This window comes from Myotis nattereri (genome assembly GCF_964212035.1).
Source record: "Myotis nattereri genome assembly, chromosome: 1".
Taxonomy (NCBI): Eukaryota; Metazoa; Chordata; class Mammalia; order Chiroptera; family Vespertilionidae; genus Myotis; species Myotis nattereri.
The window spans coordinates 228,981,012-229,044,648 of record NC_138075.1 but is presented as its reverse complement, the minus strand read 5'-3'; the positions used below and the strand labels follow the sequence as shown (position 1 = coordinate 229,044,648).

General features: G+C 66.0%; 2 protein-coding genes across 2 annotated transcripts in view; both read right to left on the bottom strand.

Annotated features, from left to right (window-relative positions):
• HTRA3 (HtrA serine peptidase 3) overlaps positions 1-14,876 on the bottom strand; it is a gene marked incomplete at its 5' end in the record, with an annotated part of 23,241 nt that extends 8,365 nt beyond the window's left edge. The window contains 4 exons of the mRNA XM_081105564.1: positions 1-4; positions 695-917; positions 2,685-2,784; positions 14,492-14,876. The exon at positions 1-4 is cut by the window's left edge and continues 191 nt beyond it. Coding sequence (XP_080961690.1) covers positions 1-4; positions 695-917; positions 2,685-2,784; positions 14,492-14,876 — 712 coding nt within the window. The remainder of the gene's footprint in view (positions 5-694; positions 918-2,684; positions 2,785-14,491) is intronic.
• Positions 14,877-33,117: 18,241 nt separating this feature from the next.
• On the bottom strand, positions 33,118-63,090 carry SH3TC1 (SH3 domain and tetratricopeptide repeats 1; the record flags this gene model as incomplete). The annotated part of the gene is given in 19 exon segments (XM_081103134.1): positions 33,118-34,049; positions 34,592-34,788; positions 35,604-35,754; positions 36,462-36,584; positions 38,076-38,226; positions 38,418-38,598; positions 41,238-42,902; positions 45,189-45,230; positions 46,207-46,340; positions 48,899-49,094; positions 49,908-49,984; positions 50,715-50,925; positions 51,477-51,623; positions 52,662-52,767; positions 53,785-53,912; positions 55,366-55,440; positions 59,097-59,315; positions 62,884-62,952; positions 62,955-63,090. Coding segments are annotated over 19 exon segments (4,266 nt in total). The 3' UTR covers positions 33,118-33,791.
• Between the last annotated feature and the right edge of the window lie 547 nt (positions 63,091-63,637).

Below are 63,637 nucleotides of genomic sequence, written 5' to 3'. Positions count from 1 at the left end.
TTTTCTGGGGGGCGAGGGGGGCGACACGGAGGGAGGCTAGCGGCGCACGCTGGCTCGGGACACGGCCGGGCCCCCAGAAGCGGCGTGAAGACCGAAGCCAGACTAAGGCCGGGCGGCCTCCAGCTGACCCAGGCGGCACCCACGGAGCCGAGGCTCACCCCGCGTGACCGCAGGCCTCCCAGGGCTCACCGGGAGGGGGGCGCACAGAGGCCATCGAGCCCATTGGTTGGTCACAGGTCCCTCTGCTAATCTGTGAGAAGCTATGGACGCCACCCCCCGGGAGTGCCCCCCACACAAACTGAGGCGCACGATGGAGGGGGCCTGCGGGAGCCCGGGGCCCGGCCGAGGACCTGTGACCGCAGTCCTGGAATCCTCGGGCTCTGGAGGAGCCCAGCCCCCATCCCGCCCCCGCAGCGGCCCCGGGGGGACCAGTGCCCTGGGCCTTGAGGAGCCCGTGAGGCAGCGACTGTGGCAGCCCAGCTCCGAGCCAGCAGGAGGCAGCCTCGCGCTCGTCTGACGTGACCCGTGAAGGGACGAACAGCTGGTCCCCGGGCCTCGTTCCCCCCAGCTGCCCACGGGAAGGCCGGGCTGCCGAGCCTCTCCGCTCCGGAGGCCGGACAGGTCCCTCCCTCCCCCTCCCCGCCCCCCGTCCCCGCTCCCCCCACCGCCGCTCTGCCACCCCCACGCCACTCACTTTGGGGTGGATCTTGATGGTGGCGATGTCCGACTTCTTGTCGATGTCTTTGATGGTGGCCTCGTAGGTGTCGCCGTTCTGCAGCTGCACCTTGAGCTGCTGCCGGCCTGAGACGGCGTTGGTGCTGGACACCACGTGTGCGTTGGTGACGATCAGGCCAGCCTCGGACATGAGGAAGCCGGAGCCGCTGGACAGGGGCACGTTGCGGCCGAACAGCGGGTGTCTGTGGGGCAGACGCCGGGGTCAGGGCTCGGGGCCTGGATGCAGGGTCGGCCCCGGGGCGGCCCAGCCAGCGTGGGGGAGAGAACTTGAGTTGGGGTCCCCCACGCCCAAGTCCAAATCCTGGCTCTGCCACTGACTGGCCGTGGCCCTGGGTCTCACCCACGGGACAGCCACGGAGGGGCCTCATCCCCGGCTTGCAATTGCGAGTGAGACACGGCCGTAGTGTCAGACCTGTGATGGCGGCACGCTCGCTGCGCAGACAGCAGGACGCGAGCCGGACAGACCCGGATCCTAACCGCCAGCCCAGCCCACTCCCTGCCAGAGGGCGGGTCGCTGAACCTCCCTGAGCCCCGGTCCCCCACCCAGGAGTCGGGGTAACCGCTGTTCGGCTCAGCGGTGGGCCCGGGGCCTGCGGCACCTGGGGCGGGTGGGCCCTCAGGCGGGGCTGCTGTGGGCAGAGGAAGAAGCACCAACGTGCCTGCCGCGGGGACGCTCACCGGCGGGGACCCCGGGAAGGCGTTTCCTGGCCTCTGACTGCGGGACAAGGGGACGCACTGTGGTGGGGACCTGCTCCCGCCGCCTCCGGCCCCTGCCGCCGGCCAGCTGCCCAGAAGCCCCACCGGCGGCGGCAGGCTCCGCTCCGTGGCCTCCACAGCCTCGCTGTCCTCGCCGCCTGCGGGCCGGGCTGCCATCAGCCACGCGCTGGCTCGGCGCCTGGGGCACAGCCGGAGCCACCTGCAGGGCCGGGCACTCGGCGCCAGTGCCACTGAGCGCGTCCAGTGGTCACTTCCTCAATGACACATCGGAGAGGGCAGCGAGGGGTCAGAGTGCGGCCGGGGGCCGGGCCGGCCTGAGGGCCGACCTGAGTCACAGCGGCTCGGAGGCCGGGGTGTGCGGGCTCGGCTCCCACAGCAGGAAACGGCCGGGACAGCCCACCCCGGGGTCGTGGGAAGATGCGTGGGCGAGAGCGGAAGGGCCTCGGGTGCAGGCGGTGAGGGGGGCCTGGGCCTGGCTCTCTCTCTGAGGGGCCGCACAGGCTGGCTGAAAAGAGCAGGCAAGCCCAGCCCACAGGAGGTGCCCAGCCCTGCTCTTCCCACGGCGCTGGGCTCCGCCTGTTGTCCGCTGGCCCCACGGAGCCCCGTCCCTGCCCCCAGAGTTGGGCAGTGGCCCCCAGTGACCAGGGCTCCCACTGGGCAAGCGTGGCACCCAGCGAGCTGGTGATCCTTTCTCTAGGCCAGTGGTTCTCAACCTGCGGGTCGCGACCCCTTTGGCGGTCGAACGACCCTTTCACAGGGGTCGCCTAAGACCATCCTGCATATCAGATATTTACATGACGATTCATCACAGTAGCAACATGACAGTGATGAAGTAGCAACGAAAATCATTTTATGGTTGGGTCACACCTTGAGGAACTGTATTTAAAGGGCCAGAAGGTTGAGAACCACTACTCTAGGCTTTACAAATGGCTTCTCTGAGATATAAACCCGAAGGAGCTGCTCCAGAAAACTGGCCGCGTGAATGAAAGAAAGAACCACAGCCCCGCCCACTGTGCCCCGGCCTGGCGCCTGCAGCTCTGCGAGGTGGGGGGTTGCCGTCCGTTCCCCCGGAGAGGGGATCCGAGTCCCAGGGGGACGTCCCTCCCAGGGCGCACGGCAGCCAGGAGTCGGGTGAGGTCACCTGACCCCAAGCCCATTCCGGCTGCTACTGCCCCAGGGCTAGAGTGGAGCCCAGCTTGGGACCCAGGAGGGGGGTGCGGGGGGTCACCTACCTCAGGAAGAGCTCGATGTGCACCACGGCTGGCGCGATCTGCTCCACCACGTCGGCGATGAAGTTGAACTTGTACCGCGGGCTGGTCAGCTGGTGGAGACCTACACTGGCAGGAAGAACACGGTGCGTTAGTGAGCCCCACACACCGCCCAGGGCCTGCCCCGGGTGGGTGGGGAGGGGGACGCTCCACCGGGGACCCCCCACCGGGTTCAGAGCCCTTCAGGACACGCGGCAGCGCAGTGACCCAGACACGGGCAAGGGCACTCGCTCACCCCAAGAAGGGTTAATGCTGCGCTTCCTCACATCACCTCCCCAGGTGCTGCCAGGCGGCCAGGAGGCTCAGAGAGGTTGGGACACTTGCTCTGGGCTGCACAGCCGTGATGTGCCACTCAGGCTGGGTCTGGGCTGTCCCCGTGGGACCACTGCTCTGCCATATACAGCAAGGCCCTGGCACAAGGACACCGTCCCTCCCTTTGCGGCGCTGTCCCGCCGCCAACCTGACTGGATGAGGGTCCTCCCGCCAGAGCTGTCCCTGGTCACCACACTGTGGGCCCCTCCTGGCCTCCATCTGCAGTTCACTTGGCCGCACCGCCACCGGGCTTGCCAGGAGGTTCACACACTCCCCTGGATCCTTCCCCCGCTCAGATTTCTGCTGCCTCAGCAGAGGGGGGCTGCTGCCTCTGGGACCACAACTGGAGGCAAGGCCCAGACATGTGCCGGGTCTGCCAGGCCCGGTGCCCTCTCGAACCCAGCACTGCTCTCGCTGGTCCTGGCCCGGAAGGAGCACTGGGCATTGAGCTCCGCACACCCCGGCTTGGCTAGGCGGCACCACGTCCCGGCTGTGTGGCTTCAGGCTAATCACTTACCCTCTCTGGGCCTCGACTCCTGGTCTGAAGATGAGATTGAAGACCCCTCCCCGACCTGTGGGACCGGGTGGGAACGGGACTTGCGCTAAGGGAAGCTCCTGCCTCCAGGGGCGGGGGGGGGGGGGCGACGCCACCACGCCCTGCCACCCTGATGGTGAGCAAAGGGGGCGCGGCTCGCAGAGCCTCATGTGGATCAGCCCTGATGACCTCTGGGAGCAACCGAGCGCGGGGAGGCCGAGGGCAGCGAGGGGCAGTGAGCGCAGCAGGGGGAGCAGGGAGCAGGCAGCCTGCAGTGGAGCCATAAACACAGTCTGGGGGAAACGCGGTCCCTCCCCACGTCCCCACTAATGTCCCAGCCGCTCAGGGACAGCAGGGACGGCCCCGTTTTAAAAGTGGGGACACCGAGGCTCCGCGAGAGGACGGCGCACATCTAGTGAGGGGGGAAGCAGGCCGCCCTGCCCGTTACGTCTGATCTGGGACACAGAGCCTGGAGGAGAGCTGGCCTCAGTCCTGGGGTCCGGGGTGGTGAGGAGGGCCCCCCCTCATCCCTCGATGTCTGTCTCCAGCAGCCGCGGGCACTGGCCACAGAGGGTCCGGCCCGCTGCGGTCGGCCTGAATCAAAGGCCGCCTGTCCGGGTGTCTGGAACCTGGCTAGGAGGTGGGGCACATTGCCAGCCACTGCCGGCTCCTCCATGAGCCAACGGTGGGCAGCCAGGGGCCACGGTGCCCAGGAGCCCTCTGCCTAGAGGCCAGGCCCCGGTGGGGCGGGTCTGAGGCTCAGAGGCCATGGTAACGGCCAGCCCAGGAACAGGGCCCACTCGGGGCCAGGGCTCTGTGCTCCCAGCAACCTAGGTCTCAGAGGGTGCTTCCACGGAGGATCGCTAATCCTCCCGGCGCCACTGAAGGCGACGCTGCCTGCCCCCGGCCCAGCTCTCACCACTGCCCAGGGCCCCGGGACCCGGATTCAGGCTCCAGCCTCCAGGCAGGACGGGAACCAGCCCTGAACCCGCGGCCTGTCCAGGCTCTGTCTCCCCCAAGATGCCCCCCACCAGGCGGTCCCCACGCCCGGGCCCTGGAGGACCCCAAACCCGGCTGGCGCGGGAGGCGTGGTGAGGTCTGCAGCTCTCCCAGGGTACTCCGGGGCTGCCTTATCCCAGCCCGAGGCTCAGCCCACTGAGCTGTGCTGTGGGGGGCCGGGGTCACCCCTCCCGCCTGTGTCACCGGTTGGGCCCCTTGCTGGAGTTTCTGCTCCATCGCCCACCATTCTGCCCCCAGTGCAAGGACCACGCCCCACTTCTCCCCAAACAGGCGGCCTCAGCTTGTCCCGGGCACTGCTCAAACCCACCTCCTCCAGGCAGCCCTCCGCAGACTTCTCCCCGTCCGGAGTGCCCCGTGTGGGGCTCCCACACACGCCTCACCCAAGGTGGTGCTCGTGTGCCGTGTATGCAGCCCTTCATGCTGAACGCCTTCCGTGCGCCCCGCGCTGCTGCAGGCCGTGGCCAGCCACGCTCCGCAGTGTGGCCAGTGACGGAGCCGAGGGAAGCCGGGGTGCGCCCGGCCCAGGCCTGGAACAGCGCAGGCCGCGGAACAGCCCAGGCCTGGAACAGCCCAGGCCTGGAACAGCGCAGGCCGGGGAACAGCGCAGGCCTGGAACAGCCCAGGCCTGGAACAGCGCAGGCCGGGGAACAGCGCAGGCCTGGAACAGCGCAGGCCGCGGAACAGCCCAGGCCTGGAACAGCGCAGGCCGGGGAACAGCGCAGGCCGCGGAACAGCCCAGGCCTGGAACAGCGCAGGCCGGGGAACAGCGCAGGCCTGGAACAGCGCAGGCCGGGGAACAGCGCAGGCCTGGAACAGCGCAGGCCGCGGAACAGCCCAGGCCTGGAACAGCGCAGGCCGGGGAACAGCCCAGGCCTGGAACAGCGCAGGCCGGGGAACAGCGCAGGCCTGGAACAGCGCAGGCCGCGGAACAGCCCAGGCCTGGAACAGCGCAGGCCGGGGAACAGCCCAGGCCTGGAACAGCGCAGGCCGGGGAACAGCCCAGGCCTGGAACAGCGCAGGCCGCGGAACAGCCCAGGCCTGGAACAGCGCAGGCCTGGAACAGCCCAGGCCTGGAACAGCGCAGGCCGGGGAACAGCGCAGGCCGGGGAACAGCCCAGGCCTGGAACAGCGCAGGCCGCGGAACAGCCCAGGCCTGGAACAGCGCAGGCCGCGGAACAGCGCAGGCCTGGAACAGCCCAGGCCTGGAACAGCGCAGGCCGGGGAACAGCGCAGGCCGCGGAACAGCCCAGGCCTGGAACAGCGCAGGCCGGGGAACAGCGCAGGCCGCGGAACAGCCCAGGCCTGGAACAGCGCAGGCCGCGGAACAGCGCAGGCCTGGAACAGCCCAGGCCTGGAACAGCCCAGGCCTGGAACAGCGCAGGCCGCGGAACAGCGCAGGCCTGGAACAGCCCAGGCCTGGAACAGCCCAGGCCTGGAACAGCGCAGGCCGCGGAACAGCGCAGGCCGCGGAACAGCGCAGGCCGCGGAACAGCCCAGGCCTGGAACAGCGCAGGCCGCGGAACAGCCCAGGCCTGGAACAGCGCAGGCCGCGGAACAGCCCAGGCCTGGAACAGCGCAGGCCGCGGAACAGCCCAGGCCTGGAACAGCGCAGGCCGTGGAACAGCCCAGGCCTGGAACAGCGCGCAGACCCAGCCTCTCGCACAAAGGTAATGGGCGTGGCTCCTCTGCCCCGGGCCCCGTGTGAACAGCACAAGACGATGAAATGTCTCATCAAACAACGGCACACGATCACGTGGCCTGATCCTGGGCTCAGCGGCTCCACCGCCCGGGCCGGGAGCCCCTTAGGGGCACCGACCTGGCTGGCGGGCAGGCCGGGCACTGTGGCACCCTGTCCCCGGCTGGCGGGCAGGCCGGGCACTGTGGCACCGACCTGGCCAGCGGGCAGGCCGGGCACTGTGGCACCCTGTCCCCGGCTGGCGGGCAAGGTCGGGCACTATGGCACCCTGTCCCCGGCTGGCGGGTAGGGCCGGGCACTGTGGCACCCTGTCCCCAGCTGACGGGTAGGGCCGGGCACTGTGACACCCTGTCCCCGGCTGGCGGGCAGGCTGGGCACTGTGGCACCCTGTCCCCGGCTGGCGGGCAGGCTGGGCACTGTGGCACCCTGTCCCCAGCTGGCGGGCAGGCTGGGCACTGTGGAACCCTGTCCCCAGCTGGCGGGTAGGGCCGGGCACTGAGGCACCCTGTCCCCGGCTGGCGGGCAGGCCCGGGCACTGTGGGGCTGCAGGAGCTCCTGGGAGTCACCAACATGCTCCTTCGGGACAGAGACAAGTCTGGTTCTCCCCACAGGCAGCGAGTAAGCAGCACAGGCAGGGCCCATGGAAGCCTCTGGAAACACTTCAGAAAGATGGGAAGGAAGGAGTGGGGAGGAGAGGGAGGGGCAGGGGGAGGGGCATGTTCCTCTTGAGCCCCTCGGGCCCAGCACACAGTAGGGCTGCAAACACCACCACGAGAACCACGGTCAGCCCACTAACCAGGCCTTGCAGGACCGGCCTGCGGGAGCAGCATCATGGCCAGTTCCCGTCCGGGAAACGGAGGCTGGGGGTGGAGAATACTGGGCGCGGGGTGGGGACCTCGGCGCCTGAGCCCTCCCCGACCCCAGACCTGGAGCCCCTCTTCGGGGCTGCCCGGTCAGCCGGTTGGTGACAGGAGCTCTGCCAGCCCCTGTCCCTTTAAGCCGATGGGGGGGAGGGTGCTGGGGGGCGGGCAGGGCCTGGTTCCTGGCCCTCCTCCCCGCAGGGGTGAGTCACCCCGTGAATCAGTGGGAGGGAGGACTGGGTTCCCACCGCCCCTTTCCACATGAAAACCCTGGGCCGGGCTGGCTGGGAGCAGGCTGCTTGTTTATTCGGGGGTCTGGACAACCCCGCCCCCACCCGTCCTCGAGCCAGCGTTCTGAAGTCAACAGCCCGCTCGCCAGACTCAGCTGTTAGCATTTTTTTCCTCAAAAATAAACGAATCCACAGGCCTCGGGCGGTTCAGTCTGGAGGAACCTGACACAGAAGAGCCATCAGGCCGTGTCCTGAGGTGCCTCCCGGGGGAGGAAGGGCAGCGGCGAGGGGAGGGAGCGAGAGCCGGGCTGGACGCCACCTGCCTGTCCCTGCCGGCTTCCGGGGGGCTCGGGGCCGCACGGACGTCAGGATGGCCAGGGGACAGCAGGGGAAACCGAGTCCCAGGCAGCCCGCAGGCCCACTTCACCCGCAGCGCCGGCCGGGCACTGCCAGCCCCGGACCATCCCCGAGGAGGACCCAGCGGCCCCTGCCCCGTCCCTGGCGACCAGAGGCTCCCCTGTCACCCGGTGGCCAGCTGTGTCCGGGGCAGGGGATGACCAGGAGGCCCCGGGCTGTCCCCTCTGTCCGCAATGCCGACCACGGCCCGTGGAGCGGGCGGCACCTGTGTCCACGCCCCGTTCGGAGCGGCAGCCGCGCCTCCCGTCCCTCTCCGCGCTGTGGCTCTCTGCGTCCCCGGGCACGCGTGCTCCCACCTGTCCCCGCCTTTGCCCTCCCCTCCGCCCTCCAGGCCCAGGACAACACACCTCCTCCCGGGAGCCCGCCCTGACGCAGCAGCTCAGGGACGTCTCTCTCCTCTGGGTCTGTGCCCTGCGGCCTGGGCGCCCCTGACCCACAGCCGTGAGCGGCAGGGGAATGAGTGACGGTGAAGGAGCAGGGGGTGCACAGGTTCTCCAGGGACAGGCCAGCGGCCCAGGCCCCTCCACGGCCCCAGCACCCACTCCCCGCCCCTCCCCCCCAGGAAAGGCAGCTTTGAAGCCCCAGGAGCTGCCCCCGGGGCTAATTAGTTCCCAGACAGTCCCTGTGTTTTTCTTTCTCCTGCAAACTTCCCTGTCCCCAGTGAGCCTTCTCCCCCCCGCAAGGACAGTGGCTCGGATCCCACGCAGCTGCAGCTCCAGAGGGGGCCCAGGTTCCTGTCCTGGGACCCAGGGTGGGGCTGCAGCCAGGCCCCCCTCTGCCCGGGCCACGCCCACCACGCTGGGCTGCGGCCCTGATGATGGCAGTGACTTCTCACAGCGATCTGCCAGGCAGAGCCCTTAGCTCCTCTCGAGGCGAGGAGAAGGCTCAGCGAGGTCAGGAGCCGCGCGGCCCGCCCACGGCCCACAGCCAGGCCCCTGACCCCTGCCCCAGGCTCTTCCTCCAGTCGGCGGGAGTCCTCGGCCAATGCGACTGACTGCCGGGCCCCGGGGAGCTCAACCCGCTGTCCTGGGCGTGGGGCCAGCCTGGCTCCTCGCCTCTGAATTCCTTTGGGGCCGCAGCCAACCCCGCGGAGGCGGCTCGTTTGTGCCTAATCCAAGTTCATCTGCCCGCCCAGCCCCGCAGACCAGGGAGGACTCCAGGACACCACAGGGGCCACGGAGCCACAGGCGCCCAGGAGGGTCCGCCCGGCCTCCTCCTGCAGGAAGCCCTCCCTGCCTGACTCCCTGGGCGAGGTCCGTGGGACGCCCTCGGGCACATGGAGCCCCTGCCCCGCTAACACGCCTGCTCCTTCCGGCCCCCCCTCCGCTCCTCACGCTCACAAACCCCGTGTTCGCCAGAAGCCTCCATCTGTCAATACCTAGGTCTGTGCCACTGACACCGATTAGCCTGCACTCCGTGCAAAGCACCCTTAGCTCCTGGCCGCCGTCACTGTCCAGTGAGCCAGCGACAGAGACCACTGCTCTCCCATTTCACAGATGACAAAACCGAGGCGGGAGGGCTTAGGGGATGGGCAGGGTCTTGCCGCGGGAAGTGGGGGAGCTGGGACCCATCCCTGCGCAGCTGGCGTGGGGAACAGCGCTGGGTCCCAGCACTCGCCCTGCCCACGGCGAGCCACGGGGGCTGAGCTTACAGAGGGGCAGGTGGGCACTGCTCCCGACCTGCGCCCCTGCCCTGCACCTGGGGTCACTCCGGCTCCTGCTCACCCAGCCTGATGCTCGGTGTGGCCGTGTGGGCAGCTCTGTTCTCCCCAAGAGGCTGGGGTCTCCCCCAGGCCCCTCACACATGAACTTGGAGGGAAGGACAGGGACCTGGCTTTGGGCGGGGTGGATGGGGTGGGGCTGCACAGGTCATGGAGGGTCCCCCAGGCTGGCGAGGCGATGAGCCATACCCTCCGGATGACACACACACAGTGCATGGCCACTGACCACAGACAGCCACGCGCCGACCAGGCTATCAACACAGAGCCCAGCCCCCCACGGACACCCTCCGCACCGGGGCCCCCCAGAACCTCACCAGAACTCATCATCTTGCCTCTCTAATCAGCTCCTCCCAGGGCCCCCCAACCCCCGCCCTGGCACTGCCCCCAACCTCCAACCCCCATCAGTCCTGACCTACTGCTTCTGCCCATCCCCCCCCCCCCCCCAGCTCTCACCAGGCCTCATCACCTCCTGCACCCAGGACACTGGCTGGGTCCCCGTACCCCCTATACACGCCTGTTACCCATAAACCTTCCTCGGCCTCCACTCGGCCCAAAAGATGGGCCAGCCTGTGGCTCCTCCATCTGCACCCGCCTTTGCTCAGCACTTCCTGCCATGCTCCTCTGCACAGGCCCTTTGTGCCACCTCCTCCAGAAGCCCTCCCTGATCACCTCTCGCTGGGTTCTGCACCTCCTCATCTGTCCCTCAGGCGGGACTGGGGATTCCCAGGGGCCCTGCCAGGGGTGGTGCCGGTGGGCAGGAGGCAGAGGCCAGGCCGCACCACGCCTGCAGCCGCTCAGAAGTCGGCTTGGTTCTGAGGGCGAGGGGAGCCATGGATGGCGGGCTTTCAGGAGGAAGGGGAGAGCCGAGCTCCTTGTGCGGAGGCTGACCCGAGGGTGCCTTGGGCATGTGGTGCCAAAGGAAGGCGGAGGGTGAGGGAGCTTCAGGCTGAGCTCTGGCTGGAGTCAGCTGTCCAGCCCGGGCCTCAAGCTCCCCTCTGGCTGCGCTCCTGGCTCCCAGTGGCCTTGGCGCCGGCCGCCCAGCAAGGGCAGACGCTGCAGCTCAGCTCTGCTGTCCATGGGAGGAGGGCGCGGGGAAGGCGTCACGGGGAGGATTGGGGATGGGGGAGGCGTCATCTTGCCTGGTTTGCTAAGAGGATTAAAAATCAAACGCCAACAAAGCTCTTAAATAAATAGCGCTGGGAGCCGCAGCGGGAACCTGCTAGGGTTGCACAATAAAAGCTGATTATTAGATGCCACATACGCCGCCCAGGGCTCCAGATTCTGCATTCCCTGCGCTCAGAGGCCTGCGATCTGCAGCCGGGCAGAGGCTGCGAGCCTCACAGGGCTCTGGGGGGAGGGAGGCCTCTGCGCTGGGCAGACCCTCCGGACCCCTCATCTCTGCGTTCATGGTCCCATTAGAGAGGTCTGTGCGCACAGCATGTAGCTGAACTGCCTCCCAGAAAGGTGGTGAGCCCCACCCCTGGGGGCACGCGAGGACGGGGAGGATCGGAGGAGATGCACACGTCACGTGGTGACTCACAGCACCTACTGTGCGCCAGGCTCTGGGCCCAGCCCGCCAGGGAAGAAACAGACCACACCCCCGCCTGTGAGGCTCAGAGCCTGGTGCAGATGGACAGAAAGCATCGGGTCAAAAGGCGGTGTGAGCGTCTAGGGGGGACCCCAGGGTGCACTGCTGAGGCTAAGGAAGGGGCTGCCTGGGCAAGGTGCTCAGGGAAGGCAGCTCAGGGCTGGTGGGCCGTCTAGGCCACACGAAGGTGAGGGACAGGCTTTGGGGCAGCAGGCCCAGCATGTGCAAGGGGCCTGGGGTGGGAAGACCAGTCTGGCTGGAGAACAGAGGATGAGAAGGCGTTCGGGGTGGGAGGGTCAGAGGGCACGGGCACTCATGGGTCAGGGTAAGTGTTGGGGAGCCGTCCAGGGCATCCCGCCGAGGACAGGCAGGGCAGACTTATCAAGGTTATGTGCACATCAAGGAGGAGGGAGGGGAGGATGGAAGCGGAGGCCAGCGTGGCCAGGCGAGTAGGAGCAACGCCGACTGGGGGACACGTCCAGGTCGAGCTAAAGACGCACCTGTGGATGCGAGCTGAGTAATAAGAAGTGGAGGGTCGAAGATGACAGGCTTCCGACCTAAACTTCCCAGGTGGTCCTCGCGGCCCAGGACACGGCCAGCTGAGGCACAGGGCTCAGCTCAGAAGAGACAGCGGGACTGGGACCGGGTGAGGGTGGCAGGACTTCTGTGCGGGAAAGCTGGGGATGGGCACAGCCTTACCCATTCTGGCTGGGCCCTCGGACCCCGCTGCCCCCCAGCTGCAGATGAAAGCCTGGAACCCAGAGACTGTGGCTTTCAAAGCCCGTCAGACTAGAGGCCAGGCCTGGCTCGGGCACTTCCTGGCCGACTGACCTCAGACGAGTCGCTGGCCCTGCCCCTCCTCCCTGGGCCCGTCTGTGGTGCACGCAGGGCCAGGTTCAGAGCAAATGAGACAGCGCCGGCCGAGACCTGGCCGCGCGGGACTCACAGGCCGGATGGTGCGAGCGTGGCCCTGGGGGGGCTGAGTGTCCGCCCCAGACCTGCGAGCCGAGCCGCCCTCCTGCAGCGCGGCCTCGCCTCCCTCTCCTCCGGCCCAGCCACCCCACCTGCCTCCGCGCTGCTGCTGTCCCTCTCCGCCTCCCCATCCTTTACCTGGGGCGCCCAGTCACCTCCTCAGCTCGGCCCGGAGGCACCCCGACTGCGGAGGAAACAGCGGGTGGGTGCACAGCCGTCGGTGCCACTAGTGCGTGAAATAACCAGCGGCCCGCTGACGCGAGAATTCCCGCTACAGACGAGGGAGCTGCGGCTAAGGAGCTGCTCGGAGGCCGCTGCTGAGTAAGAGGCACCCCAGGATGCCCCCGCCGGATGTCCCCGCTGAGCCACCTCGGGGCCTGCCTGTGGTCATCAGGCGGGACCCCTCTCCCCACCCTCCGTGCGTCTTCCCGTGCTCTCAGTGTCTCTGGGGCACAGACAGGGTGCCTCATGGAGGGGCCCTTGTCGCCGCCCAGGGCGGCCGCACACAGAGCAGGGACCTCACACAGGCAGACCCAGCCCGTCAAGAATGAGGCTTTCAAAATGCCCGGGCCACCCGCACCCTGCCCGCCTGCCCGGCCCTGCAGTCTTATCTAATAGTGTCCACTTGGGGGGCGAGGGTAGGAGGGGCCCCCATGCACACAACCAAGCCGCACGGGCGGGCGCCCGCCCGGAGCCCTCCACCTCAGACCCAGCAGTGGAGCCTGCGGGGGGGAGGGGGGGGTGCCAGTACCCAGCCCCAGAGCAGACGGGCCGCCCGAGGGTGCAGCGAGCACCCATTACATGACAGCATCCACCTCCAGACACCCGGGCACCACGCTCTCACCCCGACCTGGGCACCGACTAAGCCCAAGTCTGAGGCATCGCCCTCACTTCCCTCAGGGCCCCACAGTGAGTCTCCCCAGTAATCAGTAAGTGCCAGCTGGTGCTTCCCAGGCTGGGCTCCCCGGAACCCCGGCGTGCCCGGAGAGCCTGGATTCCACCCGGGAAGGAGAGCGATCTGTGCAATTCTCTTGGGAAATGCTGGGCTTTGTCATTCCTGTGTGTGCGCACATGTGTGTGCATGTGTGTGTGTGTGCACGCTCTTACTGCAGGCTTTCTCAGAACCCCTGGCGGAGTCCAGTGTTCACGCTCCCACACTTCTGGGCCGCGGACAGTAACTCCCAGAACACCAGGCCCGGGAAGCCGGTGTACGGGGTGAAGTCTATGCACGATCCTGTGGCCCTGGGTCGTCCCGTCCCCGCCAGCCTGCCCAGCCTGGTGCCACACACATGGGCACACACAGCAAATGCGCCCGCAGGTACACACGCATCCCCGGCTGCTCAGAGCTGTGTGGCCTCCCCACGTGTCCTCGCACAGCCAGCCTCCCTGAGCTGGTTCCCAGCAGCCCCTCGTCCGGGCGGCCTCTCCGTCCGGCTGCCTGGGGGGCACCCTCAGCTGAGAAGTCCCCATCTCTGAAGGCTCCCAGCACCCGGCAGCGGTGCCCTGGGGGTCTCCTGCTGAGGCCACACGGGCCTGGTCCATGAACCTCACGTGTTGCTCACTAACAACGCAGGGTCTGCGGACCCTGCCGACCCAGCGCCGGAGCCGGCCTTCCCTCGCGGGGCTACGCCGACAAGGTGACAGCGGGGTTTTCTAGCCTCTTCTCCCCTGCCGAGGGGCAACCCGGGTGGCAAGAATCAACCTAGGCCCGAGCCAGTTTGGCTCAGTGGATAGAGCGTCGGCCTGTGGACCGGAGGGTCCCGGGTTTGATTCCGGTGGAGGGCACGTACCTCGGTTGCCAGCTCCCGCCTGGCCCAGGCCCTGGTTGGGGCGCGGGCGTGTGGCAGGCAATCGATGTGTTTCTCTCACATCGATGTTTCTCTGTCTTTCCCTCTCTTCCAAAATCAATAGAAAAATATCCTCGGGTGAGGATTTAAAAAAAAAGAAGCAGCAGCAGCCCAGGGCCAACCCCAGGTCAGGCTCCAGGGCTCCAAGGACTGAGGAATCCCAGGCGGCCTCTCCCAGGGAGCCCCACGCAGCGGGACCCCACGCGCGGCAGACCCGCATTTTAAGTGCAGCGAAAAGGAAAGAAAACACTGCATGTTGCTCCAGGCACCCAGCCTGGGACTTGAGGCCAGGAGAGATCGCTCCCCCCGCCCATCCGCCCCCCCCCCCCCCCGCCTATCCGCCCCCCCCCCCCCAGAGCAGGGTCGCGCAGCCGCGGAAAAGCACCTCTGAGGCTGCAGTGACCGCTCTGGGCCTCAGTTTCCCCAGCGGAGGGCTGGCTAGATGACTGCCGCCTGCCAGCTGTGCCCAGGGGTTGCGGACCTTGAGGCTCCGCCCTGGCTCCGAGCCTCAGTTTCCCCAGGAGAAGCCTCCGCGTCCCCTCCCCCACCGGCCTGCCCCGGCCCGCGCACTTACCCAAGGGGCAGGCCCCCTTCTGCAGCTGGCGCACGGGCGACCCGGAGAGCTGCAGCGCCCGCCGGCTGGCCGCCTGCAGCGCGCACACGTTGGCGTAGGTGTGCCCGTCGGTGCCACACACGGCGTGCGCCCAGCGGCAGCGACACACGCCGCGCGCGCACTCCAGGCTCTCCCCGCAGGGCGCGTCGAGGGGGCGGCCGCACGGCTCGCCCTCGCTGGCGGCGCACACCAGGCAGCAGTTGCAGAGGTCGGGCACGTAGCCGCCGGGGCAGCGGGGGCTCGGGCACCGGGACACGTCGCAGCGCGCGGGGCAGGGCGCCGCCGGGGGCTCCCGGGCCTGCGCCAGCGCGGCCAGCACGGCCAGGAGCAGCGCCCGCGCCTGCATGGCGAAGGGGCCGGCGGCGGGCGGCAGCGCGGGGGACCGGCCGGGGACCCGCGGGGACTCGGAGGCCGCGCCGGGGCCGGGCGCCTGCGGAGGGGCCAGGGACGGGCGCGCAGTCACATGCGCCGGCGGCTCAGCTCAGGCGGGCGGGTGCCCGGACCGCAGGGGCGGCTCAGCTCAGGCGGGCGGGTGCCGGGACCGCAGGGGCATGACCGGGGCTGGAGGACAGGAGAGGCGCCGGCTGCCTTGGCTCCTCCTGGGCTGGCCGTCCTCGGGCAGAGGGCCCGGCCGCATTTAAAGGCGAAGCCCGGCCCCGCCCCCGCTGGAAGGGGCGGCCCGGCCTCCCCGCTGGCCCCGCCCCCGCCCCCGCCCCAACTGGCCCCCGCCCTGCCTTCCAGGCCTGGACCCACCCAGCGGCTCAGGACTGGGCCTGGTCTGGGAGCCCCCGCGATGGACACGCTGGTGACCCGGAGGGGGAGCCATGGGGAGGCGGAGCCCCCAGGGAGCAGGTCTCAGGCGCCCCTCGAGTCCCTGCACCAGACGCGTTCCTGTCCAGGGGTCCAGCGGCCTGAGCTGCTCCCCCTCCTCCGCAGCCTGTCTCCTGCCCCCCCACCCCACACCCTTCAGCACAGGCCTGGACCATGGCTGTATGGATGTCCCTCCGCGCCCTGCCCCACCTCCATCAGGGACAAGCCCTCAGGAAGGCCTGCCTTCCGCCCAGACGCTGGGACTTTTTTCTTCTCAATATATTTTTATGGATTTCAGAGAGGAAGGGAGCGGCAGCTAGACTAGAGAGAAACATCAATGGCGAGAGAGAAGCATTGACCGGCTGCCTCCTGCACGCCCCCTAATGGGGATCGAGCCCACAAACCAGGCTGTGCCCTGACTGGGAATAGAACCACGACCTCCTGGTTCATAGGGTGCTACTCAACCACGGAGCCACGCGATGCCTAGATCTTTAGAGCCGGGAAGATGGCCCTCCCAGGCGCAGGCTAGGTCTGCCAGGGCCCACAGCTCTGCCTCGGTTTCCGTCTCCATGCATCTCACAGGAGTGCTGGGGGACCCCATGGAGCAGATGGTGGGTGCAGTGTGTGCAGGCGCCTGATGCTTGGCACACAGTCTGCAGGAATTAGAAGCTGTTCCTTACCTTATTAACCGCAGTCTCTGAGGGCACTTCAGGCCCCGCCCCTGCCCCAGGGGCCCAGAGCCTGGGACAGGAAGTGAAGCCACTGTGATGAGGGCTGTGGGGTCAGAGGAGAGGGCAGGGACCCCTTTTGAAGGTGAATGGGGTTTGGATATGTGGTGAGGGGCCTGGGAGCTGGCGGAGGACAAACCAGAGCCGGCCACCACCTGCTCACCACCTGCTCCAAGGCTCCAGACACAAAAGCAAAGCAGAGCGAGCACTCATTCATTCAGCGAGAGGAGGGTGTGCGGACCAGGAGCTGGGCGTCCGTCAGGGGAGAGGACGGGCGTGCGGGCCAGGAGCTGGGCGTCCGTCAGTGAGAGGACAGGCATGCGGGCCAGGAGCTGGGCGTCCGTCAGCGAGAGGACGGGCGTGCGGACCAGGAGCTGGGCGTCCGTCAGGGGAGAGGACGGGCGTGCGGACCAGGAGCTGGGCGTCCGTCAGGGGAGAGGACGGGCGTGCGGACCAGGAGCTGGGCGTCCGTCAGGGGAGAGGACGGGCGTGCGGACCAGGAGCTGGGCGTCCGTCAGGGGAGAGGACGGGCGTGCGGGCCAGGAGCTGGGCGTCCGTCAGGGGAGAGGACGGGTGTGCGGGCCAGGAGCTGGGCGTCCGTCAGGGGAGAGGACGGGCGTGCGTGCCAGGAGCTGGGCGTCCGTCAGGGGAGAGGACGGGCGTGCGGACCAGGAGCTGGGCGTCCATCAGCGAGAGGACGGGCGTGCGGACCAGGAGCTGGGCGTCCGTCAGGGGAGAGGACGGGCGTGCGGACCAGGAGTTGGGCGTCCATCAGCGAGAGGACGGGCGTGCGGACCAGGAGCTGGGCGTCCATCAGCGAGAGGACGGGCGTGCGGACCAGGAGCTGGGCGTCCGTCAGGGGAGAGGACGGGCGTGCGGACCAGGAGCTGGGCGTCCATCAGGAGAGGACGGGCGTGCGGGCCAGGAGCTGGGCGTCTATCAGCGAGAGGACGGGCGTGCGGACCCGGAGCTGGGCGTCCGTCAGCGAGAGGACGGGTGTGCGGACCAGGAGCTGGGCGTCCGTCAGGGGAGAGGACAGGCGTGCGGACCAGGAGCTGGGCGTCCGTCAGGGGAGAGGACGGGCGTGCGGACCCGGAGCTGGGCGTCTATCAGCGAGAGGACGGGCGTGCGGACCCGGAGCTGGGCGTCCGTCAGCGAGAGGACGGGTGTGCGGACCAGGAGCTGGGCGTCCGTCAGGGGAGAGGACAGGCGTGCGGACCAGGAGCTGGGCGTCCGTCAGCGAGAGGACGGGCGTGCGGACCCGGAGCTGGGCGTCCGTCAGCGAGAGGACGGGTGTGCGGACCAGGAGCTGGGCGTCCGTCAGCGAGAGGACGGGTGTGCGGACCAGGAGCTGGGCGTCCGTCAGGGGAGAGGACAGGCGTGCGGACCAGGAGCTGGGCGTCCGTCAGGGGAGAGGACGGGCGTGCGGACCAGGAGCTGGGCGTCTGTCAGGGGAGAGGACGGGCGTGCGGACCAGGAGCTGGGCGTCCGTCAGGGGAGAGGACAGGCGTGCGGACCAGGAGCTGGGCGTCTGTCAGGGGAGAGGACGGGCGTGCGGACCAGGAGCTGGGCGTCCGTCAGGGGAGAGGACGGGCGTGCGGACCAGGAGCTGGGCGTCCGTCAGGAGAGGACGGGCGTGCGGACCCGGAGGGCAGGCCCAGGCCTGTAGAACAGAGGGACTGGCCCGCAGGTCCAGGACGTCCCGGGGGGCTCATGACCCAGAGCAGCCCCATGAGAAGTACAGGGTGTGGCCAGACGCCTGTCGCTCAGGGCAATGCTTTTGCGGGCCTGCCCCCGCCCCTCTTGGTGCACAGAAAAGAGGAGGCCTGGGAAGAGTCAGAAGCTCACATATCTTCTAAGCCTGTCTCCCCTAGATGGGGAAGCTGAGTCTCCGAGAGGCCAGGCCGGCCTTGCTGAGAGCGAGCTTGCACCCCTCTGCGGTTTAGGGTGACAGCAGGGCTGCTCCCCGCCCGAGGCTGCTCTGTGCTCGGTGTTATCTGACCATATTCACAGCCCCTGGGTGGTGGGCCTTATGACCCTTAGAAGAAGGCTCTGAAGGTGAAGGCCTGCAGGGGGCAGGCAGGGCTCAGACCCGGGCCTTCCTGCCAGTCCAGTCCCCGCTCTTCCCTCCAGGCCACACTGCCCGCCACGGTCACCCGGTTTGACCTTTCCCACTGCCTTGCAAAGGGGGTACTTGTTTCTTGTGCAGACGGGGAAACTGAGGCCCCGAGAGAAAGGACACACAGTAGCTGCCTTCCCTACAGTCCCCTGCAGTCGCCCTGGTTCTCCCGGACACGGAGGCTGGGCCCCAGAGGCTGCAGAGCGGGGCTGGCGGCGGCCCGGGCACTCCGGGCACTCTGTGCGCTTAAAGGGAATCAGGTTCCAGATTCAGGCAGCTGTGGGGACACAGAGGGAGCGGCGCCCCCTGCTGCTCCCGCTCCTTCCTGCCTCCGGTCAGCAAACCAGGACACCCTCAGGGACGCCCCCTCCTGCCACGGACCCCCTTTCCCTGGACATGCGTCTCGCCCAGAGCCCCCGCTCCCCGCAGGTGAGGGTCCTTGGAGCCTGGCGTGCGCCCAGGCGATGCGCTAAGGAAGGCGGGCCTCTTCCGGTCGGGACCGGGACGCACAGGGAATGTGGGTCCTGCTACCACAGCCCGTTCTCCCGCCGACGCTGGGGGGCCGCTCCAGGCCTGCAGGGGATCACTGCCTTGTTTACGACCACTCCATTGTGGCCCCCGCGCACCCTGCCAGGCTGTTCGCACACAAGATACAAAGGAGGAAAGAGAGGCAGTGGGAGGAGCAGGATGGGAAGCCGAGGTGAGGGAGACGCGGCCTGTAGTGCTGCCCACACGTTTCCCGCTGCGGCTCCTGGCGGCCAGGGGAGCGGGGACCCAGGGGATGAGAACAAGCCATGGCTCCGAAGCAGCCTGGGGCTCCCCGTGGAGAGGGAGAGGGTCCCCAGGGAGCCAGAGAGAGACGCAACCTCCTCCCCGAGTCCCGGGGCTCCCCATGGACATGCCTCGGGGGGATGGAGAGAGACAGCCCAGGGACCTGCAGGGGCTCCGGGAGCCAGCAGTGACCTGAGAGCCGCAGCGTCCAGGCGGAATGACCTGAAGCAGGTGAGGAGCGGCCTCTCTCTGCCTTCCCCGTGCCAGCCCCCCCGCCCCCCCCAAAAAAACACATTAGCACAGGCAGAGCTCCATCAGCCTCCCACAAGGGCTCGGTCAGCCCACACAGCTCATGGCACACAGCACCGCAGGGCGAGAAGGTTCTAGAAGAGGCGACCCCGCCTCTGCCTGGAGCTGGACAGCAGGGCTGCACCCTGGCCCTCAGGTCGTGCTCCCCAAACTCTGGGCCGGCTCTGCCCTTTGACCTGCCCCTGGTGCAGGCCCGGGGCTCGCGCTGGATGCGGCCATAGCTTACCTCACTTTGGGGACCTGGACGGCCATCCCCAGCCACACCTTGGTCTGCAAGAAGCAGCATCTGACAAGAGGGGTGACTCAGAGGGTGGGCCCTGCTCGGGGTTGGGGTGGGAGGGGTGACGTGGGACACTGTCTGCAGCCCTCCCCTTGGCCCTCACCACACTGACCCCGCCTGGCCCTGGGCCCTGGGCTGCAGGACAGGCGAGGCAATGCAGCAGCAGCTCTCGGGATCCCTGGGAAGTGGGTGCTATCAGGACCCCCATTTAGGAGGGCGGCGCCCAGGCACAGAGAGGTGGAGTGACAGGCCAGGTCACAGCACAGGGCTGTCCCTTCCTCAAGTCTGAGGCTCAGGGTATAGAGAGCTTGCAAGTGCGCGGGGCCATGGAGGGGCCATGAGGCAAGTCCCTGGGGGTGACTGCTGGGAGCTGGGTGCCCCCTTCCCCAACCCCCACCACCTCCCGCCCCGCAGCCAGCAGGAAAGCGGGACCTCAGGCCTACAACCCAAAGGAAGCGAATTCTGCCAAAGCCGCACACCTGAGCCCCTGCGCCAGGCCCGCGGACACGGCTCGCTTTGGCCCGAGAAACCGTGAGACCATAGGTGTGTTGTTCGAAGCCACGGAAAGCAACGGAGGGCCGAGAGAGCGTGGAGAGCTCTGAGGGGCAGGGACCACGCAGTGGGGGCACAGAGCCCTGGCATTTCCTTAGGATCTGGTGACAGCACCCAGGGCTGGGGCTCTGCCACCTCAGGGCACAGACGCTGGACCAGGTGGGTTTAAGCGACGCTCCCAGGCCCCTGAGCTGATGGATAGCGGACCCAGGATTGGAGAACACCTTATCTGACCCAAAGGTCATGCCTTTCTCCAGCACCATCCTTCTGCTCCACGCCCATTTTATGGAAGGGGTGGTCACCGTGATTGAGTCTCTAGTATGTGTCAGGCAAACACCATGGGGTCTAATTGTGACCACACCCTCTGAGGAGGCAGCACGATCCATATGCTGCCCAGAGAAGAAGCGAGGCACAGAGAGGCTCGCACAGCAGGCGAGCCAGAGCCGGGACTGGAGCCCAGGGGACCTGGACGGCACTCAGGCCTCACTCACAAAACGCTGCGGCGCTGGCAAGGAGAGGGGGCAGATGGGAGCCTGGGGCGGAGGGGCTGGGGCTGAACCGGGCTGCGGCGGGCTGGGCAGGGCGGGTCTCTTTCCTTCTCATAAGACGACAGCCCTTAGCTCTGAGTGGCTGCAGCTCAAGCCCTTCTTGGAAATCACCCCCCACCCCCACCCCCAGGAGCTGGACGGGAACCCTCTCCTGGACCAGCCGCTCTGGGAGGGGGCGCCCTCTCCTCTCCTGCCTGGCAGCCAGCCCCACCCACCCGCTGACTGGGCCGCTGTTCCAGAACTGCGCGACCGCCCGACCACCCAACCGCCCGACCACCCAACCGCCCGACTGCCCTCCGGAGCCACCGGTCTCGCAGCCTGAGGCCCCTCTCCGTCCTCTACACAGTCGTCTGGCCACCCAGGCTGCTGGGAATGGGCGGGCTTGGCAGGAGCGATGGGCGGGGTCTGCCGGGCGAGCCCTGAGCTGAGTCCCAGGGCCCCAGGGGCCAGCTGGGCTGAAGGTGAGCCAGGGAGGAAGCCCTTCAGGACTGAGGGCGAGGAGGCCGCCTCAGCCGTCCCGGGCTCCCCCCGAAGCTATGACTCCGTTAATGGGACACCCTAGGGCCTAGGCCCACCCCCTCCAGCGCCGACACCTGCAGTTCCCTGGGCACCCCGGGCCTGTGCCCAGCTGCGGTGTGACCCCCGTGCTCCAGTGGAGGCGCCTACCACCCCCCCTCAGGGAAGAATGCCGCGAAGCTCAGAGAGGGGGGTGCCGTGCCCCAGGTCACACAGCCGGCCCTGGTTGGTGGGGTGGCGTGGGGTGGGAATGCCAAAGGTGGGGGTCAAGGAGCCCACAGAGGCTATGGGCCCCCCAAGTGTCTTCAGGGCGGGAGCCCCGCCCACTCACCAGGGAGGCCTCCCGGCTCCGTCCCTTGAACCTCTGCTGCTGGCAGCTCTCACCCACGTTTCTCGCTCAGCCTGGAGCCGGGGCAGACCCCCCAGCACCCCCCCGAGGCAGACCCCCAGGCCTTCCCAGGACGGGTCCCCACTCTCCCTGCCAACGGGGCGTTTCCTCTCCTGATCACGAAACTCAGGTGGGACTGAAACCGCACCAGTCCAGGGTAAACCCTGATTGGCCAAGCCCATCTGCGTATCCCGCCCCCCGCCCCTGGTGATTGGTTTAGGGGTGAGCCCGTTAACCAATGAGCGCCGTTCCACAGGAGACCTTGGCTGGAGCTGTTTCCTTCGGGGGCGTGGGAAGAGGAGAAGCGGTGGCTGGCAGCTCTCCGATGGCCTGAGGGGTGACCTGAGGGCATCTGGTGAACCGGAGGCACCTGGAGTGGCGCTGAGAGGAGAGAGAGCAGCTGGTCTCGAGCCTGGATCCCGCGGCTCCTGAAGCTGTCATTCCTCAGCTCTCAGTCGGTGGACCCAGCGAACCCTCCGTAATGTTGAATCAGCTCGATTGGGGTTTCCTGTGGTTCCCAGCCCCTAACCATGAACAGACTCACCAAGTCAGCTGGGCGTGATCGGGGTTATGACCTGCTGTTTATAGAGCGCCTACTGTGTGCTGGCACTATCTCCTTCAAGCCCACAGGACAGGGTCCCCATTCGACAGGCGAGGACCTGAGACCAGGGGAGGCGCAGGGACTCTCCCAGGACCACGCAGCTGGGACTTGAACTTGGCTGACTCACTCCCTCTGCCCAGGAAGCCCCTCCCTGGGCACTGCCTGTGCCTGGAGACCTGAGCCTGGGACTGGGACACCTGGGACTGGGGAGGCCACGGGGCACCCTGGTGGCACCTGCCAGGGAAGAGGAGCCTGGGCGTGGCCAAGCCTGGCGCAATGGGAGGGAGCATATGGTCTGTCCAAGGACCATCCCCAGGCCTCAGGGGGCTGCCTGGCCGCAGCGGGGGTGGAGGGTGGCCCGGGCCACGGGCACCGGCCTGGGGAGCCACTTGCATTTGATCCCAAGCCTGAAGGTGGGGAGTGGGCTCTGTCCTTCCAGGGTGGCTCAGCCACTGTGTGGGCAGAGGGTGAGGCCAGAGCTGAGAGCAGACAGCCCCACCAGGGCTTTGTCCCCAGGGTGCCCACACTGGGCTCGGCCCTTCGGTGGCACTCTGAGCTGCAGACCGATGCCCCTCTAACCTTCAGTGCTCCCGGGGGATGTGGGGTGGAAACCGCCCGATGACAGAGCGGAGCGGGAATGAATGAGCCCCCGGGTTCCCGTCCAGCCGCGGCCGCGCCCCGGCCCCTGTAATTTTCCTGCACGACAGACAGAAGCGGCCGCCATGGCTCCCTGCGCCAGGACCCCCGCCCCCGCCCCCGCCCCCCCCCCCCCATCACCCGGCCTTGCAGGCGGCTTTGTGCAGACACAGCAGTTCCCTGCTGCTCTGGCCACAGCCACCCGGTGACCTCACCCCCGAGGCATGCCCTCCACACCCCCACTCCTCCCAGTGGCCCCGCAGGCTCCTGCCTGGCCCTCCGGTGTGTGGACTGGGCTCGCGGCCGCCCAGGGTGTAGCCCAGGCCTCTCCCCTTTGTTTCCGGGGGCTCCCCCAGCTCCCTGTCCTCTGCTTCCCAGGCCCAGGCTCCCTCCTGGCCTCTGCCCTGCCTGCTCTCTCCGGGGTGTGGCCAGGGGGACAGTCACTCACATACGGGCAGGTGGTACAGTGGCCACATGGGGCTTTGGGGGAAGTCGTGCGGTCACTTGTACAAAACCAAGGGCGGTTTCAAGACCCCCCTTCCCACAGGGGCCAGGAGCGCCCCCTGCTGGGCCGGGGAGTGGGGGCCGGAGGGTGACCGTCGGGGACGGCCCCTGGCAGGCTGCTCCGAGGCCCCCGGGGTCCACCCAGAGGAAGGAAGGAAGGGTTTTCACTGATGGCTTCTCGCCTGCTGCAGGGGCATCCGCAGGCCTCTGGGACTCCGACCCCCGGCACCTTGCAGCCACGCAGCGGGCGCTGGAGGGAGCGTGTGCGCGGCCGTGGCACTAGGACGCCATCTGCACGTGAAAGGGCCACCGCGCCTCCTCCAGCGGAAAAGAGGTGACAGCCCAGGGGCCGTGGGTGCCTGTTTAATGGTTGGAAAGCATGCTTCTACCAAAACCTGGAGGGAGTTCTCCCCGCTGCCCCGATGGCGGGGGGCCGGGGCTACTCATATGGACCACCCTTCCGGCCAGGAGCACGTCCGAGGGTGTAGCTTTTCATAGTGATTTCAGAGCCGTGTGTGCGTGCGTGTGCCGTGTGCGTGGGCTGTGCACAAGTGAGTATTGCATGTGGTGCGCGCGCACGCATTTTGTGTGTTGCACATGTGTGTGCATTGCATGTGGTGTGTGCACACATGTGCATTTGTGTGACGTGTACATGGACATGTGTGGGGTGTCTCGCTGCCTGGTGTGTGTCCGTCTCTAACTGCTGTCACTGCCTCACCCCGGATGCCCTGGTCCCCGAGCCCGTTCCCAGGCCAGGATGAAAGCTCTTCCCAGACTTGCGGTCTGGATTCTCCCGGGATTCTCTCCGGGAGGAAGAGGAGGGGGCGGGGGGTGGGGGGCAGGCGCGGGCCTGAGGCTGGCGCTGACCGCAGTTCCCCGAAGGCCCGGGTCCTGGGCCAGCAACTTGTTCTCCTGTTCACCCCGAGGAGCAGGGCATGGCAGCAGCTGGGAGACCCTCCGCCTCTGTTGCACAGGTGGGGAAACTGAGGCAGGCAGGCAGGAGGTGCCCAGACCGCAGGCCAGTGGGCAGCACAGGCACCTCCTCCCCCAGCCTCAGGGCTCCCTCCCGCCTCCTGCAGTCACAGCCCTGGAGGCCCTCCTCCTCGGGTGGACACCGGTCACACAGGAACACTCTGGACACCAGCCCTGCCCTGAGGAGACGGGGTCCAAGCACACTTATTGAGCACCACTGCATGCATCCGGGACACGCAGAGGAGCGCGCTTTCTGCCTGCACTCAGCAAAGCCTGCACCCCCAGTGTCCTGGGCCGCCTGCCCAGCCGGTCACAGCTCTGCCTGGCCGCCCGTGAGCCCGAGGAGAGGGTCCGGCGTGAGGCACGTGCCCTCGCCTGTAAAGTGGGGTGATGCCGACCCCACCCCGGGGACCCGAGCGACCACAGCGCAGGCGGCACAGTGCTGCCCGCAGGTGCTCAGTTAACAGCGGTCATGCCGTCTGCCCACTGCCCCCAAGGTCAGGCATCACCTGTCCCAGCCCCGTCCTCCCAGGGCCCCAGCGGCTCAGGACACGCCTGTGGTCACGTCGCCCTGACTCGCCGACACGGCTGCCCAGGCCTGGGGACCGGGACCTCTGTCACCCTCCTGTCAGCCGTCTCACCCTGTCTGTGCCTGGCTCTCAAGTTGGGAAAAATAACTCTAATTTTATACAACTTGTTCATTAGTAGCATGACGATCAGTACCGATTGTGTCTAATCGCCAAGTATCACTGAGAAAGCAGCAAAGAGGATGCAGAAAACTTTTAGACAGTCTCTCCATGCCCAGCCGGGGTGGCTCAGTGGTTAAGCATCGACCTATGAACCAGGAGGTCGGGGTCCAATTCCCGGTCAGGGTCCGATTCCCGGTCAGGGTACATGGCCAGGAAGCGGGCTCCATCCCCAGGCAGGGTGCGTGCGGGAGGCAGCCGACAGATGTTTCCCTCTCTCCCTCTGCCTTCCTCCCTCTCTAAAGTCAATTTAAAAAACAGATTTAAAGAAGAGCCCCCATAGTAGGTACGTGGTGGCCCCGAAACAGGCCTGTCCACACCCTAATGCCCAGAGGCCTGCGCATGTGCCTCCCGGGCAAGGGTCTCCGCAGACGGACGCGAGGAAGTCAGGGCCCCGACGTGCGACCATCCTGGGCCCCTGGGGGGCCCTGGCCCTCAGGACACAGAGGACAGGGGGGAGCTCACGTGAGGACAGAGGCAGAGGCTGGGCGAGGCGGCCACCAGCCCAGCGCGGGGGGGCTCCGGGACCCGGAGAGGGGGGACCCTCCTGGGAGCCCCCAGAAGGGCGGCCTGCAGACTTGAGCTCAGCCTTTTGGCCTCGGGGACGCTGAGCGCACACATTTCTGTTGTTTTAAGTCACCAAGTGTGTAGTCATCTGTTTCGGCAGCGACAGGAAGTGACTACGACCCCATCCCAGGCAGGGCGGGTCCTCGATGACGTCTGGGCTTCTGTCCTCCGTCTGAGCCTCAGTGTGTGAGTGTGTGTCTGTGTGAGTGAGTAATTGGTGTGTGTCCGAAACTGTGAGAGTGTGTGAATGTCTGTGTATGTGTGAGTGTGTGTGTGAGTGCATGTGTGTGAACGTGTGAGTGTGAGTATGTGTGCATGTGTGTGGATGTGAGTGTGTGTGTGAGTCCATGTGTATGACTGTGAGTGTGTGTGTGAGTGAATGTGAGTGCATATGTGTGTGAGTGCATGTGTGTGAATGCGAGTGTGTATGCATGAGCCTGAGTGTGTATGTGAGTGTGAATGTGAGTGAGTATGAGTGAGTGCGTGAGTGAGGGTGAGTGTGTGTGAGTGTGTATTATGTAGTTGAGACTGGACTGATAGATCCTGCAGTATCTTCATTTTAAAAAACATGATTTCATAAGAATTTTCTCATTTTATCAAATAACTTTCACAGAAAGTACTTTTTCTTATTGCAAAACATACATAAACATACATGTCTACTTCATAAGCTAGAGAAGATACAGAAACGCACACATTAGGACCAGGAATGTGCTTGATCTGCCACCAAAGATGTCATTTGGGGATTTCCTTCTCGGCCTGTGTATTGGGCCAAATGCTGTAGGGACATGTGACGGGTGCGGCCACTCTGGACAATTTGGCAGCCCTCTGCCCCCCAAGCATCCGCACAGGGCAGCCCTGGCGCCATCCCAGGGAGAGACCTGTGCGCGGAGGCCCCGTGCCAGACGCCGCCCCCTGCGTGGGTCTCCAAGCCACCATCCTGATGAAGACGCCGCTCTCACAATGTCACGGACTGTACCACCCACTTCTAGAGCCATTCGGGGCCAATGGCATCGCAGACAGAACAGGCTGGGGGCGGGGGGGAGGCTGTGGTATGGACGCCGGGGTGGCTGCGACCCGGAGAGGTTGGGGTTGGGGCAGTCGGGGTCTTGATGGCACTGGTGGCCGCGTGAATCTACACGCAGGACACACAGCACGGGACGGCTCACAGGGAATGTGTGCAGGTGTTAATACGAAGCAGTCGTGGGAAACTGGGTGACGGAGCACAGGACACCCTGCACTGTCTTTGCAACTTCTTATAAATCCAGAATTATTTCTAAATAAAAAGTTTTTTAACAAAAATCCTGCCAACCCCAGCCGGCGTGGCTCAGTGGTTGAGTGTCAACCAGGCGGTCACGGCTCGGTTCCCGGTCAGGGCACAGGCCTGGGTTTCAGGGCTTGATCCCCCCAGTAGGGGGCGTGCAGGAGGCAGCCGATCAATGAATCTCTCTCATCATTGATGTTTCTCTCCCTCTCTCCCTCTCTCTTCCTCTCTGAAAGCAATAAAAATATATTTAAAAAGAAGAAAAAAGAAAAGACATTCCCTAGGGCAATGGTTGGCAAACTGTGGCTCATGAGCCACATGTGGCTCTTTGGCCCCTTGAGTGTGGCTCTTCCACAAAATGCCGACTCTTGTGCATGGGCCACGAAGTTTCAATCGCACTGTACTTGCGCGCCCGCATGTGGTATTTTGTGGAAGAGCCACACTCAAGGGGCCAAGGAGCCGCATGTGGCTCGCGTGCCGCAGTTTGCCGGCCACTGCCCTAAGTCATTGTCAGACAATTTATTTAAAAAAAAAAAATCCTCCCAAGAAATCAGAAGGCGCTCCAGGCACTTGAGAGAGGTGATCACCTCGGGAAGGGTTCCCGGGGACGGGAGGGCAGGGGAGCCCAGGCCCAGAGCCATCCCACCCCCGGGGCCACTGCTGTCCTCGGGCCGCCTGGCCTCCTGGGGTTCAGCTCAGCCAACAGGCCAGGAGCACCTGCCACTTGTTTCTGACTCCGAGTCGCGGGGCCGGCTGCTCCCCAGCTGCAGGCCGAGGGCCGTGAGCAGCAGCCGCATCCATAAACCATCGGCCAGATAAGCAAAACGTCAAAACACACCAGGTGACGAGGAGGCCCCGTGACACACAGCAGCCCTTGGACAAGGCGCAGGCTCCAGGCCCAGCCTCCTCCTGCGGGGGAGCCGTCCCCCACCCACCACCCGCCGGGCACCAGGGGCTCGCCAGCAGGGGCAGGTGGGGGCCGCTGGCAGCCCCCCAATCCAGGTCCCCGCCTTGGGCCTCAGCCAGGCTTCGTCCTGAAAATGTGCAGCCCCACTGCCCACCCAGTGCGTGCCCCGTGGCCCGGAGCCGGAATTCGAACACATGGTCAGCCACGCAGCCTGGCCGCGTCCTCCGCGGCAGGAAGTCCAACCGATCGCGCCTGGCCCATCCTCGGTGGGGATACACACAACCATAACTCAGGGCAAAATAAATAAATAATAATAAAATAAAGGCCCAGGAAAGAGGAGCTTAGGGGGTTTCTGAGACAAGGACAGTGTGTTCGGTGCGGAAATCCTCCAAGTCTTCCTCCACGTGGGCTCCAAGCCCTTCCCCAGCCTCACGGGGGACACCTGCCGCGTGTCCCAGGGGTGCGGAGTCCCCCAGCCCGGGAGCCTCGCCCTGCCCCTGACACATTGTTGTGGCTGCTTGGATACGTGTGTTGCCCAGATCTCCTGGGCACTTTCTCTTTGCCCCGGCATCTCTCACGCACTGCGACTTTATTTATTTAATCCTCCCCCGAGGGTATTTTTCCATTGCTTTTTAGAGAGAGCGGATGAGAGAGGGAGAGACAGAGAGAAATAGCAACATGAGAGAAACACATCGATGGCTTGCCTCCTGCAGGGCCCCACCAGGGCCCGGGCTGGGGAGGAGCCTGCAACCAAGGTACGTGCCATTGGCTGGAATCGAACTCGGAGCCCTTTGGTCTGCAGGCCGGTGCTCTATCCACTGAGAAACACCAGCGAGGGCCAACAGGATGCAATCTTCCTCCTCACCTTCCCGCGTGTGGCATCTGTGTCTTGTTGGAGACATTCTTCCCGCCCCTCATAAAAACACTCGCACTTTCTGTTTTAGAGGTACACATTGTTTCTGCCTTCCACACTTCTGTTTTCTGTTTTTTAAAAATATATATTTTTATTAATTTCAGAGAGGAAGGGAGAGGGAGAGCGAGAAACATCACTGATGAGAATCACGGATCGGCTGCCTCCTGCACGCCCCACACTGGGGATCGAGCCTGCAGCCCACACATGTGCCCTGACTGGCAATTGAACACTGACCTCCTGGTTCATAAGTCGACGCTCAACCGACCCCTGAGCCACCCGGCCAGACCGTAATTTGTTTTTTCACCTGAGAGCGCTGGGGCTTTGAGGACATAGCGAGGCAGGGATGCCATGTCACGGGGCCCCGGAGCGCCCCCAAGGTGACGAAGGGGCCACACCCAGCGGGGGCGCCGTGGCTAAATCAGCATGGGGCTGCCCGTGGTCTCCCAGGCCATGCCTGTCCCTGGAGTCACGCACTAGTTCTGGAATAAACCCGCACCAGCCAGGGCCGCCCCGCTCACTGCCCTCTCCCTTCCGGGCGCGCTGGCACTCCCATTCTGCCACCTCCCCTGAGGGCCCCTTGCAGTTTTGCACAAACCCTATGGGGTTTCCTGGGAATTGCGGAAGCCCTGGGTCAGCTTGAAGAAAGCCGACATCTCGCCCTGTCTGGTTTGGCTCAATAGGTAGAGCGTCGGCCTGCGGACTGAAGGGTCCCGGGTTCGACTCCAGTCACAGGCTTGACTCTGGTCAAAGGCACATACCTCAGTTGCAGGCTTGCTCCCTGGCCCTCGTCGGGGCGCATGCGGGAGACAACCCATCGATGTGTCTCTCTCACATCCATGCTTGTCTGTCTCTACCCTTCTCTCCCACTCTCTCCAAAAATCCGTGGAAAAATATCCGAGGATGAGGGTTACCACAAGCCCCATTCTCTGTCTGCCACGGTGAGTTCCTGCCCACGGGCACCGTCAGTGTGGGGCGAGGCCATTGCGGAACAGGGCACGCGTTCCGGGCGCGATGGTGAACTGCCCGAGCGGTAAAGCATTTGACTCCCTGGGCAGGTCTGTGGGCGGGTGGACTGTGCTCACCCTCCCAGCGAACTTGGCCGCTTGTGCCTCCTGCAGGCGCCAGCCTCTCGCATTTCCTATGCAAACAGCGTCCATTTGTTTCTCCAACGATCCTCCCCTCCGAGTCTGTTCCTTCTTCCCGTGTTGGCCACCTGACCTCCAGTGTGACCTTGACTGGGAGTGGTGGAAGCACTGGCCTTGCCCTTGACCTTCCGCTGACCTCTTCTCAGGCCCCTGGTAACAGGGCGGGAAACCCTTAGGCTGAGGCGCTGTCCTCAAGCCGAGAGTATTCCTCATACAGACGGGGGATGTGGGGCTTTTCCCGACTCCTGAGCTGGCGGGGGGCGGGGTGTGTCTGCCCAGGTGTTGGCTGGAGCTGGGGGTGAGGGGGAAAGGGCCCCAGCCCTCGGGCCTCCTCCCAGCCTGCTGGTCCTGCACAGCGAGGCCTCACAGAGGTGAGAGGTGCGGCCCCTCTTCCTGCGCCCCTGTCCTGGGTTTGTCCTGGGTGTGTCCTGGGAAGCAGACTGGGTGGTGGGGACTAGGTCAGGGCCGGCCAGCCTCACACTCGCTGCGGACCCACCCGAGCTGGGAACAGGCGTGGCTGCTCGCACTGGACTCAGGCTGCAAGCGTGGGGGCCACCATCCCCTGGGCCTCCCTGCCAGCTCGGCGGGGCCAGCTCCAGGGGTGTGGTGGCCCCCCCCTAGGACCGCCCCGGGGCAGGTGGGGTGCCGGTGCATAATGTCCTGTCCGGGTGAGGTAACGGCCACCTCCGCCTCCCTCACCCGGGGCAGGGCCTGCTCCTGTGCCTGAGACATGCGTCTTCCTCCCTCCCTTTCTCTGGAAACCCAGCCCTGCCCTCCCAGCCTCACACCCCCACTCATAGGTCCCCAGGGGCTTCCCTCGCCCTGACGGCGAGCCCATTCGTCTTCCGGGAGGGACGCCCCTGTTTCCCGGAGGCACCCCCGGATCTGCGTTCCTTTTCCCCAGGATGCTGCAGCCAGGGCCCCGAGCCAGGGGTTGTGAAATCCTGGTTTGGGTGCTGGCTGGACCGTGAGGGCCGGGTGAGCGCAGCAGCGGGTGGACAAGGCCAGCGCTCTGACCACTGAGCCACCAGCCAGGGCTGAAGAGCCGTGTCAGAGCCCTGCCTCCCACGGGTGGTGTAGTGACCCTGGGGGTGCCAGGTGGGCATCTTCAGTCTGCAGGACATCGCCCCTTTCACAGATGAGGAAACCGAGGCGCACGGAGGGCAGGCCACGGGCACAGGAAGGGTGCCCCCTGCAGGGGCTCCAGGTCGCCCCGTCAGAGAGAGGCCCGGCCTGGCCTTGCACAGACCCCACCCTGCGGTAGGCAGGTTTCACCCCCTGCACAGCCCGTGGCCGACAGCCCCCCGCCCAGGCAGGAAAGCACAGCCGCTGGCTCCCAGCTCCCCCCAACGCAGCTGAGCCCGAGGGGTACCCAGTGTGCCCAGCACACTCTCGGGGTCACCTAGACACCTTTGCTCACATGGGAGGCCCGCTGTGGGCTGCTGGGATCCTCTGCTGACGGGGAGCTCACTCCTTCCGGAGGTTCTCCCACCTCCATCGCGGAGAAGCCTGCCCGGGAGAGATCAGCTTCCCCAGGCACCCCCTCCTGCACTCACCATCGTTGGGGGTGATGGGACTGAGGGCCTCCATGGCGATGATGATCATAGGTGCTGTGCACCCTTGGGAGAGTCACAGTCCCTCTCTGCGCTACGGTTTCCTTATCCAAACCCGAGGCCCACCTGGACTGGCTCAGCCTCTGCTCCTCGGGGGAAGCCAGAGCGCAGGGGGACACGGCCACGCTGAGTGCGCCTCCAGCCCCTGGCAGTCAGGGGGTGGGGCTGTGGCGGGGCGGGCGCTTCCCTCCTGTGGGGGAGGTGGGTGGGAGAGCCTCCAGGGACCCCAGCAATGAGTGTGCTTTCATCCCAGCCCAGGGGCTCTGCCCGCGGCCCAGCCCTGCCGCCGGCCTGCGGGCGTTAATGGGGTTTGTGCACAGCAGGTGCGCAAGGAGCCCGTGTGGGAAGGAGACTGGACAGACCCCGCTGAGCCACGGCGCCTCCTCCTAAAGCCAGGCCAGTGGGGCTCCGGGCTGTGTGCCCACCGGTGCAGCGGGCTGAAGGCCTACCCTGAGGCAGGCACATGCCCACCTCATGCCCACTCTGCAGAAGGAAGGGCCTCGGGGGCTGCTGCCCGTGGCCCTGGGCTCAGAAGGGGCGAAGCGGGACCAGGCTGTGGGCCCGGGCGGCGCCTGGCCCCTCCCGGCCTGCTCCTCGCCTCGGCCAGAGCAGAAGCCCCCGGCCCCGTTCCGCACACCCACGCGGCGCCCGGCACGCGGCCCCTTCATCCTCAGAACCTGGAGGAGTGGCTGTCTCCGGTTGCAGATGAAGAAGAGACGGAGGGTCTGAGTGGGGCAGCGCTTGGCCGGTGACTGGCGCTTCGGTTCGGGGTCTGGAGCCCGGGGTGCTGGCGCTCGTCCTAGAGTAACTGCTTCGTGAGTAGGAAGCAGGTCGCAGGCCGCCCGGAGCCCGGCTGGGCCGGCAGCTCTAACCCTCGCTCCACCCGGTACAGGGTCTATCGCGTGTGTCGTAACCAACTGGGACTCAGAGGAATAAGCTCTTCCCACAAACCCCACAGCCTGAGGTCGGGGGGCTTGAGTCTGAGCCCAGGAGGAGCAGGACCGAGCCCCTCCCTGCACCTCCAGGTCTGCCGCCGAGAGCCGCGGGTCCCTGTCGGCCGGTGCCCCCGTGGCAGGGGGACGGAGGTCTGTGGAAGGACGGGGGGCCCGGCTCCCGAGGCCCCGTGGCCCGAGGCAGGCGGTTTGCGGACGGCCTGGGTCCCGCGCCAGTGCCCCCGTGGCTGCAGGCCCGGCCTGGCGCTGCCTGGCGGCCGGCGACTCAGAGACCGTGCCATTGTGACGGGCGCTGCCCAGGGCTTCCTGGTTTCAATTACTGCGCGGCCTCCTCCCCGCTTTCAAACCAGCCCCCAGAAGGCAGATTGAGGTCAAGCCTAGAAGGTTTGTCAACAGCTCTGCTGGGCCCCAGGCCCTCACCCTGGCCTGGGTTCTGGAAAGCTCTCTGCTGCCCTCTGGTGGGAGAGGCCTGGGGGCAGGTTCTGGGCTCCAGGAGCAGAGGAAGGAAGCCTGGTGGCTCTTCCCGCCAGCCCTGGGGCCTCCCGCTCTGCCACCATCCTGAGCGCATTACATGCCCAGGCTCGTGCTCTGCCCCCCGCGAGTCCCGCCCCAGGCCTCGGGTTCCCCTTTTGTTCAATGAGGGGCCTGGGAGAGGGGTCCAGGGGTACGGGCTTCCTCGGGCGGATGACGAGAGACAGAGGCGGTGGCTGCAGGGCATCGTGAATGACAAAACCCACTGACAGGCCACTAGGAATCGTTACATTTATATTATGTGAATTTCACCTCGTTAACAAAATAAGTTCAAGAAAGAAGAGGGGCCGGAAGAAAGCCGTGCGGTGAGAAGCACCTGGCACCCCTCTCTGAGCCTCGGTTCCCTGCCTGTGAGTCGGGGAGAGGATTTCAAGGGGATGCCTGGGTTCCTGCCCTGGTGGCCTGCGGGGGAGTAGGGGGGCAGGGCAGGGGTGGGCGGCCCAGCAGCGGACCCCACATGGCCCTCCCTCCCTACCTGCTGTGTCCTCTCTGGTCCTCTATTTCTTCAGCTGTAAAAGGGGACACCGCAGTCCAACCTCACCGGAGGCTTAAGATTCAACGCGGAGCACCCTGCGGACGCACAGTGGGGGCTCCGGGAGGGGAGCCGGGAAGGAACTTGCCCAAGGCCACGCCGCCGTTAGTGGCTGGCAGGGGACCCCCGCCTGGGTCTGCCGGGCTCACAGACGACCCACTTAGGCCCGAGGATGGGGTGCAGCCGCAGGTGGCCCCCAGGACGGGCCAGGCCCTGGGCCCTCCCCAGGAGGCCGCAGGGAGGGGCCTGCAGACTTGAGGAGGTGACTGCAGAACATTTACTGCCGCTTAGCCGCCTCCTTTGTTCCCCGGAAAACGCGCCGCCAGGACGCACTCCGCCAGCTCGGGCCTCGGGGCGGGTCAGGGTGGGTGGCCAGAGGCCAGCCAGGGTGCGCGCCCCCAGCACCGCGGCGGGGCCAGGCTGACCCTGCGGAGGTTGAGCTCGGAGGCGAAGGTGCGGGCCTTCTGGTAGAAGAAGAGGGACTTCTCGCGGTCCAGCAGGAAGTTGTGGTAGATGGTGGCCAGGCGCGTGTAGATCTTCATCTGGGCCTTCTTGTTGCCCAGGTCCACGGCCGCTGCCAGCGCCAGCTGGTAGTACCCAGCCGCGTCGAAGGGGTCCTGGCCGGGAGATGGGGCATTTGCAGGGACATGAGGGCTCAAGGGTCCCCGGAGACCAGGGGGAGCTCTGCACAGGCTGGCAGGCTTCCCGGAAGAGGGGCCAGGATTTGGGTTGCATCTTGCATCATGGGGTAGCGGTGAGCCCCTCCTTCGCTCCCCAAAGACCCTTTTCCCCTCCCACATTTTTGTGGCCATCCTGAGCTCCTGCTTGACTATCTAGAATTCTAGACTCAGCCTCACAGTCACCTCCTCCAGGAGGCCCCCCTGACTGTACTCCATCTGGTCCTTTATGCAAAGCAAAGGCCGCTGTCATCTGTTCACATGTCAGCCTCCACTGACCCCGAGCTCTGAAGGGCGTGGCTGACCTCATGGCTGAGGTGTCTGCTGAGCCCCACCTGCTCCTCACGGCCGGGCCGGGAGCTTCCAGGGCCTGGACGCCCTGGGACTGAGGACCTGGCCCAGGCCTCGGGGGTCTGAGTGGCCACCCACCCGGGCGGGCGATGGCCCCCACCCCGAGCCCCGCAGCCCCGCCCGGTGCCCACCTTCAGGTCATAGAAGATGATGTCGCCCAGCACCAGGTACACCTTCACGTAGTACAGCGTCTCCTCGTCGAACTCGAGCGGCGAGCTGCAGAGCGAGAGCGCCTTGAGGTAGAAGTGCTCGGCCAGCTCGCCGTGGCCCAGCCGCTGGTGCAGGGCGGCCAGCCGGTGGTAGGCCACGCGCTCATTCAGACGGTCTCCTGGGGGACACAGGGAGGGCCCTGCGTGAGGACACGCTGCGTGCAGCGGCGGCGGCCCCGGCCGGTCAGAGCCGCCTCAGAGCTTCCACCCGTCACCTCCCATCCGGAGACTCACTCTTCCCATCTGTGAAGTGGGCCCAATGGCACCTGTTCCCAGCCCGCCTTGGGGATGTGGCCAAGTGGGGGATTTGAAGGCCTCCGTCCGAGCCTGACGTAGCCGCCTGGCGTGCCTGGGTTGCTATTTTGCCTAGGAGACCCCAAAGGTCATGCAGGCTGCACTCGCAGACCCCGGACTCCAGGCAACCTCAGACATGACCTCTGACCCTCCTGGGTATCAGCAGTGGCCCTGCCCCATCCCAAGGGTAGCATCAGACCAGGCTGTGCCCGGGTCCCTCTCCCAGGGGGCGCTGTGGGGCCAGCACGGGAACCCCATTTCACACCCACTGTGCACCTGGCCCACTCGGGGCTTCCATCTTGGGGGAGACCGAGGCCTGGGACAGCTCAGTTAGGTGACCGGACACAGGGATGCCCGGCACCGAGGGACCAGAGCCTGGAAAGGGGCCTGAGGTTCCAGGAGCCGAGGACAGCGGGGCTAGCTGAGTGCAGGGAAGGGGCGGCCTGCGGCGGGCACTGCCAGGGACCGGTGAGAAGCTGGAGCATCTGGCCTCGTGGGTGGCGAGGGACCGAGGCAGGAGGCCACATCTGCAGTGCGACATTCCTGAGGCCCCACACGGGCCTGGGTCTGCCTCTGCCACCTTCAGCCCCGCCCTCCCGATGTCCGGGGCGGAGGCCCGGGCCAGGGGTGTGGGGCTCACCCAGGGTGATGCTGAGTGCCAGGGCCATGTGGGCGAACTCCAGGCCCTCCTGCTGCAGGCCCAGCTCCGCCAGCAGCGCCACCAGCTTGTTGCACAGACGAAGCTCCGCCTCCTGCTTCCCTGTGGTCACGGCCAGGGGCAGCGCCCGGTCCTGCCCGAGCAGGTTAGTGGGTCAGGCCTCCTCCCGCCTCGGCCTGCCCACACCCAGGACCCTTCTCAGTGCCCCCGCCCCCGCCCTGGGAGCTGCCCGCCCACTGCCCCCGGGTCCTTACACAGCTCTGTCCCCGAGAGAAAGGCAGCTCCGAGAGGCCCTGACACCCCAGGCCACTGGCCGTGAGCAGCTGGGGTGTGGCCTGCAGCCCATCTGTCTACACGGCATAACCTCAGCCCGACCCTCCCCTCCCGGGCCCCAAGGGCCTGACCAGGAGCGCCCAACACCCCTCGGGGCTCTGCAAATGCCACGTCCATCGGAACCCGCGGCTGGGCCGCACACCAGGAGCTGGGCAGACGGGAGGGGAGAAGCCTGGGCCCTGGGCCCGATCCTCCCACTGATATGCCGTGTCCTGTGGCGCACCCCTGTGCTCCCCTCTGAGCCTCAGTTTCCTCATCTGTAAAATGGGCACAGGTGCACTCTGGGTTGTTGGAGATGACAGGGATGCGTGCTGCGAGCTGGGAGCTGCCTGTGGCCCTCGGACAGTGCGTCCCTTCTCTGTCCCTCTAGGTTGGGGTGGGGGTGGGGTCATGACAATCCCAGACCATGCAGAGGGTGATCCCGCCTCCTGGGAGGCTGCTCCGCTGTGCCTGCGCCTCCGCCCGCCCAGGGACACCCACTGAGGCCCCCGCCCTGCCCGGCCTCACCCTGTAGAAGGACACAGCTTTCTCCCGCTCCCAGGCCCCGTTGAAGAAGATGTCTCCGGCCGCCTCGAACAGCTCCAGCCCCAGGTTGGGGTCCCCCGTGTACAGGGCCGCGTTCTGGGCCACCTGTGGGGATGCGGGCCTGTGAGACCCACAGCGCTCCAGCGGGGACCTCACAGCACGTCCCGGCCACCCTGGGGCCCTCGAGCTGCCCAGCGAGTGCATTGGGGCTCGTCCCTCTCACGCCCCAGGAGGGACGGGTCCTGTGCATTTTGTGGTCCTTGTCTCCCACTGGGGGAGGATGATCATTCCAGCCGTGTCCCCTGAGGAGGCTGGTCAGTGAAGGCTCGGAGCCGCAGGTAGGGACTGCTGAGGAGCTGGGCACAGTCAGAGCGGCCCTGAATCCAGGCCACGCCTGGCCCATGCGTCCTCCCCTCTGGCCTCACGGGGCTCTCACTCCTGCCCCTCCACCCCACTACTTTCCCTCTGTCCCCTTCGCACCCCTGATGGCACATGTCTGCCCACCTCTCCCACCAGAGGACTAAGGCTGTCTGCTTCTCTGCTGCGTCTGGAGCCTGGCACAGTACCTGGCACACAGTAGGTGCTCAATACCGCTGAGTGAATGATGGACTAGCCCCTGCTTGCAGCCCGGCCACACCCAATTGCTTGCAGCCCCAAATCTGTGCACCTCTGGGCCTTAGCGCCTGCGTCCTGCTGCCCGGACGCCCCTCCCGGTGGGCACTGCCCCCTCGCTGCCACTCACACAGCCTCAGTGACCCAGGCGGGCAGGAGCCTGCCCTCCCGCTCCTCTGCACCCCCACCCTGCCACAGCCCCTCAGCCGCAGCCCCTCACCCGGGAGCCTCGGCCCCTGGCCAGGGAGCGGGTTCGCCCTCAGTCACATCCTGTTTAAAGCACACATGCCCTGTCCTGCTGGGGCAAGGTCTCCTGTGTGCCACTGTGTGGGCACAGTGTGCACGTGACTCAGCACGTACTGTGTGCCAACATGGTGGGGGCTCTGCCCCTGGGAGCTGAGATGCTGGGAGATGCTGGCAGCGGGGGTCAGGGGTGTGGGGAGATGGCACGGGCACCTGGCACGCAGCTCAGAGTGGCTTAGGGATGAGTGAGTGAGTGCGCGAAGACCCACGCTCCCCTCTGGAGGCACAGGTGCCCGCCCCGCCCACGTGGATGTACAGGTGCCCGCCCCGCCCACCTGGATGTACAGGTGCCCGCCCCGCCCACGTGGATGTACAGGTGCCCGCCCCGCCCACGTGGATGTACAGGTGCCCGCCCCGCCCACCTGGATGTACAGGTGCCCGCCCCGCCCACCTGGATGTACAGGTGCCCGCCCCGCCCACCTGGATGTACAGGTGCCCACGCCGCCCACCTGGAGGCACAGGTGCCCGCCCCGCCCACCTGGATGTACAGGTGCCCGCCCCGCCCACCTGGATGTACAGGTGCCCGCCCCGCCCACCTGGATGTACAGGTGCCCGCCCCGCCCACCTAGATGTACAGGTGCCCACGCCGCCCACCTGGAGGCACAGGTGCCCGCCCTGCCCACCTGGATGTACAGGTGCCCGCCCCGCCCACCTGGATGTACAGGTGCCCGCCCCGCCCACCTGGATGTACAGGTCCACCAGCTCGTTCTGCCGGAGCAGGTAGTAGATCTTGCCCGCCTGCAGCCAGGCGTGCGCCTCCTTCTCCTTCTCCTGGAGGTCGATGAAGATGCCCAGGCTGCGCTTGGTGTAGTCCAGCGCCGACCTGTAGGCCCTGGAAGCGGAAGCAACGGTCAGAGCGACACCCGGGCGGCTGGCGCGTCCTCCCCCAGGCGCTAAGGAAGGAGCATCCCCGGGAGGGCCCCCCGGGCGGCTGGCGCGTCCTCCCCCAGGGGCTAAGGAAGGAGGGTCCCGGGAGGGCCCCCCGGGCGGCTGGCGCAGCCTCTGGTGCCCGCGGAGCCTCACCGCTCGGTGCCCAGGGACAGGTAGAGCCGGCTGATGGTCTCCAGGAGCTGCCCCTCCAGCGCCTTGTCGGCCGCCCGGCGGGCCAGCGCGAGCTGGAACTCGTGGTAGACGACGCACTGGGCCCTGCGGGGCCTGACCGAGCTGTAGAAGTGGCACAGCCGCTGGACGGCACGCAGCTGGCCTGGGCGGGGAGACAGGACAGAGGCTGCGGCACTGGCTGCAGCGGGTTTGGGGGCTCGCAGGCCCCTGCTGTGTGCCCGCCTCTCCCGCCCTCTGAGGGGGTCACCGCAGACCGGACACTGAGCCCACACAGGCCGAGTACCCTATTCAAGGTCACACACTGGGGCCAGGCAGGGTGGCGCCCCCGTTTTTATAAGCCCCGGGCTGGGGTCCTGGCCAGGCCCTCCCGCGGCACCGACCGCTCCTCCCGGCCAACAGCTCGTCACCCTGAGCTGGCGAGGCTGGGCACCTGCACCCCCATGTTGCAGGTGGCACACTGAGTCCAAGCTGAGTGCCGACAGGCCGTGGAGACGGGATTCAGATCCAGCGGCCGGCATCCGGAGCCAAAGCTCCCCCAGGAAGTTGGCTCCCGGCCACCGCCTGCCTCACCCTCCGAGAGGGGCCTGGGACGGCGAGCGCTTTCCCGTAAACATGACCCGAAGCCTGGCCGGAGGGGCCCAGTGGCTGAGCATCAACCCATCACCGGGAGGACATGGTTCAGTTCCCGGTCAGGGCGCATGCCCTGGTTGTGGGCTCCATCCCCAGCAGGGGGCAGCCAGTCAGCGTTTCTCTCTCATCATTGATGTTTCTCTCTTTCTCTCTCCCTTCCTCTCTCTGAAATCAAGAAAAACATATTTTGAAAAAAATGACCTGAAGAACCTATATGCACAGCCCTTGGACACACAGACAATAGCGTGGTGATGGCCAGATTGGAGGGGCAGGTGAGGGAGAGGGGGGCTGGGTAGATGTGGGCAAAGGGGGAGGGAAATGGGGGACATCTGTCAACAATAAAAATAAAGTAAAAAATAATAAACAGCCCTGGATGGTGTTGCTCAGTGGATAGAGCGTCGGCCTGCAGACTGAAGGGTCCCGGGTTTGATTCCAGTCAGAGCACATGCCCAGGTTGCGGGCTTGATCCCCAGTAGGGGGCATGCAGGAGGCAGCCGATCAGTGATCCTCTCTCATCCTTGATCTTTCCATCTCTCTCTCCCTCTCCTTTCCTCTCTGAAATCAATGAAAATATATTTAGAATAAATAAATAAGTAAATAAATAAACAGAAGGAAGTTTGGGAAATTCACAGATACGTGGAAGTGAACAAATTCCTCAGCACCCAGGGGCCCAGGAAGCACAGGGCCGGAGACGGGGAGATGTGCGGAGATGAGCGGAGACAGAGCGTGAGGCACCCACACAGGATGCGGCGAGAGCAGCCCACGGGGCTTATGCCTGTAAATGTCTTTAGAGAGAAGAACATTTCAAGTAAAAACCTCCCAACTTCCACTCCGAGAAGCTAGAAGAAGAGGAGTGAACCAGAGGCAGAGCAAGCAAAGGGAAGGAAGGTTAAGATCCGGGAGACGGTAAAAAAGACAGACACCAGCAAAGCAGCAGGGAAGTCAGTGAAGCCAAAGGCCGCTCCTTGACAAGATAACGGCGTGGACACAGCGTTCGCAGACTGACCAGGAGAAAGGAGTGCAGGTGGAGACGGACAAACGCCTGAAGGACACAGACGGCTGGAACAGCCTAAAAAGGGGCCCGAGCGAGCACTGGGTGGCCCTGGGTACCTCCCAGCCCTGGGTCTCCTCCCTATTCAGTAAGGGGGTAACAACATGATCCCCAGGTCCCCCAACTCTGAATCCCCGAGTGCCCTGGGGGCCCACAGGAGGTTTCTGGGAGGCCCTGGCAAGCACCGCCCGACCTGAGGCCACAAGTCCCCAGAACCCCCCCCTTGGTTCTTCCCTGAGGTTCAGAGGGCCCCCTGCTGGCCTCGGTGAGGGTGCTACGGCCCGCGGTGGCTCCCCTGTGCCCTCAGGGAATGCCGCACTGCAGCATGGGGTCCCCTGCCCCTTCTTGGAGCCCCGATCGAGGTTCTCACCACCCACCACCCATCCCACCCAGACCTTGCACCTCAATGCACAGCCCAGCTCACCTACCCAGGGCCTTCGTATAAGCCGCGCCTGCTGCCAGCTCTCCCCGCCGCCCACCTAATGCCTGCCTAAACCCTCCTGACCCTCGGGTTCCAGACCACACAGACTCCCCTGGCCCCCACGTCGGGGCCAGGAGCTGCCCCCGCCACCCCGAGGACCACTTTGTGAGCTGGTCACTGCTTCCCACATGACCCACTCAGGTCGCGTTTGCAGGTGGAGCCGGCACAGAGCCGGTGTACCCGCACAGCGAGGGGCTGTTAATACAGCCAGCGGCTCCTCCGCCAGGGAACCGCCCGCCATCCGGGAGGCGTCTGGCGGGCAGGGCTGGCGGAAGCCTAGAGGAAGCCACCGGCCAAATCATCCATGCTCAAGGCCCCGGGCTCCTCTGTGCCCAGCCCCTCCTGCCCGGCCTGGGCTATGCCCACGACGGTGGGAATGCTCGGGCTATGGGCAGACACGCCCCAGGCAGACAGAGACGAGCGGGGGCCCTGCCCGTCCGGCCCGGTGTGGGAGCGGCCTCGGCGCCGGCAAACAGCTCGTGGTTTCCATTACTCAGCGTTGTCGGCGGCGGAAAAACCACCGCCCGCCTGTGACCCTCACACCCCAGGTGCTCCGGCCGGAGATGGAAATAGAGCACGCTCTTTCCAGGAAGTGAGCGCGGGGCTGGGCGGCACTTACTATCCAGGTTGCCCGTCTCCGCGGCGACCAGGAAGGCCCACTCGTAGTAGCACTTGCCCTGCTGGGCGAGGGCCCGGCGTGTGTACAGGTGGCCCAGCTGCAGGAGCACGTGGGTGAAGTCCCGGCTGCACTCCCCGCTGGGCAGCCCTGAGAAGAGCCTCACGGCCTCCAGGAGGTAGTGCTGGGCCAGCCCGCGGGCCCCCGCCTGCAGGCATAGCGCCCCGAAGTTGGCCAGGGCCACCGCCTGGTTGCGCCGCTGGCCCAGGCGCCGGGCGATGCCCAGGGCGCGGAAGTAGCCCTCGGCCGCCAGCCGCGTCCTGCCCGTCCTCTTCAGGGCGAGGGCCATCATGTTGGCGACCACGCCCTCCTGGTCCACGCCGGCCACGGCCGCGTCCAGGACCGCCTGCAGGATGCCCAGGGCCACCAGGCTCTGCCCGTGCAGCACGTGCAGCCAGGCCAGGGCCACCAGGTCGTCCACGACCCGGCGGCCACCCGTCTCGGCGTCCGCTTCCAGCGCCCGCGTCAGGAAGGCGATGGCCCGGCCGTGCTGCCGGTGGAGGCTGTGCAGCTGGGCCAGGCTGGCGTAGAGGGGCCCGCGCCACGCGGGGGCCGGGCCGGGGGCCGGGGCGGCCAGCGCCTGCCGGAGGTAGTGCGCGATCTGCGAGGGGAGGCGCGGGGGCTGCGGCGTGTTCCGCAGGACCAGGTCCACGCTCCGCAGCGAGCTGGCCAGCGAGCCCCGCGCCCGCAGCGAGGCCACGCGGACGCAGCTGAGCGCCAGGTGCGGCAGGCACTTCCGGCTGTAGATGTTGGCCAGGAGCAGGTAGCCGTCGGCGGGCCACGCGGCATCCGGCCGCCCCAGGGTCCTCTGCAACAGCAGCAGCCTCTCCAGGAAGGGCAGGGCCGCCTCGGGCTGCTTGAGGTGCACCTGGTGCCGGGCCAGCAGGAAGCAGGCGCGGGCCTCGGCCTGCGGGCTGCGGGCGCCCACGGCCCTGCGCAGGGCGAGCCGCAGGAGCTCTGCCTCGGCCTCGGTGCTGCAGACGTGGCCCGGCGTCCCCAGGAGCAGGGCGCAGGCTTTGGGCACCACCTGCCCGCACTTGTCCCTGTTGCTCTGCCTCAGGTGGACGGTGGCCAGGTTGGCATACAGGGCCACCACCAGGAAGAGGTCCCCGAAGTGGCCGCCCAGGGCCCCCAGGGCCTCCTCGAAGTACACGCGCGCCTGGGACAGCTTGAGCCTCCGCACGCACAGCCGCCCCAGCAGGAAGCAGAGCCTGGCCAGGGCCATGGGGAGGTCCGCCTTCTTGGCCACCCCCCGGGCCTGGGCCAGGCACCCGGCCAGCTCCTCCTCGTTGGCGAAGCCACAGAACATGGTGCCGAGCCCTGGCAGGGAGGCGTCGTACAGGCCACGGAAGGCGGGCTCGTACCCAGGAGCGTCCAGGAACCGCAACAGGGAGCCCAGGGCCTCCGGGTCGGCCCAGTCGTCCTCCGCATCCAGGCAGAAGGAGGGCTCCTCGGTGTCCGGTGAGCTCGCTCCACTGGACGCTGATTGGAGACCCCAGGACACTGGCTCCTCAGGGCAGCTGTGGTGGGACTTACATTGTTCTAGAACCTTCTTCACCTTCTGCAGGGTCTCATGTGGCTCTGGGTGCAGGCCAGGCAGAGGCATTTCTGCAAGTTACCAAAACACCAGATGGATTAGAGTCTGGGGCAGCATGGGGCAGGGATGTCCCTTCCCAGGCGCAGCGTCCCTGTGGTGGCATTTGGCAGATACTGCTTCCCCAGGAAATGCCCAGCTCCCAGCGCACAGTGGGAGCTCAGCGCACAGTGGGAGCTCAGCGCACAGTGGGAGCACAGTCGTATGGTTACAGGGAGAACACAGGCCAGTCCGGCCTTTTCTTATTCTTCCCTGTTTGAAAACAGTGCAGGAGACTAGTGTCCTCGCTCTGTGACCACACAGAGACCCCTTTCCCTTCAAAGCCACTCAGTGGACACCCATTCAGTGCTGCAACTGCCCATGTGTCTCCAGTCAGGTGCAGCAATCCTGTGACATCATCTAGAGCCAATCAGAGGAAGGGATTAGCCTGAGCTCTAAAGCCAGCCACGAAACTGAGAGAGCCAGCCACGGAACCGAGCCAGCCACGGGACTGAGAGAGCCAGCCATGGAAATGAGCCAGCCATGGAACTGAGAGAGCCAGCCACGGAACTGAGAGAACTAGCCACGGAACCGAGCCAGCCATGGAACTGAGAGAACCAGCCATGGAACCGAGCCAGCCACGGGACTTTGAGAACCGGCCCTGGGGGGAAGGCCCCTTTCTCTCCTGGGACAACTTCCAACCTGAAAGAGTGGGAGCGGCCCCACCCCAGGCCCCACTTTGCCCTAAAGGGTTTGAGAAGCAGAGGCCACGGTCTCTAGAGGGTTAAGGAGAGAAAGGGGGGGGCTGGAGAACATGGGGACCGGGGACTGTTGGCTGTGGAAAGAGCCAGGCCCGAAAGCTAGTCCAGGCGCGGAGCAAACACGCCCGTTTCCTGTTGGGAAAACACGGTTGGGAAAGGCTGGGAGGAGAGAAGCAGCAAAGACGCCTCTGTCTCGATCCGCGTGTGAAGGGCCCTGGGCTGGCGGGGCCTGTTGGCCGCGCGGTCGGGCGTCAATGCAGGGCGTGTGGCTCGCTGGCCGGCGTCCCACTCGGCTAGACATTCGATTTGCTAAGAAAACACCCGGGTTGGCGAGGCCACAGGGCCCTCCCGGCCTGTGCTCCCGGGGCTCGCAGGGTGTGAACCCCCTCCTCCGGGCAGGGTGTCCGCAGCGTCTTCCTGTCCTCACCCCCCGAGGCTCAGAGGGCGCCCTGGGACCGACCCGGGGGAGGGGCTTTCTCACCGACACCCCAAAGCGGCCCCCCGTGTTTGTGCTCCGATGGGGCCTGCTCTCGGGACCCTCAAAGGGGCCTTGGCATTACGTCTGGGCCTCGCCCGTGCGGACCCCCTGCTGGGAGGAGGTGGAGGTGGCGGGAGGGGGGCTTCTCCCTGGACCGGCCCCTCCGGGAGGGAGCAGGCCCCCGAGGGACTTACTTCTGAACATAAGGCTCCAAAGTCAGCGCCCGCTTCACCCTTAAGCAGAGCCCGTGGGACCGTCAGCTGCTGTGGGTGGTGCAAAGGGACCCAGGGCCGGGCATGTAGGGGGCCCACCTTAGCTGGGGACAGTGTGGGGGGCCGGGCATGGAGGGGACCCACCTTAGCTGGGGACAGTGTGGGGGGCCGGGCATGGAGGGGACCCACCTTAGCTGGGGACAGTGTGGGGGGCTGTACATGGAGGGAACCCACCTTAGCTGGGGACAGTGTGGGGGGCCGGGCATGGAAGGGACCCACCTTAGCTGGGGACAGTGTGGGGGGCTGTACATGGAGGGAACCCACCTTAGCTGGGGACAGTGTGGGGGGCCGGGCATGGAGGGGACACCACCTTAGCTGGGGACAGTGTGGGGGGCGGGCATGGAGGGAACCCACCTTAGCTGGGGACAGTGTGGGGGGCCGGGCATGGAGGGAACCCACCTTAGCTGGGGACAGTGTGGGGGGCCGGGCATGGAGGGGACCCACCTTAGCTGGGGACAGTGTGGGGGGCCGGGCATGGAGGGGACCCACCTTAGCTGGGGACAGTGGGGGGGGCAGGCATGGAGGGGACCCACCTTAGCAGGGGACAGCGCGGGGGCCGGGCATGGGCTCGGGCATGGTGGGGGCAGGGCAGAAGGCTGGCATGTCTGCTGGGATCCGTTGCCACAGTGGAGGAAGCTCCACCGGCACCTCCTCCAGCCTCCAGGGCAGGACCCCCTCCCTTAACGCTCCCCAAGGAGGAGTGAGGGCCGTGCCCAGCACCCACAGGCGCCCAGCTCCGCAGCCTCTGCCCGCGTCAGCCCCGAGGCCCAGCCGTGACCGGAGGAGCCCGTGCCGCAGGGAGGAACCCACCTTGCTCTTCTGACGGCTCAGCCTCAGTTTCTCCGAGTCTGTCTGAAAGGGGAGGAGAGAAGGGTCAGCCTCCGGCCAGTGCCCTCTGACCCCGGGCCGTGTTCTGTCGAGGTGGTGACCCCCGGATGGTGACACTCCCAACTCCAGCGCCGGCGAGGGGCAGTGGGGCTCAGGCCCACCGTTGAGGGGCCGAGAAGCCACGCCTCCCAGGGCCTGCCCCCACCGCACCCCTGCAGGGCTGCCTCCCACGACGTGCTGTGGCTTCCGCCCTCGAGGCTGCGGCCTCTCCCAGGGAACAGGGCGCTCCCCTCACCCCAGGGGCAGCGCACCCCCAAGCCTCAGTGTCCCCCTCTGTGAAGTGGGTACACTAGCAGCTCGCTGGCTGCCACAGAAACCACACGAGAACGAGCTGAACAGAGACCTGCCCAGTGACAGCCCCTGGGAGACCGCGCGGTGGCCGGCAGGGATAGCTGACCCGGACGCCTCCCCCGAACCAGGGCCCCAGTGTGGGGTCCTGGGAAAGAGGAGAGACCGCTCGCCAGGCTGGCGGAGGCCTTGCTGCGCCCAGGCCGGTGTGAGCGCCGCTCAGAGAGGAGCAGGCCTGCGTGGGCGGGGTTCTCACCGGCTGCTGGTGGGAAAGGTCTTGCCACACATGTTCGCAGCAGGCAGATGTGTGTGTGTGCATGTCTTCATGTGGGCGTGTATGCATATGCGTGTGCAGGCATGTGTGTGAACATGTGCATGTATATCTGTGCATCCATACAGGCGTGCACCCACGCGTGTCTATCTCCATCCAGGGGGATGAAGCCATGGGCGACGTTCGTGACCAGTGCAGTGACTGGCCAGTCCTGGCCGCGTCCCGTCCGTTTCCTTCTGTCGCTGGGGACACGCCTCCGTCCTCTCCCTCTACACGGCCTCAGGAAAAGCCCACGTGCGGGGGGAGGTGACCCGGGAGCGGGTCTGGGAGGCGGCGGCCTGGGCCCAGCCCCGGGCCCCTGGTCGGGCTGCACCCACCTACCCAAGCTGTACGCCGTGCAGATGTCCGCGCCCGACGTCCTGCTCAGCAGCCGCCGGGCGTCCTCCTCGGAGAAGCGGCCCTCCCTGCTGAAGAAGGCCCGCTCGTCCTCATCGAGGAAAAGCACGCTGTCCAGCCTGGAGGGACAGAGGCCTCCCTTCACACCGCGCTCCCATGGCGCCGCCCAGAAAGACCCACTGCGCTCCCTCGACGACAGTCCCTGCACACCTACTGGGTGCCCCGCAGTGAAGGCCCCAGGTAACGAACAAAACCAAACATCCTGCCTCCCAGGGAGCCTCGTCTGGCCAGCAGCAGGCGCTCGGAGCCCGGGCTGGGACAGACGCAGCGGATCACAGCAGCCTGGGGAGACGGGCTCTTGGGCCGCCTGCAAAGCCCAACCCCAAAATGTCCCCCCGCCACCCTCACCCAAGGCCGGCGTGATGGTGCAGGCGGAATGGATCCCTCCACACACTCAGCTCCTCACACAAGCCCCACGGTGCTCCCAGGCACCCCGCACAAACCCGCACAAACACGCGTGTGCTCCATGAGGTCGGGGGGCGGGGGGAGGGAAGACAGGCCACTGTTGCTTATAGGACTACGTTACCCGCAGAATATGGAACTTTGAAATGCACTTTGAAACTCAGGGGATGCTGTTCTGAGAAGGTAAAGGGAACCTTAGAGCAGCTTGTGGGACATTGGACAAAATAAAGGCCAAAATGTCCGTGTCATTGAAGACAAGAAGGGCCGGGTAACTGCAGGCGAAGGGGACACGATGCCGACGACGAAGGAGACAGGGCAGCTGGTAACACGTGGTCTGGAATGTTCTCTGGCTAGAGCGGGCGTATGGGAAACTGGCGCATCCGAGTGGGGTGTGTGAGCACGGGGTGTGTGAGGACGTGTGGGGGCTCATCCTGGCCTTGACAGCCAGACAGGGGTTATGCAAGCGGATGTCTGGTTTTCAAAACACTGAATGGTTTCGGAGTGAAGAACATCATGTTCTCGACTCCTCTCAGAGGGCCTAGGGAAACCGGGAAGTGGAGAGAAAAGAGGAGAAAGTGCGTCGTCCCGAGGGCATGCGGGCCATCTGGGGGGAGGGTGCCGGGACCTCATGCTGTCACGTGACCTTTCCCCGGGTCTGCAGTTACGTCAGAATGTCAGGAGGGAAAGAATAGCACAGCTGTTCGCTGAACAAGGGGTAAAGCCCAGGCTCTGCAGCAGGACAGACTTCAGTAAGTTTGTCGAGTGAATGAGGGACGTCCTAGGACAGTGATGGCGAACTTGTGACACGCGTGTCAGAGGTGACACGCGAACTCATTTTTTTGGTTGATTTTTCTTTGTTAAATGGCATTTAAATATATAAAATAAATATCAAAAATGTAAGTCTTTGTGTTACTATGGCTGCAAATATCAAAAAATGTCTATCTGTGACACGGCACCAGAGTTAAGTTAGGGTTTTTCAAAATGCTGACACGCTGAGCTCAAAGGTTCGCCATCACTGGCCTAGGGTCTCCTCTAAGCAGGACCGGGGCCGGGCCCTGATGCACCTCTGGGTTAAGATACAAGAACAGCCCGGCCGGCAGGGCTCAGTGGTTGAGCGTCCACCTATGAACCAACAGGTCACGGTTCACTTCCCGGTCGGGGCACATGCCCAGGTTGTGGGCTCAATCCCCAATGTAGGGAGTGCAGGAGGCAGCTGATCCATGATGCTCTCTCATCATTGATGTTTCTCTCTCTCTTTTTTCCTCTCTGAAATCAATCTAATATACATATATATATAAATTTTAAAAAGATAAGAAACAAACAAAAATAAATAAATAAAATAAATGAATAAATAAAAAGAGAGAGGGGCATGGGGGCCCAGGATGACAGTCCCCAGGGTGAGCCATTGGGGATGGGACTTGGGGCCAGTGAGGGCCAGGATTGGGTGCGGAGCAAGCCAACCTCACAGCTGGACTCAGGCGGGGGGGGGGGGGGGGGGGGGGGGGCGGGGCAGGTGGTGAATGGTGGCCTGTGAAATCGGGGCCACTAGGCCTGGGTCGTGGTGAAGGTGGGATGCTCAGGGGGCTCTCAGCCCAGTGACCGGTCCTTATAAGAGACAGAGGCGAGGAGGCCATGTGAGACAGAGGAGACTGGGGTGACGGCCACAGGGACCCCGAGAGCCTCGGGAAGCGGAGGAGGCAGGAAGGACCCGCCCCACAGCCTGCGGAGGGAGCAGCCCGGGGGCACCTGGCTTGGGACTCTGGCCTCAGGGGGGAGAAGTGAAGTCGGTGGCTCTAAGTCCCAGCAGGAGGCGCTGTGTTACCGCAGCCCGTGCCCACTCGAGGGACGATACAAGAACAGCCCGGCTGGCAGGGCTCAGTGGTTGAGCGTCCGCCTTCGGACAGGAAGGGACACTGGACCTGGGGACAGGGGATGGCTCCAGCCCCGGACATGGCTGGGAGCAGACTGGGGGCGTGGTCCAGGACGAGCCCAGCTCTGTCACCTGTGAAGCAGGTGGCAGCCAGGTAGGCAGCAGCGGGTTCCCAGGGCGAGGGGCGGAACCAGGAAGGGCGGGGCCAGGAAGGGGCGGGGCCAGGAAGGGCGGGGCTAGGGAGGGGCGGGGCTAGGAAGCGGGGTGGGGGTGGTGTTCCCCTAGGGCGAGGGGCGGGGCTAGGAAGGGGCGTGGCTAGGAAGGGGCGGGGCCGCAGCCACTCACTCAGACGCGTGGCCCTGCACACTGACGAGACTCGTCCGCACAAAGCCGACCTGGCGGGAGGCCACGTGCCGGCCCAGGAACCAGGGCAGGCCGGGCACCTGCGCGCCCAGGATCTCGATGAGGTCGCCGCTGTGGAAGGCCAGCTCTTCAGGCCCCGCGCCCTGGCAGCCCGCCACGGCTGAGGCCAGGCCCACGGCTGCGGAGGGAGGGCACCGGTCAGTGCTGGGTGGGGGCCGGGGGGAGGGGGGCAGACGGCAGCCGCAGCCAGGCGCCCCCAGTCCTGCCGTGGGACATGTGGCGCCGGCCCGGCGTGTGGTGCGGCCCAGCCGCCTGCCCTTCCGCACGTGAGGGCTGGGCATCTATGGGGTCCTCGGAGCGGGCGCTGTGTCCTCACGCTGACGGTGGGAAACGGAAGCCTGGAGACTGGGGCAAACTTGGCCTGGGTGTCGGCTCCAAGGCCAGGGCCCCTCCCTCCATTCCTCGCCAGCGAGGCCGGCCAGGGCCCACTCAGGATGCATGCGGCTGTAAACATGGGTCCTTCTCATCCCCCTCCCACGGTGCCTCATGTCCACGTCACAGGGACTCAGGCCCCCCCACCACACACTAGCCAGCTTGGGGCAGAGCAAAGCGCTGGCCGGAGCTCAGGGTCCCAGCAGCGCTGGCTTTTCGGAAGAAGAGCTGGCCTCACTCCTCATTAGCGTTAATAGCGGCTCCAGCCTCAGCCCAAGCCCTGCCCAGCCCGCTCCAGCCCGCCTGTGCCAGGGCTCAGGTGTTTAACCCAGAGTGACCAGCCTGGCCTGGCTGTGCTGCAGGGGGGGGGGGGGGTTGCACCAGCCCACTGGCCTCGAGGCTCAATTATCACCTTGTGAACTGGAGAGAATTCTATGTCTTCTGGCTTGGGGCGCCTTCATGTGGGTTAGAAGCTTCCAGAGGCTGGTGCCTCCCCTCTCCTCCCCCCACCATCCCCCCGGCCGCTTCCCCAGGGAGAAGAGCCAGTGGAGACATTTACCCATCAGCTGGACGTCTGGCGTCACGGGTCCACCCACAGAGTCCTCGAAGGGGTCCCAGGCGACCCTGAGAGCCCACCTGGAGTGGGAGAGGGAGGTCTTTGCTGTGGGTCTTCAGCTTTGGGGCGAGGGTGAAACTGTGCGGGGACTGGTGAGTTAGCAGCCCCCGGGACTCAGGCAGGTCCCACCATACACAGACACACACACACACACACACACACACACACACACACCCCTGCCCCGGGCTGCAGCCTTCAGGCCGGGGCATGGCCCTGCCCAGGCCCCGTGCTGCCTCCCAGCCCAGGGGCCTCCTGCCCGTCCTCAGGCTCCCGTCCCGGGGCCGCCCTTTATTTCCCAGGAGAGAAGCCGAGCCACGGCCTGTTCCTCCAGGGACAGTGGACGCCGGGAGATGAACTTGCTCTCTTTTCCGTGGCTGCCAGGCGGCTCCCAGCCAAGCTTCTGCCCCGTGGTCAGCACGTGGGCAGCTCGGTCTCAGGCTGCGCCTGCCTGGGTGGCACTGGCACAGGTTCCCGAGCGCCCAGCTGCGGGCACACGCCCTGCGGCTCCCTGAGGAGCTTTCCAGAACGAGCCAGACGAGGAAGCGAGACTCCGTCAGCACTGGGAGCATCTCACCCCGGGCGGCCCTGGGAGAGCTCAGTGACCTGTCATCTGAGGCAGGTGGGCTGGGAGCAGCGGAGGGAGTGTGGGGTCTGGGAGGCTCACACGGGCCCCCCAACGGACAGCCCAGGGCCTGGGCCTCTGTGGGGGGCCTGCCAGCGGGAAGCAGAGGAACGAAGGCCGGTACCTACTGATGAAACGGAGTCAGAGGCTCTGCAGCGGACACGGCCGCCTCCTCCTCGGAGCACGCGCTGAGCCTGCCGGCCGGAGAGCCCACTGCCGGGGCCGCCTCTCCCTGGGGAGCCCCTGAAGCCGGCCTGAGGGGCTGGGGGCCCCTGCCTGCACCCTGGGGACCGGCGGTCACTCTCACGTAGCCGTCAGGACACAGGACAAAGAAAGGCCCTTCGAAGCGACAGAGGGTGGTCACTCAGGGCGGCCAGACTCAGAGGCAGCCATAGCCCTGCAGCGGGACCCGCTCCACCCGTCAGGACACAGGTGCGGGCGGCACCCCCACCCTGTCTCTGCACCCACAGCTGCCCAGACACCAGACCCCAAGGGCCAGACTGGGAGGCTGGACCTGGGCTGGGGTCCTGCCTCTGCTGGCCTTCCCCTAGAGCCTGGCTCCCCCTCAGACTCTTGGGGCCTCAGTTTCCCCTTCTGTGCTGTGAAGGGCCAGACGGGCGACTTGGCCCACCCCAGCCGCCCAGCTTCCTCCCCATGGCCAGGTGGGTAGCAGTGTCAGGCTGTGTGGCCGAATCAGGGGCACGAGCTGGGGCGGCGCTTGCAAACCCCCTTATTTCTTGGGGAGCTGACTGTGATAAAGCACCTCCCTGTTGGTGTTCCCCACCCAAGCCCCTCGGTCCCCATGGCACCAGCCCCCCAGAATCCCCCAGCTGTCGAGACCCCGAGTCCCCAGCACAGCGTGGGCCAGCGCCACTGCCCGCGCTGCTCACCTTCCTGCACCAGGAGGCTCTCGTGCGTCAGCCTCAGCGCCTCCTCGTCCACGCGGACCTGGATGGCCGCCTCCTCGTGCTCCTCGGGCGAGCGCAGCCAGAAGGCCTGGCCCACCAGCAGGTCTTCCAGGCAGTGGTGCGTGAAGCCTGCGGCGGGCGGCCAGGTCACAGCGCGCTCGGGGGTGGCCGAGCCCGGCACCCACCAGGCTCAGGGAGACACCTGCCCGGCCGCTCCCGCCCAGGTGGCCCCCGTCTCACTGTCTGAGCTGCAGGGGCCAGTCGTGACCCCGGACAACTGATCTGACCGCCCTGGGCCTCGGGAAGGTTAGAGGAGGACAGTTACTTCCTCTAGGACAGTGGTTCTCAACCTTCCCGATGCCGCGGCCCTTTAATACAGTTCCTCACGTTGTGGTGACCCCCAACCATAGAATTATTTTCGTTGCTACTTCATAACGGTAATGTTGCTACTGTTATGAATCGTCATGGAAATATCTGATATGCAGGATGGATTTTCATTGTTACAAATTGAATATAATTAAAGCATAGTGATTAATCACAAAAGCAATATGTAATTATATATGTGTTTTCTGATGGTCTTAGGCGACCCCTGTGAAAGGGTCATTCGACCCCCAAAGGGGTCGCGACCCACAGGTTGAGAACCGCTGCTCTAGGGCCCCCGCCTCCTTGTCTCAGAGATGGGACAGAGTGTTCTCACGGGGGCGGTGGGAAGAGAGGGGGGCAGGGACGCCTTGCTTGGGGCAGCAGGGAATTGTCGCTGGTTCTTATTTCCAAACCACCTGGGCTCTCAGGCTGCGGGGAGGGGTGTGGGGCGTGTTTCCTCAGGGGACCCTGCAAATGCCCCCCCAAAGGACGAGGAATATTCTGGAAAGCAAGCACCATGGCTGAGGGTGAATGACAGTTTCCTGGATTATGCTCAGTGGGTCGGGCCAGTCAGAGACCTGGGAGGTCCCGCGCTGGAAGGAGGTGGGGACTTGGCCCAGCCATGAGGCTGCACAGCCCTGAGCATCTGGAGCCCCCCGCACGCGCCCCCCCTCGCCCCCCACCTGAGCACAGGAGAGCTGCCCCAGAGGCCGCGGCCACTAACCTACTCTAGAGCCCGATGGTACACACCGGCCTGGTCTGGACCAGTGCCTGGCAGGGGAGTCCCGCCCAGCTCGGCCTTACCGAGGGCGTGGTAGGTGGAAAACTTCCAGATCTCTTCGAAGGTCTTGAAGGTCACCACCAGCCGGTCCTGGTCGCTGTGGATGGACAGCAGCCGGGCCGACAGCTCCTGACCGGGAGAAGCAGGGATCAGAAACGTCCCCGCAGCGCTGAGGCATCTGACCATAGGAGGGACGGTCACGAGAGGGGAACCTTTTGTAGACGTGACCCTGGCCCGGCGCCAACACACAGACGTGACTCCTCAACAGCCCAGGGGCGCCCCTCACGCTCTCAAGCCCGCTGTGGCTCCCCAGCACCTGGGGCACGTCTGCTCCTTCCAGAGCTCCTGGGCCCTCCACGGTCTGCGCACCCCGCCCCCCACTCCCGGTTTGCCAGGGACCGGCCAGCATATGCCTGTCCCCTGCTGGCAGCGTGAAGGGGCACTGGAGCAGCACAGCCAGGACCCCTCACAGCCCAGGAATGTGTGTGTCGTTGGGGGCGGGGCGCGGGGTGCTGTCATCCGCTTGCCTGGCCTTCTGTACGTGGCACAGCAGGGGTTCAGCCCAGAGCCAGCAGCTCACCCTGCAGTGACCGCCCGGGGCCCCGAGGGCAGCCCCGCTGCTGAGTGCGTACAGGGTGCCCATGGAGCTGTGGGGGGCCTCACACCGGCTCCCTCAGGCCAGGCTGGCGGCATGGTCAGAGGGTGGCCACCTGTCCCTAACCCAGCCCCTCCTCCTCCAGCCTCCTGTCCGACTGTCCTTCCCGCAGATCAGAGGATAAGATCAGCTCCCAGGCCCTTTACTCCCATCAAGGGGCCTTCCCAGCCCAGCGGGTGGAGGGCGCTGGGGGAAGGAGTGGGGGACCCTGGGAACTCGGTGGCCCCTGCGTGGCTGCGCCTGCAGGAGTGACGGTTGGTCCCTGGGGACACACATCCAGGAGAGCGGGCGGGGACGAGTCGCAGGCCGCCCTGAGGGGAGGTGGAAGGCGGCCTCCCGCCCATGGCCTTGGCCCCTAGGAGGCCTGGACTCACAGACCCTGGTCCTGCTGCCCCCCGCCCCATCTCCTTCATACCGTCTACCTGGTCCCCTTGTGGGGAGGGGCCTACACCTGCGCTCCCCCAGGTCCCAGGCTCCAGGGAGTCACTCACCCCGAGCGTGCGGGCCACCTCCCGGCTGTCGTTCTCCAGCAGGCGGAGCCGGGCCCGCAGGGCCTGCTGCAGCCCGGGGTCCGGCTGCCCACTCTGCCTCCGCACGGCCTGCAGCTGCAGCGTCAGGTCTGCAGGGACAGGTCAAGGTCAGGCCGTCTGCCCCCCCCGCCCTCCCGCAGAGCCCCAGCCACAGGCGGGTCCCAGGTTCAATGCCCACCTCAGGCGCCGCCTGTGGACACCCTGTACCGATGCCGGCCCCCGAGACCCAGTTTCCTTCGTGGAGGGCGAGCTGCTCCACCCAGAGTGATGGGGCGGCTCCCCCTCCAGCCCCAGCGCAGGCCTCCCAGGAGCTTTCGGCAGGTGGTCCTGAGTCACCGAGACCTCCAGCCCGACCTCCCCACCGCCAGCCCCAGACAGGACCTCTGACCCCCAGCAGACACCCCACTGACCCCTAGCCCCACCCCAACCCAGCTCCTGCCCTTCTTCCCACCCCAGCCCTGCCCAGGCCACACCCACCTCCCTCCATCACAGGCCTGGGGGTCCACTGGAGCCCCTGAGTCCCCCCCCCCCCCCCCGCGTGCCAGCCTGGCTCCCTAAGATGCAGATCTCAGCTCAGATGCCCCCACCCACCCATCCCGGCCCTCAAGGATGCCTCCAGAGCCCAGGAGTCCCCAGAGCCCCAGGGGCTGCTGGGGGCGGGGGTTAGGGAGGGGAGGAGAGAGAGAAGGTAGGGAGAGAGATTCCCACGCCCTTTGAACAGCCTTGCACCCCCTTAGAACTTCCCAGCAAAGGGCCCCAGAGCAAACACCCCCTCCCGTGGGCGGGGCCGGGGCAGAGACTGGGCAGCTCTGGGGTCTGGCCAGCCCCCAGCAGGCAGCGGGCAGCACCTCACAGCTGTCCTGAGCTACCCCTGCTGCCCCGTCAGAGGGCGGGCTGCTTTCTCAAACCCTGGTCCTGACCACCGAGACCCCGGGTCGCTCGGACCTCTGAGAGGAGGGGGGACGGCAAAGGTGAGGTGCCAGCAGCACTGGGGTCTCCGTGTCCTGCACAGCTGGGGGTCAGGGTGGGGTCTCCAGGGTAAGGGGCAGATTCTTACCACACCCCCACCCTGGTGCTACCTCCCAGGTGATACCCACGTCCACGCCCTACAGAAATCCGCCCCCATTCTCAGAGCCCCGTTCCTGGAAACCAGCCCTGGGACACCTCCCCGAGGCCCTCCCTCCCTCCCTCTGCCCCACAGCGCACGGCCTCTTCCGTCCGCTTCTTACCATGCCCCACCCATCACCCTGCCGTGCCCCTTCCCTTGCAGGCACCTTAGGGCCAAGTCCCCCTGCGCAGAAGCAGAGCCCAAGGGAGCCCTTTGCAAATGCAGCTGAACCCAGACCCTGGCCCCTGGGGATGCGGGGTCCTGGGCCCCGCCCCAGACAGATGGATTAAGAACCCGGGCGCGGGACCTGGGCATCTGCATTTAACAAGCTCCTCCCCCACCCCATGGTGGGGGGGGGGCAGGGGTCCCACACTCCCACCCGCCGTCTGTCTGGACAAACCCCGCGGTGTGGTGCCGCTCCCGAGGACGTCTACCTGTGGGGTACGCTCCCCGCTGGCCGGGAGGGGTCCCAGAGTCCCGCTGAGAGACGCCCGGGGTGGGAGCAGCATCTGGAACACAGCAGGTCTGTGACTCAGGTGAAAGCAGGCCACTCACCTGCCCAGGCCCCACCCCCAGAAGCTTCTGGAGCAAACAGAGGAACACCCACACCCCTGCCTTCCCACAGGGTCACGCGGCCAATGAGGACGGAGGCCTGAGTGTCCCTGGCGCTTTAAAAAACCAGCCAGACCAGCAGCGGGCTCAGGGGCTGAGTGTCGACCTATGAACCAGGAGGTCACGGTTCGAGTCCCGGTCAGGGCACAGGCCCGGGCTGTGGGCTCAATCCCCAGTGTGGGGCGTGAAGGAGGCAGCCGATCAGTGATTCTCTCTCACCACTGATGCTTCTATCTCCCCCTTTCCCTTCCTCTCTGAGATCAATAAAAATATATATTTAATAATAATAAACAAGAAACCAGCCCAGCTCCACGGCCTCGGGAAACAAGGTGCGCTATCCTGCTGTTCTGGGGGGGCCCGGGCGCTGGCTGAGGGTGCACTGGCTGAGGGACTGGCTGAAACCCAGGTGTGGGCAGAGCGGCTCCTCTGAGGCTCCCGGGGAGAATCTGATTCCGGCCTTTCCAGCACCCAGAGGCGCCTGCATCCCTTGGCTCCTGGCCCCTCCTCCATCGTCAAAGGCTTTGATTTCTCCCTGACTCCGCCCTCGGGATAATCTCCCATCTCAGGATCCTTAACTTGGTCCCACCGGCGCTCTGTTGCCACAGGGGTGAGGTGGGCGTGCCGGGGTCTGGGAGAAATCAAAGTCCCCAAGGCAGACTTCATTGGGGGCCACTATTCTGTGACCACACAGGGAGGTGACAACCTGGAAGGAACTGAGGGTCTGGAGCAGACAGAGCCATGTCCTGATCCGGCTGCACCAGTCAATTGCTGGGTGAGACATGCCTGTGAGGCTGTGGGGTGTGGCTCACAGCCTGGCGAGGACTAGTGAGGTACCCCAAGATTCAGGGTCAGAGGGGGACTCACGCTGGGACCAGAGCAGAGGGTGGCTCAGTCCTCCCCTATCGTCCCTCCCGTGGCCCCTCCCGAGGCCAGCTCCCAGTGTGCACCTTGGCTGGAGTCCTGATCTCTGCCCAGCTCAGTTTGCTCATCTGTAAAATGGGCTGAGGGACTGGGGCCTTAGGATCGAGGCCGATGTGATTGGGAAGAGCCTGTGATTCCCGCAGCCGGTGTGAACGTCAGGGCTGCTGGTCCCAGCGCCTGCAGGATGTTCCCCTAAGAGCTGTGGTCACAGCACTGCCCACTTGGCCTTGGACTGGACAACACGATGGTGTTCATTTCTGCTCTCTTCCTATCAGCGTCTTCAAGCCTCCAGTATACCAGCCCCTACGGTGTACCAGCCCCACGCTGTGCGGCTGCCTGGGTGGTCAGAGTCCACAGCCAGGCCTTGCTTGCTCTGTGGTCCAGGGCCTGCCTGAGAGCCGCGCAGGCAGCACAGACTCAGAAAACCTGTCAAATCCAAAAGAGCACACAGCTTCCAGGTCCTGGCGTGAAGCACCATCCTCCAATTCGGAAGCCCGGGCTCCTTGAGACATGGCCGGTTCCGGGACCGGGCCAGGAAGTGCCCGTCTGTGGTCCCCCCAAGCAGGATGTGCTCACAGGATGATGGAGACATGAGAAGACCCCGTGCTCAGGGGATGATGGAGACGTGAGAAGACCCCGTGCTCACAGGATGATGGAGACGTGAGAAGACCCCGTGCTCACGGGATGATGGAGACGTGAGAAGACCCCGTGCTCACAGGATGATGGAGACGTGAGAAGACCCCGTGCTCACGGGATGATGGAGACGTGAGAAGACCCCGTGCTCACGGGATGATGGAGACATGAGAAGACCCCCGTGCTCACGGGATGATGGAGACGTGAGAAGACCCCGTGCTCATGGGATGTTGGAGACGTGAGAAGACCCCGTGCTCACGGGATGATGGAGACGTGAGAAGACCTTGTGCTCACGGGATGGTGGAGACGTGAGAAGACCCCATGCTCACAGGATGATGGAGACATGAGAAGACCTGTGCTCACGGGATGATGGAGACATGAGAAGACCCCGTGCTCACGGAATGATGGAGACATGAGAAGACCCCGTGCTCACGGGATGATGGAGGCATGAGAAGACCCCGTGCTCACGGGATGGTGGAGACATGAGAAGACCCCGTGCTCACGGGATGGTGGAGACGTGAGAAGACCCCATGCTCACGGGATGGTGGAGACGTGAGAAGACCCGTGCTCACGGGATGATGGAGTTGTGAGAAGACCCCGTGCTCACGGGATGATGGAGACGTGAGAAGACCCCGTGCTCATGGGATGATGGAGACATGAGAAGACCCCGTGCTCACGGGATGATGGAGACGTGAGAAGACCCCGTGCTCACGGGATGATGGAGACGTGAGAAGACCCCATGCTCACGGGATGATGGAGACATGAGAATACCCCATGCTCAGGGGATGATGGAGACATGAGAAGACCCCGTGCTCACAGGATGATGGAGATATGAGAAGAGCAAAGCTGGGCAATGTGAATAAAGAAATAAATGATGGCAACTGACACAGTCCGGAGAGCATAGTGCAGACCTATGAGCCCCCAGTAAAATGAATGAATGGACCGTGGGGAGAGGGGACAGGCGTCCTTAGCATAGAAAGTCAATGAGAAACGTAGAGGAATAAAGCGTGAGATGGCCCCCACTGAGGAGCCGTCACAATAATTCTCATTTCCGCCGAACACCAGGCCGCGTGACAAAATGCCGCCGCGGCGCGAGTTTCAAGAGGAGCGAGGCATGGACTTCATCTCAAGTATCTTCCCCGGTGGCACAGTGACGACAGAGCAGGAGTGATGCCTGGGCGGTGGGGAGTCTGTGCCATACCCTGAGCCCAGGCATCAAAACGACTGTCCCCGTACGGAGCCAGGCCGTCACACGCCTCCAGCCGCGCTGCCATGGGACACGGCGCTTCCGGGGCATCGGCCGCAGGGACCCGGCATCGCGGGGGCGGCCACTGCTGCGCCCACACTGAGGGGCGAGCTCTGGAGTGACCGGCGAGTTCTTGGACCAGCGACCAGCGACGCAGCACCACGCACGGTCCGGCCAGGCTTTCCCAGCTGCCAGGACGCAGGGTCTGAGCGAGGCCTGAGGCTCATCACATGGACCCCGCTGCCTGGGCCTGTAGGGCACGTCCGGGTTGAGCCAAAGGAATTGGGGCTCAAAGGAGCCCGTATGGACAGAGAGAGGCCACTGGCCCCTCCCTCTCTGCCTCAGCGTGTCTCCGGGGCCCAGGGGTAGCCCTGGCCTGAGTGCTCCTGGGTTCATGCCCTGCGGACACAGCAGGACTGAGGGGGCACAGGTTTGTAAAAGGCCCGTTAGCAAGTGCAGGGCCGCTGCTCTACAATCCCCCAGCCCCTCCCCTCTCCCTGTCGGTGTGGGTGCCACTGATGCGCCTGAACAACACACTGGCCTGCACGTGACTCAACAGACACCCCCGAGCCCAGCCAGTGTGGCTCAGTGGGTGAGCGTCGACCTAGGAACCAGGAGATCACGGTTGTGCCGGTCAGGGCACATGCCCGGGTTGCAGGCTGGATCCCCAGTGTTGGGTGTGCAGGAGGCAGCTGGTCCATGATTCTCTCTCATCGCTGATGTTTCTCTCTCGCCCTCGCACACCGCACTCACCGTCTCTGCCCGCAGCCTGGGCCTCCTCGGGTCCTGGTTCCGCCCAGCTGACAGAGCTCCCAGCCTTTCTCTGGACCTTGTTGCCACCGCCGCCGCCCGAGGGCCCAGAGGGCCCGGCCACTGTCTCCGTCGGGGCAGGCTCCTCTGCGGCCGCCTCCGCTGGGTCCTTCATGGCTGACGTGGCCTCAGTGGCCAGGGCTGGACATGACGGGCTGGCCACTGTGGAGAGAGGAGGGGAGGTGGTCAGCGACGACCCCTCCAGGGAGACGGGCCGCCGGGACCAGCACGGATGTTGCCGCCAGAGTTGGGGTTCGAAGGAGAGGACCCCCTCCATGCCTGGGGGCCCTGCTCAGCCCTCTCCGGTCACTGGCAGTCACTTCCTCTCCGACCAGCACAAGCCCCGGGCCAGGCTGTGCGTGGTGGCCTGACCATGCCCCCCTGGCCACGGGTGGACGTCCTGCAGGCAGGGGTCTCCTTGGCCCCGAGGACACAGCTCAGGGCTGCCCGTCGCCTGCTCAGCACGTGGCCGCGAACGCCTGGAGGTGTGTGAGCGGGGCCACGGGGACAGAGGGCACTGTCCTTGTGGCTCACATGGGCCCGCGCTCGGGGTGAGCCCACCACACCTCCGGCCGCAGGGCTGAAGCGGGGACCCTGCGACAGCCATTCCCGTGTCACACGGACCTCGGAGCTGGGGCTCCCACGCGGCCCTGGCGCTGCCGTTACAACCCCGAGCCCAAACCAGCTCTGTGGGCTGGTCTCTCCCACGGGAAGAGGCCCGGACAGCAGGGTCCCCGGATCGAGTCCTGTTGTCGGGAAACGGGCCGGGTCCCGGCAGCCGTGGGCAGAAAGGAAGCAGGGCCGTGGCCGTGGCCGAGAGGCTTTGTCTCCCACCCGGGGCTCCCTTAGCCCCAGAGCCAGTCCTCCCCCCACCTCCCCGTCGGAGATGAGAGCCCTCACCGCAGGCACACCACGGCCTGGGCTTGGGGTTGGTCACCAACCTAGGGCACAGGCGACCACGTCCCCCTCGGGTGGGCAGAGCGGCACGGGCGACAGGGACAGCACAGCGGGCGGCTGAGGGATGCAGCCTGGGCCGGACCCTGGACCAGCCCAGCCCCTCTGCCCTCGGCACTGGGACAGGGGAGCTGGGGGCCCCAGCCGGGGTCCATCTGCTCCTGAGGCGTCTCACAGAGCGGGGTCCTGTGTGGGGGGCCTAGTCCTGCCGCCTCCCCACCAGGTCCCTGTCCTCCCCCCGCCACCTTCTTCAGGAGCCACGTCCGATGCCCCCGAGACAGAGCAGGGCCTGCACTTGGGCACCGGCACAATGGACCAGGTCTGGGGCCTGTGCCTGTCATCCTTGTGGTCTTCCCGGGCCCGTCCGTGTGTCCACCACAGGCCTGCCCTGCATCCAGGGATGGGGCTGGGGACAGGCCGGGGCCCGGACAGGGACAGGGGCTAGGGACAGGGCCGGGGCCGGGACAGGGACAGGGGCTAGGGACAGGGCCTGGGGCTGGGGACAGGGCCGGGGCCCGGACAGGGACGGGGTCTGGGGACAGGGCTGGGGCCAGGACAGGGACAGGGGCTAGGGACAGGGCCGGGGCTGGGACAGGGCCTGGGGCTGGGGACAGGGCCGGGGCCCGGACAGGGCCTGGGGCTGGGGACAGGGCCGGGGCGGGACAGGGAAGGCTCTATACAGGGACCCTCCCACCTGCTCGGTGAAGGGCCTGGCCGATGGGTGGGGCTGCAGTGACAGCTGTGAGCAGAGTTCCCAGTGACAGTCCAGTGTGAGGAAGTGGGAGCCATCTCCACGGAAGTGCTCCCCCTCCCCCCTCCCCTCCCCCTTCCTGAAATGGCCTCCCTCGGCCTGAGGCGCCTGGCCGGCTGCAGAAGCAGCTGCCGGACTCCTGGGGCAGCTGGCCGTCACCCCTGGGCCGCCCCCTGGAGGGTGTCCCTCCTCCGGCCTCGATCCTCGGAGCTCAGCTTATGGTGGGGACAGCCCAGGAGGCCTGCGGCCGGGCCCAGCCGACCCGGTGGGGCGGGTTCGGCACCAGACGCAGAGCCTGGGGCCGGCGGGCTGGGCGGCGCTCTGTGCCTCAGTTCACTCACCCGAGAATGAGAACGAAAACATCGCCTCGCAAGGAGGCTGGAGGGTAGGGGAACGGTGCTCTGGGTTACAGGTGGCGATTAATAAACGGGGTGCAGCGGGGGGAGACGGCACAACCCAGCCCTGAAGGGTTGGGGGGGTCTGGCTGGAGCTGACGCTGGGCTCGTGCTGGACAAATACTCGGGGGCCCGGCAGCCTCGCCCCTCCACCAGGAGCACCTCTCCGGGGGTGTACTGGGATGGACGACGTCCCCCAAATCCGTGTCCCCCGGGACCTCAGCAGATGCCCTTGTCTAGACACAGGGTCTTTGGGGTGAAGCTAAGGCTCGGCCACATTGGGGCGGGCTGGCCTCAACGCAGGGACTGATGTCACAGGACAGGAGGGACACGCAGACACAGGGAGGCCACGTGACCACAGGGGACGGCTGCAGCAGGGCCCCCGGCCCAGGGCCACCTGAGCCCCCAGCGGCTGGAGCTGGCAGGAAGCGCCTTTCAGGAGCTGCTGACACTCTGATTCGGGCCCTGGCCTCCCGCCAGTGACAGTCCGTCTCTGTTGTGAGCCCGCGTGTGGGACTGGGTCACGCCTGCCCCGGGATGCTCACCCCCACCCCCCAAACCCTGTGCCTCGCCTTGTGCGTGGGAAAGCGGGGTCACCCTCGCCTTGCGAGCAGAGTCAAGGGACTCGTCACACCGGACACGGGCACGACCCCGACACGGGATGCGTCACCCTTACCCACAGTGGTGTGTGTGATGATCACAACAGCCACAACCGTCCAACCCTCAGGGCAGCGGGACGGGTGTCCTGCGCCCATTTCACAGATGGTCGGCCTGAGGCTCAGCGAGGCTTGAAAGGTGAGATTTGAATCCAGGTGGGTCTGAGTCCAGCCCTCCAACACCTGTTTGAACTTGAACGCACCCACCTCGATCCCACCTGCCTCCAACCTGCGGTTCAGCTCAGCTCCTCGGACAGGGTGCTGGGAGGCACCCCGCTCACAGCCGACCCATGTGCGGGCACCCCGGGCCCAGCGCCAGCCGCACCACTAACTCCCGACCTTGCTCTACCAGCCGTCACTTCTACGAGCCTCGCCAAGGGGGCGGGGGTCCCTGGAGGCCGGCACAGGGTCTCAGAGGCGTCCATGGACCAAGTGCCCCGGGCAGGACTGGGTGCCGGAGGCCTGGCCTGTGCCCTTCCCTCCAGCTCTGTGGGTGGTGCCCCTCGTCAAGGAACGCGTCCTATTTTACTGCTGGAAAGGAGGCCCAGGGGGTGTCCTCGGAGTGGCCGGTCACGGCGGCAGTGCCACCCTGGGCCGGGCACTTCTGTGGCCAACCTGGCGGGAGGCCCCACTTGAGACCTGTAGTCCTGGCCCCCTCACCACCGGCTCCGGATGCACCCGCTGAGCCCTCGAGGGGGCGAGGTCAGCAGAGGCCACGGAGCCCGGAGCTTTAGGTGCTTTATCAAACCTGCCGTCGTCACGGCGCCATCACGGCTGGTCACCCGGCAGCACTCCTGACAGCCCCACAGCCCTCGGGCCCCCCAGACTCCTGTCTGCTCCCCCCACCCCTAAATCTCAGCAAAGTCTCCCAGAAAGTGAAGGACGGGCTATTCTTAGATCCACCGGTGGGCGCCGCCTACCCGGCCCGTCCACGCCCGTCACCTCTGCGTCCCTGTCGCCCAGCACCCACTTACCTGCGCCCGCTCCCCAGGCAGCCCCGGGACGCAGACACCAGGTCGCTGCTCGGCTCCTCCCCGGCTGGCCGGCCGAGGCAGTCTCCCAGCGGCAGCCGGCCACCCTCCGCCCTCCCTCCGCGGCCACCGCCCCCTGCTTCCTGCCCCACTTCCTCCCTGCGCCTGGGCCTGGCGAGAGGCTGGCCTCGGAGACAGCCAGTTGATCATTAGCTCCTTCCTGGGCCGGCTCCAGGCCTCCGCCTGACCGCGGCCCAGCCCCCAGGTGCCGGGGGAGGCCCTGGACGCCGCTCCCGCCGCGCCCCCGGGATTGGGGAAGTCCGCCAGCTGCCAGGCCTCCCTGCCAGCCCCGGCCCTGCTCTGTTCCTCTTCCACTTCTGCACACCCACATGCACACACACACAAGACACATGTGCACACGCAGGCCCCCTGCTCGCACGTGCAAGGACACAGGTCCCCGCAGGGACAGATGGGGTCAGCCACCGCTCTCCCTCCCTCCTCTCTGGCTGGGCCTGGCCCCACCTGGCCTGAGAAAGGGACTACGGCCTGACTGCTAGGGAGATGGGGCTGGTCTCCTGTTGGCTCCAACAGGAGGTGGGAACTGACCCGGGTCCCCCGCCGCCCCGCCCTCCTGTCTACCCTCACAGCCCTGGGACTCAAGAATGAGTGGGTGACCTTCACGCGTGGCCTGGCGACACCGGGAAGCATTGCTAAGCTAAGTGGTAACGCGCCTGTTTTACGGACAGGAAAACAGGCT